The sequence below is a fragment of the Diadema setosum genome, chromosome 18 (assembly GCF_964275005.1).
Source record: "Diadema setosum chromosome 18, eeDiaSeto1, whole genome shotgun sequence".
NCBI classification, from domain to species: domain Eukaryota; kingdom Metazoa; phylum Echinodermata; class Echinoidea; order Diadematoida; family Diadematidae; genus Diadema; species Diadema setosum.
The window spans coordinates 5593627-5660280 of record NC_092702.1 but is presented as its reverse complement, the minus strand read 5'-3'; the positions used below and the strand labels follow the sequence as shown (position 1 = coordinate 5660280).

The 66654-nt window shown below is 38.1% G+C and overlaps 2 protein-coding genes across 2 annotated transcripts in view; one reads left to right on the top strand and one right to left on the bottom strand.

The window, feature by feature from the left end:
* Positions 1-5954: 5954 nt before the first annotated feature.
* On the bottom strand, positions 5955-50250 carry LOC140241948 (uncharacterized). The gene is made up of 34 exons (XM_072321694.1): positions 50161-50250; positions 49461-49547; positions 48559-48660; positions 46547-46624; positions 45631-45777; positions 44592-44675; positions 44170-44223; positions 41898-42023; positions 41246-41377; positions 35541-37205; positions 35198-35420; positions 31314-35098; positions 30346-30498; positions 29547-29687; positions 28435-28566; positions 23898-23994; positions 22901-23140; positions 21678-21975; positions 20724-20967; positions 19960-20055; positions 19163-19267; positions 18243-18314; positions 14797-14913; positions 14161-14304; positions 13282-13437; positions 12635-12757; positions 12269-12325; positions 10851-11420; positions 9822-10380; positions 9042-9226; positions 8067-8282; positions 7449-7583; positions 6646-6717; positions 5955-6092 (listed from the first exon to the last, which is right to left on the bottom strand). The coding sequence occupies exons 1-34, from the start codon at positions 50248-50250 to the stop codon at positions 5955-5957; spliced, it is 10623 nt and encodes a 3540-aa protein (XP_072177795.1).
* A 10005-nt stretch (positions 50251-60255) lies between these two features.
* The window catches only part of LOC140241652 (myoferlin-like), a 188884-nt gene continuing 182485 nt past the window's right edge, over positions 60256-66654 (top strand). Inside the window, exons 1-2 of the mRNA XM_072321395.1 lie at positions 60256-60479; positions 62822-62877. Of these exons, the coding sequence (XP_072177496.1) occupies positions 60386-60479; positions 62822-62877 (150 nt within the window). The 5' untranslated portion in view covers positions 60256-60385. The remainder of the gene's footprint in view (positions 60480-62821; positions 62878-66654) is intronic.

Sequence of the window (66654 nt, the reverse complement as noted above, 5' to 3'; positions counted from 1 at the left end):
ATAACCTTTCTGTTTTTTCTCTGTTGGTTAATAGGCACTTCACTCATTTTCAATATACTAATGCATAAGCTTGCCCAATGTAACAATTTATGGAATTTGTGTAAAAAAAAAAAAAGAAGAAGAAGAAGAAAAAAAGAATGAGCTTGCGAAGACCAGGTGACCAGAATTGTCCGTCAATTAACACTTGGGGAAGCATCAATTTCATTGTTTACAATGAATACATTAACAAACTTTGCGTGTGTATGTGTGTATGTGTGTGTGTGTGTGCGCCAAATACCAGGCTAGCTCTGAGGTGGATGTGCTGGCAAGCACCATATAAAGATTGCATGAATATTCATTTCATGACAGATGCTTATCTCATCAGATATAAAAACCACCATGCCTGTTTGTACAAATAACCTTTTCTGCTCATGCGTAAAGGGAAACTACATTGTACATACTGGTTTATTCTCTTTGTTAAAAGTGGTACCTATTTGTAAGCATGCTCATTATAACAGGGTTTCCCTGTACAGGGAAACATTATAACAAGCTACTTGTGACCAATGAAATATCCTCACTGTATGGGGGATCTTGTTATATTAGGGATAAAAATGAAAGAATACAAAGGAATGGGATTTGCACAATTAGAGTTGTACATTGTTACATCAGGTATCTCATTATATCTGACCCTGTTATGACGTTTCACTGTAGTACTTATGACTGAGAAAGTCATTTTGACACTGTGATGCATCTGATTGCTTTCTTGTTGAGGCTACATTGAAAGAATTAAAACTCAATATCAACCAAAACAGGGTATCACTCTACTGGCCATACAATGCTTTGAAATAGAGGCATTTCTACAATAACAATAAAAACCACCAGACACCTACTTTCAAAGTGGAAACTTTATACAGCATCGCTTTTTTGCACTGGGGACTCTAATTGTAGATCATTTCTTTATAATTTTGGGGACAAGAGTAAGTGTGTTAACATTGAAATATATCCAAAAATATCAGCAAGTTGTTATTTTCACACTTAACTAGTTCAGTAGAGCATGATATTTGCACACACACACACACACACAATGTCCACACTGTGAAATATTTGATTCCATGTTATACAGTGAATTCGATTGCCAAAGGTTTTGCATGTCTGTATGTTTGAATATGACATAAAATTGTGACACAAACAACCATTTGTACTCACTGTATTAACAGGACTGTGAATTTCATTCTTTTTATAACTTTTTATTTAGTCATTTCGAATAATTTCACATTCACAGAACTTTACATTGCTTATGCATCTCTGATGAAATACATATGATGTATAAAATTCCATCTTCATGTTAAACAAAAAAAAAAATCCTTCAAAATGTTAATAAATATTCATGACAATTTGCGGTTGTCAAGCATCAGAACCAGGTACTTGTTTATACCAAAATACTGTTTTGAACATTTTAGATGTAGCATGACAAGTGATATGCTGAAGCTCACGGTCCTGAAATCTGAGTGTGATATTTCCAGATCTTTATAATTTAGCAAGAATCGTGGTTTGATAGTGATCTAATCAAAACACGGTTAATACCTATAATCATGTACAATCTCTCTCTGTTATGGATTACTGACACACTAAAAAAAAAGGAAAAAAAAAACTTCAAACAGTAAACATTGTCAACTATAACCAGATAGTCACACAAAACATTGCAAACAGGTATAGATCATGGTATTCATTCTGTGCACTGTTCTACACTTCAGGCCACTAAAATCTTTAAATCTGAAATTCTGGTGGCCTGAAATAAACTGAAGCATAACAATCCATTTTAAATCTCAAGTGCCCGAAAGAACGCCTTTTTGGAAATTTGGTGGCCCGACATCAATTTTTAGTGGCCCTGGACCACCTCTACTGTTGAGCCCTTGTAAAATGCGCATATACTGTATACCTGGTAAAAATGCATGCACAGCCCTGCTTGCCAAACAATACAAATATCTTCTCTGTCCATTTCCAGAATTCTTGGCCACAAGCTTTAAAGGGATGATATAGTTTGGGTCAAGACCTAATTTTCAGGTTTCTAATATTTTATGGTGAGATATTGAGAAACCTCTTATGAAATATGAAAGAGTATGTAATTCCAAGAGGGATTCATTATCTATTTGATGAAAATTGGTTTTGAAATGGCTTAGATATCCAAAACAGAACAATCCTACTAAAAGGTGGGATCCACCTTTTAGTAGGATTGCTTTCTGTAACTGTGTTTTTGGATGTCTCAGCCATTTCAAAACTGATTTTCATCAAATCAAATTTGACTACCTCATGGATTTGTATGCTCTTTCACATTTCATAAAGCGGTTTTTAGTATCTTGCAGAAAATTAAAAGCCGAATCCTCATCTCAACTAATACTTTACCATCCCTTTAACTACTGTATAACTAGTATTCATGGCACAAAATTTTCCCAAACTGGCCATTGGCCTTTTTCACGGCATGAAATTGTTGCGAATTGCCGCTGGCATTCAATGCGTATAGTGTAGACAAGAACTTTTGATTGCATTTAAATTTCGGAAATCTTGTTTTTCTGGAAATTCACGTTTCTGGTTTTACAGTAAGCTACTGCTGCCTAGGTGTTGTATATTCTCATAGAATTAACACACGGTGCCCCTGGATTAAACATTCAGTTGGGTAATATAAGTTCATACAAGTTAATCATTGACACTCAAATAACACATAACTATATTCATCCATCAGCATATTTGTAGGGTATTCATTTTCTTTCATGTACGACATCAATCACCAGAATTGAAATGAGAAGACTTTGAGATCATCAGATACAAATTTTACCATTCATGCCAGCAAAGAGATGATTATTCAATTGAACTAAATCAATTTAAGCCTCTTGGAATGTACACACATAACTTTTTAAGTCCACTTTTGCATATCAATGCAGATTTGCGTGCATCGTCTATGCATTACGGAAGATATCTGATCTTAATTATGGCATCAACTCCAAATTCATAAGGTGAGGATGATTCTGCACCATCTATCAACATTTATACAAAAGTCTACCCTTTCGTGACAAACAAAAATCAAAATTCAAAAATTGCACCTTTTTATAAGTTTCAACTTGCACCAAGTGCGACACATTCACACTTTTGACTTCAATACTTTTTAATTAATAGAATTTGGTCAAGGTGTTTTATCACACTCTGTCATATACAGACAGACTGATATGAACATCCTTATTGAATACTTTCTCCAAAAGAGTATTGAAACACTTCTGAGAGATAACTTTGGCAACAAACAAATCACACAAGGTGATAATTTGGATAGATATGTGATTTTGCTGCAAGATTAAATTATATGTAAAATTCAAAATGCCAGTGGTAGTTACAAGTATGTGTTGGCCTTTAAATAGTGTGTTGTGGGTGGATTACTTTGTAAAATATTACAAATCCCACCAGTTTGGACATTAGGATATGACATAATCAAGTTAAACATATATATGTATAGCTACTCAAGGTGTTTTATTAATCAATTAATGTCTCCTAACACTAGATTGTGAACCATGAGCAAGAATCAGGGCGATTGAGTAAATGATACAGACAGTACACATTCGAGTAATTACATGTTTGGATGGATTAAAACTCAAGGTTACAGTCTTACACGGTACATATTATTTAGATTCACTTGAACACCATATATACATTCACACACATACAAAGTGTCAACACAAACTGTTTACATATTTTGCAATTCTATAACACAACTGCATTGTCCGTGTACAGCAATAGGAATTGTGTAATACAAGTATTTTGAAATATAAATACACATTTACATCTTTTTCATTTACTTGCACAATGATTTAGAATGTATAAATTTACTAAAAACATTTTCAATTGAGCTTATGATCTGTTTTAATAAATACAAAATACAATTTTTACTTATGTATGGTACAGCTGCACTGAATAAAAAGTAGGTTTTATGCATCAAAAAATATGCACAGACCAATAACTTTGTGTGGAGTACACTTTATACCAAAAATATACACAATACTACTGTAAAAAAAACACATTTTGATATTAGAAGACTATGGAATTTTAGGAAGTGCGTGTTGTTTTCTTCAACAAAATTGGACGGACCTCAATATCACTTCATGCAGTTGAATAGCAAATTTGGCGAACCCTGTTTTATGAAAATGGACACAAATTCATCTATTCTTTTTTTACATTACTGTTAATACTCTAGAGGCAAATGTTTACAGTACCTATTTAGGTTCTACTGTTGTATGACAGGTTTGTTGAGAAAACCACTCATGAACTTTGTTACCAGTGATTTGCGGCGCATTCAGAATATTCAGTTTAACCAAGGAGTTACCAGACACCTTGATTTCAAGGGAATCCAAACCCAAAGAGAAATGTGGATTGAGTGAAAGCAGCAACATTAGAAGAACAAATCAGTGAAAGTTTAAGGAAAATCGGACAATCGATGCAAAAGTTATGACTTTTTAAAGTTTTGGTGTTGGAACTGCTAGATGAGGAGACTACTAGAGGTTATGTTGTCATGTGCGGAGAACAATATAAAGAAAACATAAAGGGAATTCCACAAAAATTCATTTTTCATGAAACTTATCCATTCCATCGACATTCCATCAACATGTTAAGGGTAGCAATTATTCCCCCTGCTTTCTGAAAGTGATTAGTCAAGTTCTCTTTCATTATGCTAGAAAAGTGAAAGCATGTTGAATTTCCTTTAATTGTTGTCCACACAAGATGTCATAAACTCAAGTAGTCTCCTTATCCAGCGGTTCTGACCCCCAAACTTTAAAAATTTATAACTTTTGCATCAATTGTCTGATTTTCCTCAAACTTTCACTGATATGTTCTACTAATGTTGCTGCTTTCACTCAATCCACATTTCTCTTTGAGTTTTGGTTTCCTTTAACCCGTTGAGGACGAGTCCCAAGTATACTCGGGCAGGTGTCTATGGGAAATGCGTGTTGTAGCAAAATCAAACCGTCCTCAATGGGTTAACTAATCTCCCTAAAACTCTCCTTCTCCTACTCTACAATTAAGACTGGATGCAGAACTCTTGCTGAATTGAGTATGAAGCTTTTAATACTGACCTGCAGACTTCAACATGGAATCACATATAACTGTATTGGCTTGGTGTAAGGCATTTCAACCTCCACCCTAACCACACATTTCAATCATTTACATAACAGGAACTACCAAAGACATGTTCCCCTATCAATCTAAGAAACATATCGAACATACAAAACGTGTACACAGAATCCATTCTCTATGATATTCATAGGCAGGTGCCTTGTAATAGACATCAATCAATCAATCAAGTCAATCAGTACTTTCATTTCATGGACATTTGAGCAAGTATGAGATTAAAATTTTTCATCACTTCCACAGATGGATTTAAGAATAAAGCCTCGTAGATTTGATGTCTTAGCAAAGGGACATAGATTATGAGCGATGAAGAGAATATGCAATGAACTGATATTGATCACGATAACATAATCACATCATTTCTTAATATAGAGTTTGTCTTCAGCTGTACATTACCAAACCCACTCACATGAAGCAATGTGTTTCGGTCCAACAAAAAGGCTATGGTGACACGATAGAGATTAGGAGATTACATAAACTCCATTCATTGACCATTAGTTTCAATGGCATCGGTCCCAATCGGTGCACAAAACACAGTAAGGGTCAAAGGTTACCATATTTCCAGCATGAGATCTGGAGTTGTGATAAGGACATGAATGCAAGGTCATTCAACACCAGATCAGCCATGTAAGAGTTTAACTCTGCATATACCAAGTACTGAGTATCATCATAAAACTCAACACATTAGAGCAAAACAGGTCAACACATTTGTTCCAATTTGAGCAAAGACTGTGATGAGATGCAACCATGAGAAGTCCTGGCCAGATGTGTGGCATCTGTAGAATGGACAGATTTTGCCCTTTCTCTCACACCCTCGGGCCCCGATGGGACTGCCCCTCCCTCCTCCTGCCTTCTCTCTCACCCCGCCCCCGATGGTCCTTCTTCCTCTTGTTGTCACGGTGATGATCCCGGCTTCTTTTGGGAGCGGGATCTTTGGCAGCACGCTTTTCAAGAAAGATAGAACACAACATCATACATAATTATGTAGTTCTCTGTAATCCAATCGTTAATGAAAAAATGAAATAATAATCAAGTCTCTATTTCAATTCAAATTTGAGTTATGGAAGGTTTATCAAATCAAATTCAACTTTGGTACACTGTACGATTACTCAATGCCTCATGTATCATCGAGGAGCTGTGACACAAGAATATTGATAATGGTGGTTATTCATTCTAATAGAGAGAAGGTTATATCTTTAACATTAGACTCAGAGGGAGTTTAAATCAAGAAAGACTTTAGTGTAGTTTCCACTATGATTTTGTGCTATGTTGCAAGCAAAAGCTTTCACTTACATATGAGGAAAAGAAGCTTATCTCAAGGATATAACTTGTTTATACATCAGACAATCTTTTTCTCTTCACTCACTGCCATTATCACAATGTCATGCATACAATACAATGCAATATCATTACAGTTTGTTCATATAGTGTATATTACACTATATTCTAAGTTTAATATCATGAAAGTGAAAACAGTGTACACTAAATTCCACTTACCAGTTTTCTTGAGTCTGATTCTGAAATCTCCTCGATGAAATTTGAGGGTACTAGACCTTTTCTGCCTTTGATCTGGCAAGGGAATTGTGAGATGATACATTGTTATCAGTCATTCATCTGTTTGAATGTGACAGTTAAGTAAAGAAGTTACTCATGATTTTACACATATGCATTCCTTTGCAAATTTTGTGTGTAGAATATAAAGCTTTCACTGATTGTACATATTTACTTTGCCACATTATAACAGAGGGTCAGTGTGGATTTTCATGTTAACCCGATGAGGATGAGCCCCAAGTACAATCTGGCAAGGGTAATGGGAAATGCGTGTTGTTGCAAAATCAGCCCGTCCTCAACGGGTTAAAGACTAACACAGATCCTGTTGGAATCGTATGTGACATAATAAAGGTAATCCTGACAGCATCTTGCTAAAACCGACAAATTAAAATACTATCAGCTGACATCCTTCAACTGGCCACAGAAAGGGCTTCTTTATGATATTTACATAGAGATTATAATTCCTTTGTATGGATTTGAGTGCCACTTGACACGGAAAACGTCACAGCATTGTATACACTGTCCAAGGTCCCTGGCATAGAAAGGGTTGAACTACAATGTATTCTGCAAAACAGAGACAGTAGGCCCTACACAGGAGAGAAAACTACTGGACCAAACCAATACTCAGCATTCATAGGTAATTCAGTAATACACTTGATGACTCACAAACTAGCAGATAAATATTTTATCCAACCACACCACACACTTACACGTACAGCAACAAATCATGCTGTGATCCCCATACCCACCTTTCCGTGGTAGAATCCGTCCGCTCGCCGCGGTCCGTACACCGTGATCAAATCTCCTTCGGTAAAGGCCAGCTCATAGTCGGGATTGTCATTGGGTGAATGATGCTCCGGGTCATAGCTGTACACTGCCATGAACTTTATCAAAAGAGAGAGAAGAGACATATGTGGAGAAACTTAAAAACTTTAATCTGGTCAAACATTCACCACGGACCTAACCCAGGCAAAACATGCTCTTTACTTAAATAGATATGATTGTGAAATTTTGAGGGTTGTTCTTCTAGTGTGGAAATAAATCAGGCAAAAATGAATGAAAGACATTTGCCAGCCACATGTAACTGTTTGTCAAAAGAAGACCCTTGAAAAGGAGAATGAAGGAAGAGTGGGAGAAAAACAAGTTGCACTAATGAAGATGGGAAAATAGGAGACTGGGACAGTTGTATCAAGGAAGAATAGAGTGAGAATCGGGTAAAGGGTTCAGAAGTCAGTGGGAGGAGAGATTAGATAAACCAGAAAGGAGGGGGGAGAGGGGAAAGGAAAAGGTTAACAAATCATCCCCCAAAGATGATTATAATTTGACTGATGATACAAGTATCTCCAGCTGGTCTATAGAATCCCTACCAGTCTTTCCTTCTGATTGCGAGCACCAGTGGAGGAGACATCAGAGCTGGCATCAGGTGCTGACTCGCTCTTTCCTGACTCCGAGGGAGTGGAAGACGGAATGCTGGAGGTCTGGTTGAACACAAGTTCCGTCATGGATGATGTCACTCCGTTGACGGTCACCGAGCACATGCCAAACTTATGGACAGACTTTACATAGATGCCATCGACCAGGGCCTGCAAGATAGTGGAATGCATTGACTGAATGAGATGACCTTTTTGTAAAGTATAAAACATCACAGCTTGAAACTATGAGTCTTAAAGGGATGGTATAGTTTGGCTGAGATGGGGGATTCAGATTTTAACTTTTTGCGAGATGGTAGAAACTACCCTTGTGAAAGTGCATACAATTCAAAGACAAAGTTTATTTGAAAATTGGTTTTCAAATTGCTGAGATAGCAAAAAACAAAGTAAAACAACTTGGTCCTGATAAAAAGGTTAGTCACAGCAAAAGGACCTCTTAGTTTTTGGATATCTCAGACAATTCAAAACCAATTGTCATAAAAAAACAACAACTTTGAATTCCTCCTAGAATTGTATGCTCTTTCATATTTCATAAGTGGTTTTCAATTGTCTCACAAAAAGTTAAAAACCATAACTGTACCATCCCTTTAACCCTTACTGTGCTTTGTTTGCTAAGTGGCACACAATGGCTGGAATGCTTTCTTCCCTAATTGGCACAGATGTCTGGAAACTGATTGTCAAGGAATGGAGATTACCTAATCCCCCTAATCTCTATCGTGTCACCATAAATAATGGCCTTCTTGGTGACCTGCAGCACACTCTATGCCTGAGTGGGTTTGGTAACTTTACAAGTAGGTCAATTTTGGATGGATTATAGAGCACTGATATGAAAAAGCTTGGCAAGTGATTAAAAACTTTTGAAGCATCATAAAGGGATAAGAAAAACTTGCAATACTGTGTGATAGAGATTACCTTGGTCATGTGAGCACTGGACACAACCTGCTTCTGCTGGTCATTGACGTAGATCCTGTAGCCCACGACCTCTGACCCATTGCTGCGACTCAGGATGTCCATGGAGGGAGGGGTCCAGGTGAGCAGGACGCTGTGCTTGCTGACCACTCGGGCCACGGAAAGAGATCGGGGAGGGTCGGGAATCCCTGCAAAGATGCACAATTAAACACAAAGGTTATTGAGTTGGTCATTAGTACTCTTAATCTCATCCTCAATACCAATGTACATGTACCTTAATGATATAAAATTACCAAGCTAATATTTGAAAGGAATATCAGCTCATGTTACATACTAAGTCATGTCCAGTGACATTGATCGAGCACTCTGAACAATGAATGAACAACAATATGAATACAATGAGGAAATTAAATGTGCATGGATTCATATCCACACACAAAAATTATGTATACACACACAAAATAACAAATACAGTGTACATATGTCTATCTCTCCCTTTCTCTATTCATCTTTCTATATTTCTATCTATCTATCTATCTATCTATCTTATCTATCCATCTATCTATCTATCTATCAATATGTGTGTGTGTGTGTGTGTTCACCATTACGAAGAGAGATAGAAAATGAATCATAAGATAAGATTCAAATACTTCTTTCATATATTGTTTTAATACTGATATATTACAAATTGTTATGCTGACATACACAATAATAAAACAATTACCTTATACTACATATCATCGTGTTTTACAATTTCTGAAAATATGGATCCCGTACCTGTACCACCACCCATCCCATTCAATGCAGCATGTCCTGGCTGAAGCACTGCACGCCCCAGATGTCCATTCACTGCTTGGTTCCCTGCTAGATTGAGCACATTCTGATGGCTCAATGGCAGAACACCAACAGTAGAGGGAGCCACTCCTGCGGCAGACGACAGCACATTGGAAACAGTATGTTGGCCAAGATTACCAAGGGGAGCAGCTGTGGGTCCCCCAAGGGGTTGGTATCCAGCATTGTTGAGGGGTGGGTATGCTGAATGGGTGTAGCCCACCGAGTTCACGCCCATCTCAGGTGGGCGTGGCACAGGGAGACCGAGACCATTGGTATCGGTGCTCGGGTGGTGGGGAGGGGGATGTTGGAGAGTAGCCGTGGACAGTGGAGGGGGCATGGCAGGCAAGTTTGGCATCAGCAAGGAAGGCTGTGTGGGAGGGGCAGCAGGAAGAGGTACAGGTAGTGGTGCATGGGGTAATGCTGACCCATCCACATGGTCAAGACCCTCGGACTGAGGTGAAGACTGGGTGTCAAGCAGGCTGGCGAGGTCCGGAGCTACAGATTGCGACTGTGAATGACAAGAGAAACACTCATACTACTTTACACAGACACTTTGCGGCAAGTTTCCAGGTGTTTCGCTCATCAGAAAACCTGGCTTTCAATAAATATATATATCTCAAGAAACATTAGCAGCATTTATATATAAAATTCATTAAAAAAATAGGGGTACACAACTCTCCACACATCCCTGCAGCTGCAACTGGATTCACTACATTAAAGTTACACTGCACAAGGAGTAGTGGGCCAAAGGGTTATTATTATTATTTCCTCCCAATGTCAATGAGTGATTGAAATAAATTGCTCGTATCAGTTCTCAAAACTCATTTATTTCACAGTACTCCACTTTCATATCCTCAACTTAGAAAGCCTTGCAGAAGGAAATCTATTTGCATGTAATGGCGAGAGTGAGATACCAAATTGTATCCAATCATTTTCTCTTTTAATTGCTGAGAAATTCCTACTAGCATATGACATTACCTTTGCAAGTCTGGACCTCCCTTTGTGAGATGCAGTGAAACCAATGGAGACTGGTGACTGGGTTTTCCTCCCCGGGATCCCAAGACCAATACCATTAAGTGCTGAGAAGTGATCTCCATTCAACTCCTCACGCGTCTCCATGACGTCAAGGTCATCCACAGTGATGTCATCGAGGGACGATCCGATGCCGCGCCGGTGAGAGGTCTTGCGGAGCAGCTCTTCGATGGATATCTCCTCTCCCGTGGGACTGGAATCCAACAAGCGGTTGTCGCTTCCGTGCGATTCACGTTTCAAGAATTCCTTCTCATTTTCGTCCAAGAGATCAGAGAGGTCAAGAGTTTCTGCCGCATGCTTCCGTGATCTCCGGTGTCTGCTCGTCCCTGATGTCGGTTTATGGAATGTCTTCAGTGGTTCATTGTAAGCCTCTTCTGGTAAAAGGGTCGACAGCTGCCCGATTTCGTCAAGGAGATCAGCTGACCTATCTGATCGGATTCTCCCGATCTCCTGTTTTAATTTTCTGATGAGTTTATCGCGCTCCTGACACTTGTTCGTCAAGTAAGAAACCTTGGCCTTTTTATTTGCAGAAACAAAGAAGAACCAAAAAAATACACAATATGCTCAATTTTAGATTGGTATGAGCTTCACTTGCATAATTGATTCAAAGAGTAAGACCCATTTTGTCTGATTGTGAAATTACAAATTTCAACTTTCATCTTGTGAAACCATTAAAACAAGATCTTGGCAAGAGTGGGCACCTTGAAAGAATCATTGTGGTAACTTGACTGTAATGCTCTTTGTGTGTGGGATGCTACTCAGAAATTTGTGCATTAATTAATACTTCCAAGACATTTTCTTATTTATCCTGGTCAAGATATATCAACAGATAAAGTGCAGTTACACATACTGGGTACCCACAGATAAGAAAACAAAACAAAACAACTACATGCCTTCTCATGAAGTCAAGACAGACTACACACTTAATGTCCTATATTTACTAAAAGAAAATATATATGTATGATTGTGATTTACTTAAGCACTCGAAACATAGAAAATTATTCCCTCTTCAATACCAGTACTAACTTAGTATTTTTCTATGCGACAATGAGGAATTCTACACAGTAACAATATGGTCATGTGATCCTTATAAATGTCAATTCTGAGGTCTCCCATGGAAATCCATTTTAAATGATTTCCTCACGATCAAATTTGCATATAGTTTGAATATTCTTGCTCTTAGCAAAAAAAAAAAAATATATGTTAGTCTCGAATAATTTTGTCATTTCAAACAATGTACTGATCGATGCAAATAAACTTATCTGTGAATTAGATATTTTCTCTATCAATTTGGGATGGAGCATGATGACAACATATGAATTTGTCAGCACTTTTTTTTTTGTCAGTTTTCTTTTTTCACCTACCTTCAGGGGAGCCACAGCCAGCTCTGCCTCATTTCTCTCATGCTCCAGAGTCTCCACCTGTAGGAAGCAATGAGGGGCATGATTATCTGTGGTTACCAAGGGGAGAGAAAGTTTAACCCATGCACTACCAGTCCCATGTGTGTTAGATTTAATGATGTAAACGAGACAGTCTTCTTCTTCATTATATGGTACAATACGCTGCACAGAAAAGTTAGTTCACTACAGCTAGTGGCATCATTCACACATAACTACCAGTAAATGTCAGACTATAGATAATACTTATATTCACACTGTCCTATCGATATGCAACACTAAAACACATGTGCCATCTACAAAGTGAAAGGTTCTTGAATGGATCAAACCTACCTGCTCTTCCATTTTGCGGAGATCTTGCTCCAGCTCCTTAGTGTAGGCATCCTCAGTGTTGATGGTGTTAAGCCTCTCCTGTAGGCAAGCATTGTCTTCCTCTAGTCTTAACTCATTCTTGGTCTGCATGGGATGGAAGGGGTTAAGGATTATTTTGTGGAGTATCACTGAATGAGCACTATGAGTCTTTGGTCTTAAAACCACAAAGAGTGTGGGTTTATTAGTCTGATATTTGTATGTGGGATATTAATAACTTCTTCTAAAAAAGAATAGCTATCTTCCCAATCATGGAATATATCAATAAATCTAGTTAACTGGACTTAGGCCTACTTGTGTTTTGGAGTAGCGACATTTCATGTCCTCTCCGGGATGTTTCATCAGGCCGACTGATCTTTGGTGGCAACTGGCTGTTGATCCTGTCACGGGTCAACAACCAATTAAATTGCTGTCAAAGATCAGCCAGCCCGATGAAGCATCCCGGAGAGGACATGAAACGTCACTACTCCAAAATACAAGTCCAGTCGACTAGATTCACTGATATAGTTCATGATCTACTTTACCTGGATGACTGAGAACATTCACAGACATATCTTCCGAATCCCCAACCCCCTTTTCCTCCAGGATATATCAGAGAGTTTGATAAGTACCTTTTCTTGAAGCATCTTTTGAGCCTGCTGCAGCTTTCTCTCTATGGCATCCTGGCCCCGTGCGGAGAAGGAGGTCCGCCGTAGCTCTGTCTTCAGCTCCCCAACGTGCCTCTCCAATGGCTCCAGCTCGGACACTCGGCTCTGGAGTCTCTCATTCTACAAGGGGTTCGCGGAATTAAGGCAGAGATGAAACGGGGGCATTTCATGAATCATTTTGTCTGATTTTTTTTTCTGACAAACTGTTATAAGCTACTGAAATCCTTGTATCTGATTGGCTGAGAGCAAATTTGTCTGACAAATTTGTTGGACAAAATGCTTAATGAAATGCCCCCCCCCCCCCAAGATTTCCAGAAAAGTGAAAGATCTTACTCAAATGCTGCTAAGGGTCTCACAGGCCATTGTTTATCTAAATGAATGATTCTTGCATTGAGCTGTTTTTATTGCAACTGATTGACAAATTGGCCTTCACTGATGTAAATAAACACCACTTATTCAGTGTTAGAGTATATAAAATAGCTTTGATAGAAATCATGAACATACACATGTATACAATCCCACCAGGATATGCATGCTTAGAGAAGGACAATATGATTTCAAATGGGAGAGTACAGAAAAAGTGGAAATGTTCACAGTGTGGAAATTTTTGTGCATTTTGCATGCCCGGAAAGTAGCACAAAAATAAAAGCACACAAATGTTTTTGCTTGCATTATGTACTACTATGTGATGTCTTGATTCCGTGGAATTAAAAACACTTGAAATTCATCTTACTTGGCGGGGCACAAAAAATTATTCACACCAACTCATCCGATTTTACAGTATACTGCTGGTGGAGAAAAATGGGGGTGTGTAGTCTAATGTTGTCTACAAATTCTTTGTACCTCAGCCTTGAGTGAGGCTAGCTGGGTGGAGACCTCAGCAGCCTGGAGCTTGCCTTGTTCCTCCACCAACTGTCCCTCCTCCCGCAGCCTCATCCGCTGTCTCAGGGCCTCCAACTGGTCTGTTGCCAGCTGTAAGGAGCTCTCCTGTGCACCATGGGGAGATGGAAGTGGAAAAGTGGCACAGGTGACTCCCTTTAAACAAAGTCCATGGGACAAGCAGTTTTCTTTCATCATAGCATGTCAAAATATCATTATCATTCATCAATCATTTTAACAAATCTTTAAAGATATTATAAGTTTTGAATGGACTGCCCAATTTTCCTCAAATTTGGCTTACATGCTGTACTAATATTGTTTCATTCCTTCAATCCACAAATATACTTGGGTGTCATTCTCCTTTAAAATGAATTATATTTTGAACTCATGGAACAAAACAAAAATCACAAAGAAACAATTTCCCCAGGAAAGGAACAACACTCTAAAGCACTTAACCCATTGAAGACGAGTCCCAAGTATACTCTGGCACATGTCTATGGGAAATGCGTGTTGTAGCAAAATCAGTCCGTCCTCAACGGGTTAAAAGGTAGATGTTTACTTGTTGCCATGGCTATCAGCCACACTGGACCAGAATCTGACCTTTGACATTAGTTCATTCTCCTTCTTCAAGAGATCGGCCTTCAGCCTCCCTAGCTGAGCATCATGGGAATGAATCAGCTGCTCCTTCTCTCGCAGCTTCTCTTGGCTTCTCTCCAGCTGGATCGGATGAGAGGAATTAGGGGTAATTATTAATTGATTTACACCCTGCCACATTCTTGTTTGCTTATTCAGCAGTAAATCAGCAGTAAATATTAATAAATCTCAGTTTCCCAGTAGTGGGTTGATGGCACTGTTGATGGGCTGTGGCATGGTATTGTACATAATGTTACCATCTGGAAATTGTTAACCTAAAGAAGAGATTGACGTATCAAAATATAAAAATCAGTTCAGCACAGCTCACTTAATCTTCATTTCAAGCAATTATTCATCTTTCTCCCTATCGTTGCCTGTGAATGGAATAGTTTGTTGTCCATGTAAAGTGACTTCATAGTCAGGTTTTAAGATGACATGATAAACAAAAACAAAAAGGGCCAAACACATCCAACAAATATCACCTAAACAGTCAATATTTGTATCACAGAGTTGTATCTCTAGTCCTGTATGCCAGTTTCTACAAATCCCCTTTATATTTCTCTATTCATGTTTTTAATGTTGTTATTGTTGCTGTTGTTAAAACTTGCACTCTTCTGTGGAAGATAATTTCTCTCTCTACACTTCTAGCTCTCACATATTGATTGAAAACATCTGCATATTATACTACTTGAATAAACAACAGATAATTTCATCATATTCTAATGCTTGCATCTATAAATTGACGCATAATTGAGATGTAGCCTATCGGGTTATGTGAAGTCAACTTAGTAGTCCTCAAAATGTTTGTGTAACTGTGACCCTAATGACATAGGCCTTTCTCTTAGGGTAGCATGCTTGTAAAAGGTGTGGTGCTCAAAGGGTTTAACCACAAGGGCACACATATCAAACAAAAATATATCTCAATAGCATGAGTGCATGCGCCCTTAATGAGTATATTTCCACCATTGACACATCCATCGTACATAATCTCACGTATTGAATACTCACTCAGAAGCATAGATTTTCTTGTAAGAATTTATTCTTTTAATGCTGATAATGAAAATTCAACTGAGCCATGAGCTGTTTTGTACAACTCAACATTTCCAGATCATGAATGAAAAAAAGGGGGGAAGATGAAGCATGTCCTTTGATTCATTTAAGATCCCATCCGGGTTAGAAATTTACAAATCACATGTCCCACATGTGCATACTTGGGTAAGAGTCTGTAGGAACTTCATGTTGTAGCAAAATCAGCCCATCCTCAGTGGGTCATATAATTGAGAGAAAGGGTGGAAAGTTACACTTGTGTTGCTGTGCATTTTAAGATTTAAGATTTCAGTTGATATCTTGTCCAAATTTTATGGTCAAACAGATTGACCATTTCTGTGGGTGAATTGCTTTTCTAGTATTGGAATTTGTTTGGGGAAACTTGGGGTTGTTGCTGATTTGAGTTCTTTTTGAAGTGGCCACAAATTTGTCCTGATATCATCTTCTAAATTCACAGTAAATATTCTTCTATCAAGATTTATCATATTTCTGTGGGTGAGCTGGTTAAGGGGATTTTTCTCATGTGGTCAGGGATCAAAGCTGATTTGATTTTATAAGTCATTTATGCCACGAGGTGACCAGAAGACAAGCAAGAGAAATGATCTGATGAGTGCAATCACATGGTCAAACTTGGCCAGACAAAATTCCATGGGTATATGCATGAGGCCATGTACAAATTATTTCTTGTTGTTGTTGTTGTGTTTGTTTGTTTGTTTGTTTGTTTTTTTAAGAACTGCAAAAAGTCCTATACAATGCAGGTGAGGGGTATGGTCTCTTTACTTTTATGTGATGGCATGTGTGAGATGAATTTACAGTTGTACTTTGCCAAATATTATGCTGTTGGATGCATCTCTTTTAAGTTCAGTTTGCTTTGACCATGCCAGCAAAATGAGGAAGAATTCAAGGCTTGGAATACCTACATGATGCTTTGATCCAGCAAAATGCAAGATCTTTTTTTTTTTCCACCGATTGCTTGTTTTGTGATACAAGATGATATACACCACACCACATGTATATATTTCAGCATTATCATAAGTACGGTAGACACCAAATTCTTTCTAAAGCTGGATTTGATGATACATTGGAGTGCATGGGAAGTGTTCTTCAAAACAAGAAGCCTGCCTCAAAAAAGGAGTGGGTTGGTGGGGCATCATATCTTTCAAACATTAGTAGCATTAATTTCACACTACTACAATTTCCAGGTAGTTATTGGTCTCTATATTAGGAACTAAATTAGGGTAACAAAATCATTCAACAATATGGAAACAACTCTCCCATGAAAAAGGCATTAATGACAATAACAATGATAATAATAATACAACTTGATTTACACTGGGTAGCCTCTTCAGTGTTAACAATGTTCTTCCAGTGGGCCATGTTATTATCATCATCAGTGGCAGATCCAGAGGGGGCGCAACGGGTGCGCAACGGGTGCGCGCCCCCTCTTTATTTTTTATTGAAATAAAAGAAAAAAATGGGGGGCTTGCACCCCTCCCCCTTTAATTTTGTAAAGGTGCCTCCCCTTTACAGAATTCCTAGATCCGACCCTGATCATTACCACCAATATACCACAGTCAGGTATAACCCATTTTTACAGGATGGGATAAGAGAGACAGTATGCATAAAAACATCTTGTCCAAGGACATGGGTACATGATTCACACCTAGGTCCATCAATTTACAGTCCAGGCCTCCTCCACTATACCAAAGTGCAACCACAACATGAACAGCATAGGTGCAAGTGACATGCTAGATCTTGAGCTTTAATTACGACAAGACCAAAGTAGGCTATTTGAAGTTGCTATTTGAAATATGGCGGCTAAACACTTCATACTGGAATATGGCCACATAAAACTGGACATCTCTAGACAAAGAGCATGTTTTCCAGTGATGCAATTACGATCACTGACAGGTTAGAATTCTCTCAAATTGATTGATTATTGAGAGAAAGAATCATTTTCAAGCACAGTTAGCTTGGTCATCATGTCCTGTAAATTACATTGTTAGTCATCAAATGTTCATAATTAATCATATATTGTAAATCACCACAACCTTGTCAAAAGGGGGAAAGCTTTGTTAAGGAAGGGGGTGGGGAGGGGGTAGAATGAGTTTTGGTGGATGGGGGGGGGGGGAGAGAGGGGTGAAACACCACTGGTACTGAAGCAGAAGATTGGGATGAGATGTAATGGAAAGTGGCTGAAATGGGTGGGGTGGAGTGTTTAATGTCACAGCTGCAGAAGACCAAAGAGGGATGGGGCGGGTGATAGGGGTCTGAGGTGAGGCGGGGGTGAGACAAGATTTAAGGCGGACACAGCAAAACCATGCCACAAGGTGCACCATCTCCATTTTTCCTTCCACACACATTACCTGGTCCTTCAGTCGCCACTTGATCATTTCTTCTGAACTACTAGTCTTGTCTGCGTGAGACAAAGCTTCCAACTTGGAGTAAGGAGATAGGAAAGGAGCATAAACTAGCCGGTAATTTCAGTTTATTTCTTGAAGTAATCCCAGCTCTTAAAGCACACTAGTCTATGCCATGAAATAAGTATCTCAAACTACGTTCCACCACAGAAAAAAAAAAAGTTTGCCATCATTATATTAAAGCAAAGTTGCACATGGTAATTGTGATGGCAACATAAAAATAAGCAAGGATTCAGTGTGTACATATCACTGAAAAAAAATTTCTCCACATACACTTACAACCAGGTGGTTCATATTCACAGATCTCATATTGTAGTGGCACTTGCTTTGTTTTTTCTATTAAACAGAAAAGATGTTATTCAAACTCATGAAATTCTTCCGTCGAGATATTTTCATTGCAAAGAAAAGATGTTGTTTTAGTTAGAATAACAACTACTCGTACAGCAAGAAGCATTGTTCCACTTGGAGTGGGTAGATTGTCGGCTTGTTTTCTTCTTTTGTTTTGTTTTGTTTGTTGTTTTTTGCTTTTTTTCAACTGCAAGCTTTTGGTTTTTCTTTGATGTCACCTCTCACATTAGGCTTTGTTCTTCTGCTTACAAAAAAGTTAATTCGCAGTGTTGAATGTAATTATGTATAAAAATTGATTTGATAAATATTTATTGTAAGAAACTCTTTACAGGTATAATTAATTCTAATCAGAATCTTAGCACGAGTACAGAGCAGATGGATATTTGCAAAGTCAGAAATTAGTTTGAATTCCACCAAAACAAGCATTTACACCAAAGTATAAAAGCTGAACTAGGCAAGCCCGAATCAGCTGTAATCTGAGTACATTGATGTGGTTCTCCTACAGACCCTGGACCCACCTGTGACTTGAGACGGACCAGCTCCATCTCTTTCTCCTTCATCTCCGTCTTCAGTCTCGTCACCTGTCTCTCCTTCTCCTCGAGTTCGAGGTCACGGCTCTGGAGCTGGGCAGTGAAAGTAACATCACACCAGTTTTAATTCTGCTATTCGATGGCCTTGTGCAGAGTATTATGTACATATGTCTCCCAAGTTCCCATGGAACTTGCAATTAGAAGATTTCCAATATGCTTAGCAGTGGTCTTAGCAATGGTATTTTCTCCTTGAGGCAAGGGAATATTTATGATATGTTTCATGACAGTTTTTACACTGTAACAGCAGAATTAGGAGGGAAGAGACTTTTTTTCAGGCTGTGTTTTCTGCAGCATCTGAAAATATGGTTATCACAAGGTCCATGCATGTTTTGGTCTTGTATTTTCTCCTCAAGTTAAAGCAATGCTTATGATATGTTTTATGAAATATTTCATCTTAAGGATTTACAATGTAACTGTGAAAGGTAGAATCATGAAGAAGGAAGGGACTTTTTCAGGCTGCAGGCCGTATGCGTTCTGCGACATCAGAAAATATGGCCATCACAAGGACCATGCATTTTTAATATCTCTCATAGCTGGGGTATATTCATGATATGTTGACTGCCAACGCAACCACGTTGTCTCCTAGAAATATGACTCCCTGAGCATTTGATATATGACGCATTTGATTCCCACCAGCAATGGCTTCAAGTCAATGAAACATATATTTGCATATGGTGCTTTCATTATAGGAAATACTAGTAGATATATTGACTGCGTTGTCTTACTTTGTGCTGTAGTTCCCTAGCATCACTGGCTCCTTGGAGCTGACGTTTCATTTGGTCTCGCTCAACCCTCAGCTGCCGTAGCTCTTCTTCTTGATGCTGTGTTCAAACATTCAGACAAACTGATTACGACACAAAGCCACCCTGTTTTACAAACTAGGAGACAAGAATTAATGCTTTGTTGACTGTGAAAATAGGTCTTCCTCCTTCTTTCCTGATTTAAGAGGGGGCATTTCAACTGTTCTTTTATTTTCCAACTAAATGAACGCAAAGTTTTAAGAGTAGACATGGGAAAAGTTATAAATTATGTTTATAACATCATGCATGCATCCAAAGACATTACTCACATAAGGCTGTAATTGTAGCAAACATACCTGAAATTATTATTTGAATGTCTCATTCCTTAAGCCATGTGTATTAAGATAAATAAACCATTTGTAGATCACCTGAAAATATTGTTTGTATTACAATATAATACAATACAATACAATACAATACAATACAATACAATACAGGATAGATCTGTGAGCATATGATAGCTACACACAGTAATCAAAGTGGCTGCCCTGCACAAGTATTTATAATGAGATTAAGATACATTTTCTTTTATGTAAATGTAATAGAATATATGTTTAAAGAATGACATTTTTTCATATGTATCAATCATGAAGCTAAAGAGGATCAGATTTGAAATGTTCATGATGAATTCAGATCCACAGATACTCAAAACAAATCTGGACCTTCTATTATTATATTCTTAAACTCACATTGGTTGTCTTGGTCAGTTCTAGCACCTTGGTCTTCAAGCGGCCGAGTTCGCCGTGCTCTTTCTCCTTCTCCCCATTCTGCCAGTCAAGCATCTTCTTCAGCCAGAGAGGGGTGCCAGGTTTGGGGGGCACGGGGGGCCCGCGGGAACCAGGGATGGTGGGCAGGCGGAGCTCCGCAGGGCCCATGTGGGTGTCCTGGGAGTGGGAGGCTGTCAGTTCCGGCTCGGTGGAGGAAGTGGGGGCACTGAGGACAAGAATGAAAGAGGAAGATATACCAACAGAATCTATTATTTAAACTCACTCAGAACTATCTCATTTTGATACCATAGTCATCTTATGCAGTACTGTTGCTTGTGGTAATAAAAAGAATTAATCTGTAGGAAGGTAATTAATGAAGGAGGGTTGTGAACTCCTTCTTCACAGATATGGAAGTAGCCTTTGCTTACTGAAGACTTAAATTCACTGCGATCACTCACACTGGAGTAACTACTATCCCACATCAAACTTGACACCGTTCATGTAATTCTCGTACAGATTTTACCTATACAGGCCATGCCCATTTGCCACAGTCCTCAAGACCAGCATTTTCCTTTTTTTAGATATTGAAATTTTGTTACAGCCAAACAAATTAAGTATATAAAGATATATAGATAATAATTTTGGGACCTCGATAACAAAATTTTGTTACAACTGTGTTCATTATTTGTTAAGGAGATGAAAACACATTGTGAATACTGATATTGACAAAGGTGGTATACAAAGTCATATGCCTTCCTTGAAATATACCTCAGATGTCTTGATACTGAAATATGAATTGTACACTCTGTTTCATCATTGACTATTCACATCTAACATCAATGACATCATCATCATCATCATCACCATCATTTACTTGTACACCATGATAGTAATCATCACCATCATCACTATCATCACCAAGGTTTGCAGACGTACCTTAACTGAGGATGTTGGACAAAAGACTGTAGGTATGGCTCTCCAGACAGAGGACCTTCAAACCCATCTTCTTCGTCCATCTCGTTGCCGTGGGCAACAGGCGGTGGTAGGGATGGGAGAGGGGGTGCTGGGGCCAGGTCAGAGATGTCGGATGAGGTGGAGGTGGTGCGTCGTCGACCAGTCTTCTGCTGCTGGCCTGGGGGTGCTGATTCGGGGAGAGGTGGGGGCTCAGAGGACAGGGAAAAGTCCAGGTCATCACTCATGGAGGATCCAACTTGTAATCTGTCAATCTCATCCACTGAAAGTAAAATACAGTTGACATTAAAAATCTGAAAACAAAAAAAAAGAACTCACATGCTTTTTCCTTCATGATAATTTTACATTTTCTTCTTTAGTTTATTTTGCTTTCTGTCATTTAGTAAAAGAAAATATATGTGACATTAACTCTTCAGATTTTAACTCAATAGATATAATTCATGACATTTGATTTAACACTTTTAGCAACACTCATTCATCTCTTACAAGAAATGCTCTGAATGTGTGATGAAATTTGCTTTATACCAGAAAGAATGATATAAGTCAAAGAAAATCAGTGATAATGATTTACATTAAACTATACATACGTGCATTGAGAAAACTATCAGTGCATTCAAGTAAAGAACAAACACTCATAAACACATACTATACAAGCATAAAAGCTCAGATGTCATAATACATATATTTGTAGAATAAAATTAATGGAGAAGTAAGCATTCAGTGGTAGCTGATGACAGACTGTGGTATTGACTCTAATTACAAATCAATAAGAGTGTGTGTAAATATAAGATAAGCTCATATAAAGGCTAAACCTTTTTATCTCACAACTGATTGATAACTTCAAGTAATGAACAAATCACAGGGCATATATTTGATATGTAAAAATGGAAAAAAAAAAAACACTACAAAGATCATAAGATGTCCATCTGCTATTTCTTCAATCTTGCTTTCAATCATTATCTTGTGAAAAGACTGTTAGTTGCAACATAAGACAGCATTTTATTAATCATTATTTTTCAACAATGTAATACCAAATTATGCAAAACATTTGCATCAAAAATTCGCCATATCTATTTCTTAAAACTGTAGTGTACCCAGCACATTTCTATATAAATAAAGAACCCCCTCCCCCTCCCCCAAAAATAAACAAACAATCAAACAAACAAACATTTTGTGACAAATCTTACCAGCTAGTTGAAGACCACCAAGGTCAAACTTGTCATCCAGGGCAGGTCTGGTTGCCATGGTTTCCACATCCTCCTCTTCTTCTATCGCCTCCTCGCTGATGAACCGCCCAGATGATGGTAGGTCTGCTTGGAGCAACCCCTCCGGTGTCTGGATGATAGGGGCGTGGCTCAAGGATGAGGTATAAGATGCCGGGGCTGTGACTGAGCTGAGGAAATCTTCCAGTGTTACTTCTTCACCTCCTATCAGAGACATTTTTATTGGTATAATTGCAACATTGGGTTATCACAACAATCAAACTCAAAGGCCTGCAAATCAGTCACAGAATCATTTGAAGAGTAAACAAAAATAACAACAAAACAAAACAAACTTCAATGGAGTTGTTGACATCAGTGTGTTATGGGTTTACTTTTCCCTTCTACAAGCATGGAGTAAAAGTTAATTATTGTTCTTATGCATGACTTTATTCACGAAATGGAATGCTTTTGATCAAGTCATTCACCCCTAATGACTGGTATTAGAGCATGCATTCTTATATCTTTATTTTGTCTACTATTCTCTTGTGATATTATAAATGTAGACCAAAAAAATGGATATGATTGTGGTTTCTAACATTTAGATGCCTCATGTGACAATTGTGGATCATACTACAAATTTATAGATTCTGTTAGATGACTTGATCACATAATGTATGTACAATATATATCATTTCATAAAATCTGTCTACCTCTTCGCATCTTAAAGGCATTTGATATCATTTGCATGACTGGATTTGTAATCACAATTTGTAAGACTTTCATTGTTTACTTTTCCCTTCTTGCCATTACTTTGTTTAAAAGACGATTGTTGAAATAGTAGATGGTACAACATAATTACTATGAATTGCACTTATATAGCATTTCTTCTTTTTTTTTTTCATAATGCACAGACCTGATGAAAAGCATCCTAACAGCCTGCAGGTATATATTCCATCCTAAACAAACAAAACAATAAACTCACCTGCCATTACTTTAGTTTGTAGAGCACCCCTCCCTAGCATCCTAAGAGGCGAAGTTTGTATGGACTTTGAGTCGCATGGTTTTGCAGCTGAAACATTCTGCAGATCGTAAGAAGAAAATGTAACATTCAATGAAATGTACAGGTATATCTATGACATTTAAATGGCATGAACCAAAACTGACACCTACTACATGTAAATATGCACATAAAATGGGGTAAAATAGTCTTTAGATATCTGTAAAAGGCATATGATTGTTCGTGGTCAGCATACCTTGTCAATACTGGTACACCAATATATCAAAATACATGGTTGCTGGCAATATTACATGATTATTTTCCTATTGCTTCCAACAAAGGGTCAAAAATATTTGAACATTTAACTGTGACATAGACCTCACTGGCCAAGATACTAGTAAGATGGATTAGCTTTTCTGGAGAAGACCATCTATAAGCATTGTAAACCACCACAAAGTTTTATTATTCCAAGTGCACTGTAATATTCCCCTTCCTGACTCAATCAAAATACAAGCAAGCTGATCGTTTCCAAATGGCACTTACAATGGAAAATAAAAATTCCGTCAGGCAAAAAAAAAAAGCATTGTTTTACAGATGATGAGTTCGAAAAAGAGGTAACACACTCCTTGGAACAGATACAGATACTGGTAGCTATAGAAACACTTCTGAAATTACAAATACCTTATAATGGAGAATCACAAGATACATTCTGAGACATATCAATGGATGCAGTAAGGGCATGCATGTGGACACTGCAGAATCACAGCTCTTTGAGCTGCATAAACAATACATAGCGATAGTCATGGCAAGATTTTCCACATAATATGGAACCTCCATTACGGGTAGATGCCAGCTGTTACACACTAGTATACAATAGCGAAGACTTCATCCCCCCCCCCCCCCCCCGAAAAAAGAGGCAATTACTGGATGGTATAATGTGTACAGTATTACATCACATTCTCCTGTATGTCACTTCACTGACACAAACCTATGTCACACACACTTATATTTTACTAATTCACATCTTAGTATTTCTGTACCTGCATATCTAGTATCTTCAAGTAATCAGACCAGATATCTCTCTTTTGTATCGTATATATTCTCAAGAACATAATATCATGATTGATTACACGCTAGATGATACAATAAGCAATTCCATATAATTTCCCTAGAGAGCTCACAACTCACAAAAGCTAGGCCAAAATGGAAATAATACGAATAATTACACACATGGGTCCCCTGCAAATTATATACGTACATGAATTAGCCATTCAGACTTGACAACGTATCAATACACAGGTTGCTATTGTAGGTCGTAGGGCATTCATCATTCCTGTATAGTCACCTCACAAGCATTCCTATCCAGCCAATATAGAAGCATTTCTCACTCGATGTATAAATTACTGAATGCACCATATTCTGCACATACATGATTTCTATGGCTCCACTCTAGCAACAGCTGTGAACTGGACGGTCCTCATCAGCACATCAATAAATCTTGATTCTCGTCATGGGTAAATGGCATTGTGTCTTACAACTCCACAGCGAGAGCTACTAAATGCATCCCCATCGACATTACACGAGAGTAGTGTTAAAATGAAAATCCTTGCAAATGCTGCTGTATGCACAATTCCCTCGTCCTTATGTTGACATAGAAAACAGGGCAGCTAGCTACCAGGCGAGCACCACGCAGATATGTGGTCTCACAGAAGCCATATAATTGTATGAAATGCGCTCCAAGATCCTCGAAAGGAGAGGCTGGTGAGTCATTACAATATAGATCTATACAAACACTACGTGGTCGGCACAGATCAGGCCTTGTGAGTCAATTGATTTGCTACAATTGTATATGCACATATTGCACTGCTATAGATACACACATATTGATTTGTCTCCACTTCATTGCCATGGCAATGAGAATATAATCCAGTATTGCCTATATAGATGACATGCAATGCCTATCAAATCCTAAAACATAAAAAAAAAGACTGGATGTTTCAATCTATTTTCAATCCCAGTCATCGTGCAAAACAAAGATGACAATTTTTATCGCTTAAATACCAATAAAAATGCATCTAAGAAGTTGTAAAGTCCATTTTATTCTTCATCTTTTTTTTGGTAAAGGAACACAGTTTGACTATTTAAAGCATGATGTACAAATAATGTAAGAATTGCTTGCATATAAAAAGATGATTTTCTATACTTCTTACAATTACAAATTAACCTTTATTGTTACTGTCTTATCTACATTGATAAAATCTATTTTAATAAAAACAAGTATTGATATGAACAACAAAGGGTGATATAAAACATCATCCAGTAATCACTGGATGATATTCAGTCACAGTACTCCTAATGTAATACAACTGGTACAGCTAATTCAAAACCAAATACCATACATATATTGTCAATCTGCCATTGGTCACTTGCAAAATATGGTATTGATGCAACAAATTAAACATAAATCTGAATGATTAAACATTTGTACATCTAGATATGTTGCAATAATCATAATGAATTGTAAACTCTGGAGTAAGGAAATCAGAGAAAATGAGAGTACTGTTCAAACATCATTATGACACAAAAGTGTTTTCAACACAACTCTGCAAATCTACTGGTATTAATTCCAGTTTCAAGCATTGTACCTTGAAGTTTTGATCTTGACTTCTGTCCAAAATATTTTGCTCCTATGCTGACTGAATACTCTCATCATTACCAAAACATGGAAATGTGCATAATAATATATAATAGGCATAAACAAACAAGAAGGCAATAATACAGAAGAAGTATGCAGAGTAAGCATAAAACATTTATATTCACTTTAGTAGTCACATATTCATTTTGATATTTGCCATAGCAGTGACAATGAATACACAGAATAACAGAGACAGGTTAATTTGTATGTATGCAATAAATGATAAAAGAATGTCAACATTTACAGATAAACCTGAGCCAAGAGAATATAAAATCAATAAGTCATGACTTTTGTTTCACTGGATTAAATAAATATGTGTATACGCCTCATTACCAAGTTTCATTCTGAAATGGAAAATGCTGCAATAGATGTGTTTCCTATAAATGCTGCCAGAGTATTCCTATGTTTATGGTCAGAGGAGTGCACATGTGATAGATTGAAGTAAATGAAAAGTAATTATATTATATTGGATGGCTATGAATGGGATACCAGGGAATATTGGCCCTAACGAGTGCAATATTCCCTGGTATTCCATGAATCAAGGCCATCCAATATAATTATTATCATCTATACAATCAAGTAGAGCAAGCATAAACTGCACAAAATTACCCGGCTTCTACTCGTCTAAGAAGTTGACTCGGCAGTCACATCCCAGCGCTGAAAAGGGGAAGCCCCTAAAACTGCGTACATGAAACAAACAACTAGCAAGATGCTTGCGCGCTTGTGAATTGTAACAAAAACGACGCGCACTAGGAGTAAGCGTTTGCGAATTCAGCAAGCGCTTGCGCAATAGACGAGACAGAATTGAATATGGTATGATCTTGAACGGCAAGTAACAACGGTAGCCTATGGGGAATTAATACGTTGGCCTATGCGTTTCGTTCAATATGCTCTGATATTGAACGGTAAAAATTGAGCGGACTACAATACACGTTTTTAATGCGCCGCTAAAACGTCCTATATAAATGATAATTTGAAGGACGCAATGTAGAGAAATGACATGCAGACAAATGGAAGGCATGTGGTGAAATATTGGAAGACAGTGACGCTATGCTGCACAGCTTCTGCATGTATGAAGATAGTGGAAGGAGAGTTTGCTCCTTCATTCTCATGCATACAATATACAAATGATGCACAGGTCTGAGTGCGTCAGTTGGAATTGTGTGCATAAGGTAACTATGGAATGTTTTAGGCTAAATTCCATAGTTACTGCATGCACACTATATTTCGTCTGACGCACAAAAAGACAAGTGCGTCATCTGTGTTACAGAATGGGTAATTTTCTTGCCAAAAAACCCATTTTTCTATCGTGTTACCTGATGACAAATTCATTGGATGCATTTCCTTTTGGCTTGCCATAGACGAGAGCCCGAAAACCATGCATCAGTTTTTACTGGACGCATAGTTATTCTTAAGAACCATGCATCCAGTAAAAACTGATGCATGATTGTCTCGTACAATTAAGACAAAATACTGAAAAAGTAGAAATCATTAAAAAACAAACTTTTTTGTATTAAAGTTGCTGTTCTATACATTATGCTATTAATAGGGTGCAAATTTGATCATAACTTCTCTTTTTTTCTCCCCATCCAGTCTTAAAATCATCTTTCCTAAAACATGATTATCATATACATACATTTAACATTTCATGATAGACAAAGTGAATCTATCATTAAGCAAAATGTCCTTGCAAGTTTATGTAACCGCACCATCATACATCACATTCACACAAATATTCATACAGGCCGACATACAAACAAAACAAACAAACCTCTAGCATGTTCAGTGAGCGAGGGGAATATGAGAATGATCAATGTTCAGTCCTACCTGAAAGCCAGTACCAGCTTTGCTCTGTCCACCTGTCTGAAATGGATGGACCTGTTGGTCCCTGAGAGTCTGTTTAAGCCTCACATTCTCTCTCACAGACTGGTTGTATAATTCTTGAACCTCGCGTAATTCCTGTCCAATCATCGACGAGCATAGCAGTGACATCATGAGAGCAGGATGGATAGGACACAAAGGACACACCCACCATGAGAATCATAGTTATGATTATGATTATAATGCCATGATGAGAAACACACATTATGATGCAGTGAACAGATAGCTTTTCTGGATAGCATTGCAGGAGATGAGGTGTATATAGAATGGAACCAGAAAGAAACAATGACTAGATGAGCAGAAAAGAGAACTTCCATGCATCTTCATGGTCATGGTTAAATATGAGGTTGTCCTTTTCCTTTCCAATTTGGAAGGAACCTTTATGGCTTATGAAATAGGCTGCGAAAATAATATTTCTGCTGGAATACAATTCTGGATTTTACAAATTTTCAAGCACATTTTTAGCTTCAATTTCACATTCAGTTGATAGAAATGTGTTGATAATCAATTGAGGTAGTAATAGAATGATCATAGTGAATGAATAGCACACTGATTTCAAAAAGTTCACTTGTAAGATAAACATGTATCTTGCCATAGAATTATTCAAATGCCCTAGAACTTACTTTTTCATCAGACTCATTAAATCAATCCATGAACTTGATATGATTTTCAAGAATGTTTTCAATGCAGATTTGAGGCCAGATTTTAAGCACTGCACGTGTTGAGAAATATCAAATACAGTGCTGGACCAACTGATGTGATAAATGCTCCGAGGCTGTTCTCAGACTAGTATGAAAATACGGATAATGATTTGACATAATAGTGGCTGAAGCTACACATCACTCCAATGCATAGGAGCTGCAACAGCTGGAAGATGCTTTTGATATATGCATGATATGTGCGACACATTTGAAGAGGGTGATTGCTATGTGTGCAAGAGACATTTATATGTTTCCATTCATGAGCACCATCTACTGTTAAGAGTGCAAGCAAAGGTTGTTGGATTGTTTTGTGTGTATGTCTTTCTCAAACAAAAAGTACCACCCATAGTGTCTCACCTTGTTCTTCTGGTCAAGCCTCATCCACACCTCCCCTGCAGCCCCACTCTCTCTGCCTCCTCCTGGAGTATCGCCATAGGTCAGTGCAGCCAGAGTGGCCTGAGCCTTAAGCTCCTGGTACTCAGCGATGGTCAGGCTTACCTGGACATACGGTGGAAATGAGACATCTTAGTCACCTGATTTTCTGCCTTCTTAATAATTGATCATAAGCAAAAGACAGGATTTTTGCTCCAACAGGACAAGGGTTAACATGGCACAATCACTCCCACATCCACTTGTCTGTTGATATGTCATAAATGAATAAGTAATTGTTTTATACAATTCAAAAATCCATTTCCATTCATAAAAATATCTTACGTGCTACATATTTGAATAAAGATAATAACTTTGTTCCAAACTAAATGGATCTGTTACAATAAGTATGAATATTGAATGAAGGTGTGTATATCATATCATACATGCAATATCAAATTGCTTCATTTCTTTTATTCAAAATTTTAATATCCTGTCAAAACCTTTTGTTACCATATAAGTGATGATATATTCCTGCCTGCTATCATATATATATACATATATGAATATATATGAATATATGACGGATAATAATGTTACCAATCAAAAGTTTGAAGCACACGTAATATTCAAAACATTCTCATTTGATTACAAAGCAGTCGTTCAAATTACATTGTACATTCATTGTAAAATAATGGTCTCAACTACTTAGAAGCACACAAGTTAATATCAAGACCTAATGTTTGAAAAAAAAACAACAACATATAAAGTCAACGGCAATTCTTACCATCCCATGGCTTTTCAGGTCACCCTGTAGCTGCTGCAGTCGCTCCTCCAGTTTGACCTTTGACCTCTCCAGGTCCTCAGCATTCCTAATGGCTGCCTGTAGGTCTGCTTGAGTGGAATCTAAGTCCAGCTGAAGCTGATTCACTCGAGATGCCTGGGGGAAAAAAAAGAGAAATATTTCAAATATCAGTATTTCATGATGCTCCAACCTCTCCACACATTCTTTTTCAAGTCAGGATTAAGGTACTGTGCTATAACTTTCAAGACTTCTTTTTGTACAAAATGACAATGAGAATATGACAACTCAATTAAATTGAATAAAACATCCTTTAATCATAGAGAGAAATGAAACTTTGTTTTGTGCAACTGTGAATGTATCAAGCATCTCTTTTTTAAAGAGAAAATATGAAATGGACATATACAGGACTGCAAACATTCCTACAGGATGTAAACCCACTGGAGCAGCAACAATGACGGGATATCTGATTAAGCTGAAATTAGGGTGCTTCATTAACACATTCTGTCCACGATTAAAGCGAACTCTCAAAGCAGTAGCATTATCCTTTCTAAAGTTATTAGAGTTTAAAGTGAAGAGTGTGTATAGGGTTTTTAACCCGTTGAGGACGAGTCCCGAGTATACTCGGGCAGGTGTCTATGGGAAATGCGTGTTGTAGCAAAATCAAACCGTCCGAAACGGGTTAAGAAATGAAAAGGGGACTTTATAAGACACACCTAATCCCACTATTCTACAAAAAAAGTGTTTGAGAAAAACTTTTAAAAACACAATTTCCTGTTTGTTTTAGGATTCCAAACTTTAGGAAAATGTAGAAGAAGACTTGCTCTTTCAGAAAATATGAAGAACTTAAGATTGGATGGGTTGACCCATTCCACCTATTTTCAGTTTTCACACAAAATCAATGTGTGTGACTTTTTTTTGGTATCCCAGATATCTGAAATTACTATACATACCTTTTCTTTCATGATGGACACCTCTCCCTCTAACTCCTTGACCTGCTCTTGGAGCTTTAGTTCCCTCTTCTCGGCATTTTTCATCTGCAACCTAAAATTGCTCTCTCCTATCTCCATCTCAGACATTCGGTTCTGAGTCACCTGCTCTCGACTCTTCAGGGAATCCAGCTTCTCCGTCAGCATCTCGTTCTCATGCTTGAGCTGGCCGTTGTCCAAGTTGGTGAGCTTCAGCTCCTCTTCAGCCCTCCTGCTCTGCCTCTTAGCCTCAGCAACAGCTTCCTCCATCTTCTGCACCTCTTGCCTCCACTCCTCGTCTGCCTTCTGCAAGAAGCTGACCTTGTCTTTCAGGGCAGCCTCAGCGTCACCCGCTCTCTTCAGCTTCTCCTTGAGAGCCGCCTCCGAGACCAGCATGTCCTTGAACTTCCCTTCCAGAATCTTGTTGGAGGCCATCGCACCGTCCTGTCCCATCTCGCTCTCCTGCAGTCTCGACGTCAGCATTTCTATGCTCTCCTCCAGGGTCTTTGTGGTTCTGCTCATCTGTTCATTGCTTTCTGCCAAATCTCGTCCAGCCTGCTCTTTCTCTCTCAACTCCTGAGACAGCTCCTGCTGCGACCTCTCAAGCTCTTCGACGAGGGCGTTGAGAACATTTACATCTTCCTCCAGCTTGTCTTTTCCTTCTTTTAGCTCATTGACTTCATTTGCAAGAAGCTTCATCTCAGTCAACTGTTCCTGATTCTTTGCAAGTGCAGAAGACAGCTGTGCTTGCACATCCTCAAGTTCTGCACTATCTTTCCTGTCACTGGGTTCCTGTTTCTTTGATCTCGTCTTCACAAGTTCGTCCTTCAAGCGCTCAATTTCTTGGTTTTGCTCCTCGCTAATTTCGGTGGCTGTCTCTTCACTTTCCTTTGTCTCTCTTAACTCTTCCCTAAGTTCTTCCTGTACCCGTTCTAGATCAGCAATCTTTTTCTTCAAAGAGTGCACGTCCCCCTCACTGTCGCTGGCTTGCTTGGAAGACTCTGCCTCAGGTCTTTCATACTCACTGGAATCTTTTTCTTCCAGGAATTCCTGAAGTTGGTCCTCCAGAGACTGCAATTGAGTCACTTTCTCTGTCAAAGTTTCAATTTCTTTAGCTTTGTCTTTACTCTCTCGTTGAGCATTGTCAACTGCTCTCTGCATTGTAGAATGTTGCTCTTCAAGAGACTGACGTAGATCTGCATTTTGCTTCTCCAGCTCATCCACTTTTATCATCAAGTCTGCAATCTTCTCCTGACTTTGGGTCAGAGCATCAGCTGCTACTGAATGATGGGATTTTGAGCTTGCGTCGTCTTTGGCTGAATCTTTCCTTTTACCCTCTTGGAAATTCTTCCTGTAAGTCCCCAATTCACCAACTTTTTCCTCATCTGGGACATCTTCTATCCCTTGGTAGTCAGCATCATCATCCTCTTCATCTAAACAGTCAAATATGCTGTCATCCTCTTCGACTTTGCTTGGGTCCAAGTCACTGAGTCGCCTTTTCAGTCTAGCCTCCTCTGATTTGGCCACTTGCAGCTTTTGTCGCAGGTCACTGTTGGAGCTTTGCAGTTCGTCAATTTCCTGGGTGAGTCCTGACTCCCTCTTCATCATGATGCTGTCTGCTTGAGCAAGTGTCTCATTAAATGCAAGCTGGCGCTGCTCAAGCTCAGAGATCTTTTCCTGCAATTTCTCCTCGTTGTCCAGGAGATGCTGGATCCTAAGCTGGAGGGCTTCTATTGTTGGTGTGGTTTCAGCCCGTTCAATATCATCATCACTTTCTTCTTCATCATCACCAAACCTGCTCTTGCCGAATCCATCACTTTTCTCTTTCTCTCCAGCAGTAGCATACTGTGGCGGAGCCATCATGTATGTACCACCCACTTCCTTGGCGACAATTTGCTCTTCTATTTGAGCTTGCTCTCCAGCTGTCCCAATACGTCTCAGCATGTCTTCTTCTGTTTTCTCAAGATCCCTAACTCTAGAGCGAAGCTCGTTGCAAGTATCATCAAGGGATGCCAAGTTCTTCTTTGTTTCATCGAGTTCCATTGTAAGTTTTTCTATAGTATTTGCATTTTCACTGAGCATCTTGCTCTTCAATACACAATCATCCTCAGTTCTTTTATTCATTGCCTGCATCTCTTGTAGAGCTTCTTCTTTCTCATCGAGTGTCTTCTTCATTTCAAGGAGTTCCATCTTCTTTTCCTCCATGATTCCTTCATGTTCTGCCAAGAGCTTTGCTTTGCATGCAAATTCATCCTGAAGTGATTCCACTTGGAAGCTTAACTCTGCAATAGACTGTTCGCCTCCAACTTTCTGCTCCTCCAGGAATTCTATCTCCTTCTCCATGGCCTTCATTTGTTCCTTGAAAGTGGATTGCTCCTCCTCGGCCTGTCGCAGTAAGTCCATTATGCGAAGGTTCTCCTGTTCCAAGTCAGATAGACTTTCTGGTGTGAAGAGGGGATCAGTGTTTCCAGCTCTTGCCTCTGATTCAGCACACTTTGTAAGAAGTTCCTCATTCACAAGTTCATATTCTTCCAGCTTCTTCTGAAGTTCATTATTTTTAGCATCAACAACAGAAATTTGCATGTTTGCTTCTTCAAGCTTGGTCTTGACCACATTAAGCTCTTTCAACTTCTCTTGCAAGTCACTGTTACTCTGTTCAAGAGACTTTAGCTTTGTTTCCAAGTCTACCTTTATTTCTTGGGCTGATTTGAGCTCTGCTTTGTGCTGTTGAAGTTTCTCTTGTAGTGCACCAAGCTCCATATCCTTACCCTCCTCATTCTTGGGATCTTCCCTGGCAGCCAACTCTTCCAACTTCAAAGTTAACTCATCCTTTTCAATATCGAGGAGAGCAACTTGCTCTTGTAATTCTTGTATGGCCTGGTTGGCATTATCTAGTTCTTGGACGTACTTGGTGATTACCTTATCCTTATCTGCTTTTGTTGATTCGAGTAGTTCAGAGAGTTCAGCCTCTGATTGCTGGAGAAACTCTGCCTTTTCCATGAGCTCCTGTTCTGACTTTTCAAGCTGAGTGATCCTATCACGTAGTGTGCTTGTTTCCTCCTCCTCATTGATAGTAGCTGTCTTTGTAGTATTCTGAGGCAGGTCATCACTCAGGACAAAGTCCTCATCATCTTCCCCATAGTCGTCATCAGAGTAGTTATCTACATGAGATGCACCAGTCCTGCCAGTGTCCAGGGCCCCAAGGCCTTCATCCAGGAGAGAAGGTAGGCTATGCTGAGTGTTCCCCATATCATCCCCTGCCAGCTTGCTCACGACTTGCAGTTCCTCCAACTCTGTCTCTACCTCCTGCAGTTTTTCTTTCAGCCTTTGATTGAGACTTTCTAGGCTGTCTGCCCTTTCTTTCTGCATTTCTGCTTCACTCAGCAAAAGACCCCTGCCCTCTTCCAAATCTGCTACCTTTTCCATCAGTTTCTGCTCAGTTGACCTCAGCTCATCAAATTTCTCTTCATAGCTGAGCTCTGTCTCTCGCATTTCTGTCACTGTATCCTCTAATCTTGCTGAGAGCTGTTTGTTAGAAGACTCTGTCTCCTGCAATTTACGTGTTAACGTTTTCTCTATCATCTCCAACTCTACTATTCTGCTCCTGAGCATGTCCTCATTATCAATGACACTGTCTTTGAGAAGGTCCTCAATTCCTGCCATTTTTTCTTCTAGCTGGGCCTTCTCAGACTCCAGCAACTGAACTTGATTTCTGAGATCCATCACAAGTGTAACATTGTCTCCTAATTGCTGCTTCAACTTTTCAACATCTTCCACACCATTGGTTGTTGTACTTGAAGGAGTGGTCTTTGTTTCTAGTGCAACAGATGCTATGATCTCATCTTCACCAGCACCAGCTAAGCCATGACCAGAGCTCTGAGAATGCAGATGAAGTTCTTTATTTTCTAATTCTTCTTTCAAATTTTTGTTTTCCTGAATAATCTGTTCTTTTTCATTGTGTTCTGTTTCATACTTTTCTGTCATAACAACAAGTTGTCCTTGAAGTTTTGCCAATTCGGCAATCTTGGCAGAAATTTGTTTTTCCAATGAGCTCTGCATTTCTGTCAAACTATCCTGAGCTGTTTTTAACTGCTCCCGGGTATTTGCAACTTTCTCTTCCATCTCCTGTTTATATACTTCTGTCTCTGTGAGAGAAAACTGCAGATGTTCAATCTCATCATTTCTATCTTTCAACTTGGAACTCCATGAAACTTCTTGCTGTTCCATCTGTGCTTGCAATTTGATTGTTTCTTCTTCCAAAAGCTTCAACTTCTTTTTGTATGCATCCACCTCCTCCGTCCATTTGTTGTCATTTTCATCTTGCACCAACTGTACCTGTGCTTTCAGTTGCACTATTTCAGTGTGCTTCCTAGCTAGGTGAGTTTGAGTCTCTTCAAGGCCTACTTCAAGCTCCTTCACTTTGCTCTTCAGCTGATCCTCAGACTGTCTGCTCTCCTTTTCCTGAACAACTTTGTTTTCCAGCATGGCAACAGTTTCCTCTAATGAGGTGATGGTTTCATCATTTTGCAACAACTTCTGTTTTGCACCTTCAAGATCCTGTTGCAGGCTCTCATTTACACTACGAAAGTCTTTCAGCTGAGAACTTTCCTCTCTCAATACTTTGATTCTAGCATCCTTCTCTGCTATCTCCATCTCGTATTTTTCTAAGATTTGAACATTCAGTTGCTCCAGCTCTTTGACCTTTTGCTCTGCTGCATCACACTTTGAGGCCAAAGCGGTGCTATCAATATCTTCCTGATCAATTCTGCTCAGTTGTTGTCTACACAATTGCAGCTCCAAGTTGACTTCATCATTTTTCTCTGTGAGCTGATTAAGTTGCTCTTTCAGACTTTGTTCAGATGTTTGGAGGTCTTTGACCACCCTCTTTAATGTGTCTTCCTTCATTTGGTACTCAGACAGACTGTCTTGTAGACTGTTGTCTACCTCCACTTCCCGCATCTTCTCAAACTCAGACATCTGATCCTTGATAACTTGTTTCATGATGCGGGATGTTGCTTTCATGTCCTCAATCTCCTCATCTTTTCGCCGACATTGCTCTTTCAGCTCCTCATTTTGAGATATCAGCTCAGATATGTCTGTCTGCGTATCGTCATCAATATCATCATCGTCATCAGGAAATACATCAGAATCAACACTGATCACTTTCTTCTCTGTGGACACAATCGGGGGAGGCTTGCTACTAGGAATCTGTGGAGCCTCATCATCATCATCATCATCATCATCATCATCATCGCTTGGTTTCTCATCCGAGTTCTCATCACTACTCGCGTCACCATACATGTTCCCTTTAACTTTGGATTCCTCCCTCTTATCAAAACTCTCTCTTCTTTCCCCATGTTCTTTGTTTTGCTCATCATGTAAACTTGCGCTTTGTGTGGCTGGGATATCACTAATTGGCTCCATTGGTGGAGCCAAGTCCTCAAGCACTCCTGGAACTATCCCAACCTTCAAGTCATTAAACATCTCTGCTGACAGTTTCCTCTTCGAAGCAGATGCAGCAGGCATATCACCATCCTCCTCATCATCTGGGAGTGGAAGACTAAAGGAGGATCCAGTATCATCATCTGATAACACATCTGATTCCTCATCTCCTTCTCCTGCCTCTGGTTTCCGCGGCAACATCTCCACGGCATCCCCCGAGGCGGTGGATCTGTCAGTTCCCTTCTCCACAGCCTGAAAGAGTTCCTCCACAATGGAATGTTCGCCATCTTGATCGGACTGATCCTGCAGGAAGTTGAGCTGCGTATCTGTGGAACTCTTGGCCCCTTCTATCTCTTCCCACAACTGCGACTCCACCTGGAGTTCGGAGCTGGTTCTGTCTGTTTCAGTCTCCATGAAGCTGGAGTGATGTCCATCCTGGAATTTAAACCAAAAAAAATGTTTACTCCAAAATTTATACATTCTCTTCAAGATGTCACTAGTGAACCAGCCAGCTCTTTTGTCTGTAAACTGTGTGTTGAGTTCAATGCCCTGTAGGTTTTCAACTAAGAAGTCAACATAATTATTTTCAGTACCAATGTGCATGTGCAGTATTCCACTGCCTCTCTGTGTGTAATGAAATAATGCCCAACACAAGCCTGACTCAAATTGTTTGAGGTCCAATGGTAGACATTCCAAGCTGTTCCAATATTCAGTACAAAACACTGAAAGAAAAGACCAACACAATTTGCAAGGCAAATTGTGAAATTTTGCAAGACTCCCATGACTGAAAACAAAAAGAATTACAGACTCATACATTGTAATGTTCCATCTGGTGAAAATGCATCAAACAAAGCAATTATGAATACTACTCCATGAAAACAGACTGTTGCGCTAGAAATGTAACATAGGCTTTACAAGAAAATCGATTAAGGGTATATAATTACACAAGTTATTAGCTGTGATTATGCGATGTGTCAGCATTCAGTGACATGAATGGTGATGGCTGCAACAAACAAAAACACACATACACATACAAAGAGCAAAAGCCCTTTAATAATCATATCAATGGTTATAACAAAGCCAGAGATATTAAAGTTAAGACCAGAAACAGGCATGATATCAATAAGATGGAACATTATGTTCTGCAGTGGCCTTCCATGAATATATCAACTTCTTTTTAATAATAAACTGCATTTCTCTGACAGACATTCAAAATAAAGTACCTTCAAAAATCATTGTAACCAGTGAATTATTTTCACTCTGTCATAGACAAAAATTAAATAGAATTGTATTATTCTGCAAATGAGCTTAAGGCACAATCTCATATACCAGGTATTTCACCTGTTACCCAAATACCCATTCACATAGAAAACACACATTCACAAACATGATATTCTAGTTAATGGCAACTCGATCTGCATCACAGTTGTAGCAGCTAAATCCATGCCAATCTATTAGCAATAGTGGATGCAATATACACTTTGAAGATGGACTGATCTTCCTATACAGCATAACACACATGTCCCATTCACCCCAGCCCAAAAATACACAGGACTAGTCTTCAACAGGTTAATTGACCTCTATATATATATATGGTTAGTGCTAATGTGTCCACAAGAAATCTTTAAAAACTGGTAATTAATCTAATTAATGTGAACTGAAATGTTATGTTGCAATATATCACAAGAGTATTTCATTTGCCAAAATTATCTTACTTCCATATATAACAAGACAAAAATATGAGGGGTGATGTCCATTTGCACATTGCACACATGTCTAGCACATGTTAACATTAAAACTTTTAATTCAGTTTTAACACAAATATTTGGTATGATAGGTTTCCTTTAAATTGCAAGTTTGTGTAATTTAGGCCTAGGGCACAGATGAACTTGCAACTATCACAATATAAGAAGAGATTTTTAAACAGATAGCATTGGTTAATTGCCATGTACATTCCATCCAAACATCTCACATATCAGAATCATTTGCCCTGTCCTTTCAACAAAGAAATTTAGCACTCATCACATATTATGTTATGCATTTCTATCACATTACTATCTCTCACAGTAGACATCACACTAATTCTTCTGACACCCCATCCTATCCTATCTTTCATGAGGGGAAAAACCTAGCTACTAAGCTGCTAATTGTGTTAACATTTACGTAACCTATACAACTCCAGGAAATATGGAGGCCTAAACACTAGTTTCAGTATATACACTGGACTACAAAATACACTTTAATTCCCTGATGGACATACATGTGTAAGTCTCTCTTACCCTATTTCAGAAGAGTGTAGGAATTCCAGTACATCATCATGAGCGATGAACGACAGAAAAATATCCCACGCAAGTATACAAACAAGAAGCCATCTGCATATATCTGGGTTCTACCAGCAGCAGAGCATTCAAACTTGCTTCTAACGTACACACAGACACAGACACACATCGCTTGCACCCACGAGAAGCCTTGTATACTCAAGTCTTTAGTCATAGAGGTGGGAGCACTCAAGCGTGGTGAAACCTAAACCTGTTGAGAGTCAGTCAATAATACCCCCATTTGTGGGAGCTGGAATTCAAAGGGGGTGGGGGGGGGGGGGGCAGCTCTTTCTCTCTCAAAGGACTAGTCACTGCCAGGAAGCCCATTCAATTTCTCACTGCATTCTTCAAGCCTGAAGACATCTTTTGTTCTACCAACAGGTTTGAATCCATCTTCTTTGAAAGGACTGTTTTCATCAATAATTATTCTAGACATGAGTTCGGGGAAAGAGGCTATTTCCCCAATAAACTTGAAAGATATTGTGAGCAGGGTAAATATTTACATTATTTGACAAAACTAAGCCATTACCACATAGATACATAATTAGCATAAGCGTCTACATGTAAACGGTCTATCGTCTTTCAGATTTTCATATTAACTGTGATGGAGTATGTGAGAAGATTTTAGGAAGATGACAGCCTCTTTGAAGAATACTGAAGTCATATGGTGCATGTATAAAGCTTCATCTGAAGAAGTGTAGGAATTTTCTTCACAATACATGTTTCAAACCAGCCCCTACTCTTCTAGATGTATATATTAACAAACAATGCTTTATAGCTACAGTAACATATCAAATGCATACACACATTCTTTGAAATATTCTACCCATCTTCAAATCTGCTTCCATGAGACAAAGACAACATACAGTATTTGTGTAAAATAATAATCTCAGAAAAAGATTCAGCTCATAGAATTCAATTTATAAAAATATATCATTACATTAATGGAAGTATTGCAAAACACGCTGCATTAATGAACTGACAATCTTTACCTCATTCACTGATTTCATAAATTTGCATGATGCCAGCAGTGTCATTGTAAGCACACATATTTATCATAGGACCTAAGTTTTGTCTTCTCACCATTATCTTGATAATCCAGGTTATCAAATCAGTTGGTGATTTCAAATGATTTGTGTTGGTGTAGCAAAGATGTGGGAAGACAGGGGAATTCACTTTATACAAAATCGATATGATGAAACCAGCTGCAAGAGGACTATCAGACAGACCTTCCACTTCTACTCTCATTGCTAGCTGCCTACAATCTGTACATATCAGCATCTGACATCGTAAATCGTCTCCTCTATAAGAGCAGGAAATATCATGACAAACACCATATCCATGATTATCATAATCATCATTTTGACCACAATGAGCATCATCACTATCACAACCAACTTCACCACTGTTCTCATTTTTGTCCTCCTCATCACCACCACCATCAACATCATCATCACCAGGAAGTGACCACTATTATAGGCCTACAGTAATTATCCTCGTTTTTCATCATCATCATCACCATCATCATCGCCATCAATGCCATTATTATTATTGAAACATAAGCAAGATCTCTATCAAACATGTCATTATTGTCATCATTGTCACTGTCATTACCACCACCACCACCACCACCATCATCATCATCGTCTTCACTGCACTTGTCATTAAAGGGTGTGTACAGTTCTGGTCGGGGTGAGGATTTAGCTTTTAACATTTTGCGAGATATTCAGAAACCACTCCATGAGATGTCAAAGAGCATGCAATTCTAAGGGGTATCAAAAGTTTATTTCATGAAAATCCGTTGTGAAATGGCTGAGATATCCAAAATCAAGGTGAAACAAAGAGATCCTAATAAAAGGCGTGGCCTGTCACCTTTTATTATATCACTTTTTTGGATATCTAAGCCATTTGAAAACCAATTTTCATTAATAAACGCTGAATCCTTTTTAAAATTTCATAGGAGGTTTCTCATTATCTCACTTAGCAATGTTCAAAACATGAATCCCCACCTCAACCAGTACTGTACAGTCCCTTTAACATCTGGTACATTGCCACTATCAAACATGTTTTAATTAGTGCACTATAACAGTTGGAAGAAACATTGAAGTTTGAAAGAAATATTAAGGAAACATTTGGTGGAAACCATAGCAACTTTACCCGTCTGAGACTACCGGTGCTTTGCTCCTCAATAACTCCACTGTGATCCTCATCGGTGCTGTAATGCTTGCCACGCCCATTTTCATTCTGTGGACTTGGTTTCTGTTGCACCTTCTCTAGCTCAAAGAGTTTCTATACATCAGGAAAGAGTATGAAACATATGACACATGCAGTGTACTTGATCATCTGAAGATTCATTTTTGTATGTGTGTGAGCTAAAAGGACCGATTTGGCATCATGAATTAAAAACATTCAGACATTCCTTTTATCAGTTTCTTTGTTTCTATGTTATTGCAAACAGCAAAATCAAAATTGAAGTGTTTTAGTTCATGAGCAATTCTATACATACTCACATGCAAAGCAAAAGATGAAGACATCTTTATAAATCATGCTCTAATAAAATGTCAACCATGATAACTCATACATGTATACAAATATTAAAATATTCTGTTTCACTTGGCTCTCAAGACAACATCAAAGTTTGACCAAATCACCTATGCCTCAACTAACAGTCATCATCATTAAGTGTTCTATATAACACATGTTCATACTATTTTATACTTTCTGTGACAGTAATGTGCACAAATTTCACACACATACCTATGGAAAGGAAATTAATGTGTCGCGGATAGAACTAAATGAAAAAACGTACTGCAGTGAGTGCTTGTTTCTCTTCCTTCTGAACCAGGAGTTGCTTCTCCAGAAGCTGGGCCTCATCTTCCATTGAAAGTAGCTGCTGTTTTAGGGCTTCCTTTGATCCTTTGAGCTTACTTATAGCCTGCAGACAGATGAAAAAACAACAAACAAACCAGATTTCAAATATAGAAGAATGCAATTGCAGCATGCAGAAGGTACACAAATAAAGAAAAAGAAGAAAGATTATAGCTGTCTTGTTATCCCTTTGAAGTGTTCCTTTTCTTCTTGACTGGTTGTACATTGAAGTTGGGTGGGTCCAAAAATAATTGCCTAAGAGTATGAGGAATTTGAGGAATTACCTGGCTAAGTTTCATCTCGAATGTAAGATATGCATGGTGACCCACGATTTGCACTTTTGCATGAAGAGTATAAAACGAAGTTATGACCATCAAAGGTGTTGGACCTCATTTGCAAATAATTGTAGAGGTACAGATCAAATTTGGGTTTGGTCATTTCCCGTATATATAACTAATGTTCACCTTCTTTATGACCTGCACATTACTGTCAGGTGTATTGTTGAACACATGCTAAAGACAATTAATGACAGATTCTTTTTAGAGCAATGTATTGTAAGCTGACATTCTCCCTCTGACAGAGAAAGAGCCAAAAAAACAAAAACAAATAAATGTTGCATGGAATTGCTATGTCACCAACAGTGATCTGACACCATTTTACCCTTTGCAGATGAAAACTGTAGTACCGGTACCTCAAAAGCAGCAGACCCAATACTTGCTTAAGAGGGCGCTATAACCTCTGTGAATGGATTTCATGACAGTGTGGCTCAAACACTAAGCCTGTTAAAGCTATTTCTACTGGTCGAATGCATTGAATTGTCACCTACCGCTTCTGCTGACTGTAACACATGTGAGATTGAAGTCAACAATTGGCTCTGTTCATCAGTAAATGGGGAATTCTGAAAAATGAACAAAGAATTAAAAGAAATTGATATATTGATATATTTCTTGTACCATTCTCTTTTAGAAGAAATAAACCAATATCTAACTACATGTATCTACCTATATCTCTATCATCATTGCACTGCAAATTGTTCTTGTTAAGATACATCATTAACAGCAACAGCAATCATCAATACCAAAGACTAAAGACAAAATAAATAAAATCTTAATCAAATCTGGTTTTGTTTTTCAGACACCCTAGCACCATCGTCCCTACCCCCCCCCCCCCCCAAGAAACAAAGAATCGATCAAACAATCAAGTAAACAAACAGAAAACACCTTTGCATATGCTGGATAAAAGTGATACATGTATAGACAACAAAACAAACAAAGCATAAAGTGTTCTTTCATAATTTTGTCAATTATGGGCAGGAAAAATCCTGAGTCACGATATCATATAAATGGTAAAGGCCATCTCAACTGGCAATGCTACTTCTTGATTTAAAATTGACATTTCATAATAAAGCTCACCTAGCTTCAAATCAATCTCGGCTCCTGAAAGCAAAATTACTGTCTTATCTCCTCCCTCAAAGACATGATTAAAACAACAATTGTGACCCTGCATCACAAAACAAACAGAAAGTCGCCAGACATGAAATTTTAGTTAAGAGCATATTCTGAAAGAGCAGACTTTAAGCTTTAAAATGATATATAACTCAAATCAAATGAACTCTCCTAACATATCTATATGCTGGAAAGAAAGCACACACTCAGGAAAAGTGTGAACTGAGAAAAGAGGCTCTGAAGTGCAGTGTCTATTCAAGCGCTTAATCATCTTGTGCAATGAATGGGACAAAAAACAGGATGTTAACTATCGGAGTAACAACAATGAAGGGATCATCAGATTAAACTGAAATTAAGCATGCCTTATGAACACATTCTGTCCATAATTAATGCCAACTTTCAGAGCAGTAGCATCATCCTTTCAAAAGTTATTAGAGTTGAAAGTGAAGAGTGTGTAAAAGTTTTTTACAAAATGAAAAGGGGACTCTAAAGACACACCTAATCACACTATTTTACCAAAGAATGTTCGAGACAAACTGCTAAAAAACACACTTTCCTGCCCGTTTTATGGTCCCAAATTTTAGCATAGTGTAGAAGAAGACTTTTCTTTCAGAAAATATGAAAAAGTCAAGATCAGCTACGTTGACCCACTTCACCTATTTTCAGTCCTCAAACAAAATCAGTGTGTGCGACTTTTTGTTCGTTTGTGATGCACGGTCACAATTATTCTGATTTCAGTCATGCAAAGCTTTTTTTTAATACTCATACCTCACTCTCAGTCAGTTGGTCCAAAAGCTGCTTCACCTCTGGGATATTTCTGACCTGTGATACACACAAAAAAAGAAAGAAAGAAAGAAAGATAAATATCGCCTAGTTACACAGCTGTGTCAAAGATTTACCTATTCAGAATAATTCAATCTTTACAAAACTGCCATACTCTTTACAAATGTGTGAATGGTATTTCTGGCAAGAATAAGATCATTGCAATGGCATGCCTTTTCGGCATAAAAGAGTATTATTTCATCACATCCACTGAACTTCTTTGCATGCTGAATAATGGAAACCAAAATGCATTTGAAAGCATGAATATTCATCAGACACCAGCAGTATGCATCTCAGACTATACTACATGGTCAGGTTGAATATTATTGGCTACAGAAAGAGAAGAATGAGCGAGAGGTATGACTTACACCAAGTTGCTCCTTGGGAACACTGAGTTGAAGGGTCGGACTACCCTCAATCCTGGCGGTAGATTGGATCTGTGAGCTGTTTGGCTAAATCAATATCATTCATCAAATGAAACAATTTTAATAAAACTGTCATACATTCATGATTCAGTTTAACTTGCATCTCCTGCTCTTGTCTCTTGATTTCAACAACAAATCTAAATTATCATAAAAGGTTTTAGAGACCATCATAACAGAGTATTTATCTGATCAATGCCATCATCTGGGGATAAAATGCTAATTTTACATAGTCAATTTGCAACAATGGAAAACAATCTTGTCTCTTGATTTCAACGACAAATAGCATTACAATGAAAGATTTCAGAGACCACCATTACAAAGTATAACTTAAAGTGAATTGATGGCATTGCATTGGAAGAAATGGCTTATTTTACAACATCAATTTTAGCAGAAAGGAAAATAATCTTGTCTCTCAGTATCAACATCAAAACTATAAGATGATACGATATTACAGAAAACACCCCCAAAGGTCAATGGAGAAAAACAGCAAAAAAAAAAAAAAGACCATGAATAGTAGTTATCCTTTTTTTTCACACAAAATTTCCATTTTCCAACACCATTAAAATAGATTGCAGTGCTGCCCTCTACACACACACACACACACACACACACACACACACACAAAGGAAACAACTGTAGAACCTTTTGAGGTAAGAACACAAAAACCATATAGAAAAACGAGTCCATTGACCCGCTGAAGACTAGTTCCAAGTATACTCTCACAGTTGCCTATGGGAAATGTGTGTTATGTAGCACAATCACTTCATCCTCGACGGATTAATCAACTGCATAGCAAGAGTAATTCCCCAACCATGAAAAGAATGTCATAAATCTATTTTAGAGATATTCTATTTCACACAAAACATTAACATCCACAAAATCATAAAATGGTAAGGTTCACTGAAATCGAATAAATCATATTAATGAGGAGAAAGTGTCCACCTTCACAGCACTCTGACTGGCAGCAAAAGAGTGAACCTACCTGCAAAGACTGACCACCTTCTTTCTCCTGAATCTCTTTCAAGGTCTCTTCAAGCTCGAGGACCCGGAACTCCAAGAGCTCGTTCTGATCTTGTGCCCCATCCAGTTCACTCTTTAGCTCCCGCTTGGACTCTTCCACTTCCATCACCTGAGGGCAGCATTCAGATTATGATTTTATTTTTCCACTGTAAATTGATTTAGTACGATTCAGTATTTCATTACTGAGTTCATGATAGTGTTATCAGTTCAAGTCTTTTTTTGTCCATCTCTAACATAATCAATAACACATATTTATAATGAAAATGGAAATAAAAGGAAAGAGACATCAACATAAGTAATCAAAAAGCAGGGTACATCACACTTTTGATGAGAGTTAAAGACATGAAACATTTGAGTCAGAAATATTTTGGGGCTGCATAATGATCATCATATTTTTCAATCTCAAAATTTTCTACATTTCACACCTGAAAAATCTCACTCCCTCTCACATTTGACTCGGCCTATTTTCCCCTTTTGAAATTATCAGAAAGAATAAATATAATCACCTTTCATCTCACAATGACAACGAGGATTACTTTACCTGCAAGTTTGCATCGTGAATGTATACAATGACATATCATTTGGTTGTAAATTTTGATGACTACTCAGTATACACATATCGCATTTCATGGAGCAGATATGTGTTAAATTTCATACTCGGAAGTCCCGACATGAATGGAAAATTTGCCAGGGTCTTGCACGCTATATACCATCACCTGCTGTCTCAAATTTCATAAATATCATGGCTATTATCCCTTTCTGTGCCATGAACTTTGGACAGAATGTAAAATGCTACGGTGTTTGTTTATTTGCTTGTTTGTTTTTGTGCCAATCAGTACTCAAAGCACGCTATTAACGATTGAAAGATTTGAACTCACCCTCTTTTTCAAGGCAGACATTTGGTCTTCATAAAACTCTCGCTCTGCCTGCCATTCAGAACCAACCACCGGAAGAGACTGAAAACAAAAGTACAAACAAACAAACACAACATTAGCACTGGTATTAGGGTTTAGCAAATTCACTTCTGCTATTTGTATCCATGGAACATCATATAATCGGCTGCAAAACCTGTTATTGGTGAATAGTGATGTTCAATTTTTTATAAAGATTAAGCAAAATCTGTTTCACTACGGAAGCAACATACAATCAGCTGCAAACCACACTGTTTGTAGATAGTGAAACTTAATTTGGTATCAAGATTTAGCAATATCAGTGTACTAGAGATATGAGATGCAATGCCCAGTCAACTAGAAAATAAGATACTTGTAAATGATGATACTCAGATAATAAAAGTGCATTATCCTATTTCTGGATGAAGTAAAACTTGCCTCAGCAAAAGCAAGCAAGGACACAAACAAACCATCCAACAGTTTTGAAGAAAAAAAAAATGAGTATAGCACTGTAATATTGGGAAGGGTATGTCATGATATCATGCACAGACCTTTCTAGAAAACAAAGACAAAAAAATATCATGATAAAGATGAAGATGGAATACAATCCATGATGACATTGAGGTGATGAAGATGATGGTGGTGATAAATATGATATTGGGATGATGATGATGATGATGATGATTATGATGATGATAATGATGTTGAGATGATAATGACGATGGTAATGATGAATGACGATGATCATGATGACAATAATGATACAAATTATCATGATGATGATGATTAGAAAGAAAATGATTAGAATTATTATGATGATGATGATGGTGCTTCTTAATACTGGTGAAGAGGGCAATGATACCAACTATAAAGAAATCAAAGATACCTCACACACTATTTAAAGATTGAGATATAAGATTGCAAATCAATTTACCACATCTTTATCAATTTCTTCAAGGGACGCCCATGACACATCAAGAGAAGTTGGTGTAATGGACCGCTCTGTGCTGATATTAGGGTCACCATCATTTATACTTCTGTGGGAGGCATGAGATGATCTCCCATTACTTTGTCGTGGGATGGGTGATGACACTCTTGCAATCTGCAAATGAAACATGTTCATCCTGCTGTTTAACCTCTTGCTCTGAAAAACAACTACTTCCCACTGATTTCATATATGTTGTAACTCCAATAACCATAATAAATGCCTTAAGTATCAATCTGTTCTTGTTTCATATCATTGAGTATGCCCAGGGCAGAGTACTTTTTTTATAGCTTTGATGAGCATGCAGGCTGGGAAGGAACTGGGGTAAAGAAGCTTTTGTGTGCCCCTAAAGCTTTGTTCTAATTTCTTGTGTGTGTTTGTGTGTGTGCGTGTGTGTTTATGAATGATTTCATTTTAGATTTGTATAATGTATTTTTTTATGTATATGCTGTTGTAAGTAGGTATGAGTTATATGATAGATATATTCAAGGGATATATGTTTGGCATATGTCAATATTTTCTTGTGAAGAATTATCAGTGGGACTGATTCATAATCGAGATATTTATGTTAAAGAGAGATTTTTGCAATATTAATTGAAAAATGGATTTGTTTGTGTTTTTAATTGTATTTGTAATGTATTTGTTCATGTTACACCCAGAATGGGTTGATTCACGAATGATTTGAATGAAATCAATGAATATCAAGGGGAAAAAAGTGTGTGTGTGTGTCTGTGTGTGTAATAGTGAGTATGTGTGTGTGTGCATATCTTATTTGAACTGTTCTGGGCATGATAAAATGTAAATTGTTGCCTGGTTCTTGTTTCATGTATTTCTTTTTTCAAACAAGATTCTAGTTTCTGTGATTAATAGCTGGGCACAGTGGCTTTAGGCCAGTAAGAAACAAACAAAATAAAACAAGAAACATTCATTTGAGCACAAACAAAATTAAGCATTGAGCGCTATTATATATTAAATATTTTGTACAAGGCAGTACTTTGCTATGAAAGTTGCATACCTTGTTGTTGGACCCCGAGAGTTGAGAAGTTGGGGATGATAGTTGTGGTGGACTGGCCCTACTCAGAGTCAGCCTAGGAATTCTGGGTGACACACTCCTTTTCTGTGAGACAAATTACCCAAAAATGTCAAGGTGTTCGCAATGCAGATTACAATTTAATTCTGTTTTACCTAAGGCCTTAAAACATGACAATTTCACTGGTATGTTTTCTCTTGGTTAATCAGTAATTCAAGAAGCAATCAAATTTCATTTCAACCTCTACAAATTATGTGGCATTAAAGTTGATGGTAGATTCCGCTTAAGCCATTAACACAGTCTCATTTATTATCAATAGTTTCCCATCCAAACCTCATTTCAACATGACTTGATAGACCAAAGTGCCTCTTTTGATTTTAATTGTAGCTGTTATGTTGTTGAACTGCCCCACAATACAACTATTTGTATCAAACAAGTGCACAGGATGCTGATAAGAAAAATATGAATACACTTAGGGTTCTACCTGGTATAATTATATCTATGTTTATAGTAAGCTGGCATATTTCACTTCAAGTGTTACATGTTTATATAACAGAAAATGTTTAAATATATATATATATACCATGTCAGTAATCTGGGCCCCATTTCATAAAATATGTTAGAATGACAAGTCCTGTTGGCAAGGCAACTTCTCATGGCAACAGCCAATCAGGTAGCTGGATTCTTGTTCTAATCATATCACAATTGCTATTCCAGCAAGAGTTGTTATCTTATCAACTTTTTTTTAAATGAGATACAGCCGCGTCTATTGCATTTAAGACCATTGAGGACGGGCTCATGAAGCTCCTTGATTTTGCTATCCACACATTTCCCATAGTCACCTGCCTGAGCATACTTGGGACTAGTCTTCAGCGGGTTAAGCTTACCTTCGGAGTGCCAGTCTGTGAGTGACTGTGTGGACTTGTTCGAACAGGAATCTTACTTGGAGGGGACGACTTGCTCTTGGTCCATTTCTATAGTTTTTCAGAGGAGGCAGAAATAAATAGACATTGTCACATAATTCTATTCACCAGCATTTATTTATTCATACTATTCATTTATTAGTCTTGTTATCAGCTGCCTTCCAAAGACCTGCTCTGAGCCATCAAACAAAGGATTGCTGTTGATGATGAAAATAACATAGAGTTACTAATGATGAAAGATATATCAATGTAGATTTTGATGAGGATGAAATGATGAAAGATGTTGATGTTCACTGTAAGAGCAGATTGCATGTGCATGTTTGTGTGTATGAATCTGTGAACAAGTGTACATGTGTGTGCATTTATGTGTGTTTAAGCGAGTTTAGGTACAAGTATAATTTATGCATGTCTCGGTAAATGTGTTGAAGGTTACAACTGGTGGTCCAAGAGATCTGAGCTATGCATAATGTACACAAAATAACTCTGGAGCACCCATTCATATGACCAGCAAAATAGGTTTATGTTGCAAAAACAAATAGGCCCTATATACGGCCATAATTAACAATATTTTACAGAGCATTATTTTTTTTTTTCAAGAAAGATGAAAGCTCCTGGATACTGTGAGTGTTTACAAAAGAGTAAACTGAAAATTTCTGTGACTTGCCTCCTGTGTGCTATTATCTGCTGATGAGACTCCGGCACTGCCATCTTCTTTACTCCGTGATGTGCCCTGGGCCTCTTTTGCCTCCTCCATCTTGACTGGGTTTATGTCCTAGAGGCCACACATGCCTTCTGTGACCGCATCTTCAGTCCACATAATGTCTCATGTGTTTCTGTGGTCAGGGTTACACAAAAGATTACTGACAGTATAATATACACAAACACACAAACACAGACACATCTCTTATAATCTCTCTCTCTCTTTGTATATATAATATATAATATGTATTTATACAGTATATATATATATATATATGAAGAGTTTGTTTGCAAAAACCGATAAGTCCATATTTGCCAAATGGAGATATTTGCGATTAAAGGTGAAGAAAAATAAAGAGAATAATAAGAAAATTTTTGCTTCTTTTGACCATAACTTCAAAAATATACCTTTATATGTAGTGACCAATATATCATTTAAAAGGTATTATTTTGTACTTTATGACAGAGATCGTACTTCAAAATCTTCAAAAATGGACTTATTGGTTTTTGCAAACAAACCCTTCATATATATATATATATATATATATATATATATAGTATATATATTCAAAGAGTTTAGATGCAAAAAATGGATATCAATTTTTTATCAATCTGAGACAAAAGACAAAAAAAAAAATCTGAAGAAAATTATTCAAATATATGTAATAACTTTAAGAGCATCTTCAAGATATTTCTTGTGATGTAACAAGTGTGGTACATCATATATATTTTATTTTTTTCTCCATTTGATGATAACCTTACTTTCAAAAAATAGAAAATGGTATGTACCACTTTTTGCATTCAAACACTTCATATACATACTTGTATCTACATACAGACATCTATACAGTCAAACCATAGAGACAAGCTTGATGATGTAAATTCATATTTTGTACTAGCTTTTCCTTCACTGGTGAATCAAGAGCTGTAACAGCAGGGTAACACTCTATAAAGAAATTGAACCAAACGGCAATTTGTTCCAATGTTATGTCTGTTGCAAGGACAATTCATCATGTAGTGTTTGCCATATCACACTCTGTTTCACACACTGGAGACACTGGTAACAACATTCATCACAAACACTTAACAGTGAAGTTTAAAGGGACTGTACAGTACTGGTTGAGGTAGGGATTCATGTTTTGAACATTCCTAAGTGAGATAATGAAAAGCCTCTTATGAAATATGAAAGCGCATGTAATTTTGAGAAGGATTCAACGTTTATTTGATGAAGATTGGTTTTCAAATGGCTGAGATATCCAAAAAAGTGCTAATAATAAAAGGCGACATGCCCCAACTTTATTAGTATCTCTTTGTTTCACCTTGTTTTTGGATATCTCAGCCATTTCAAAACCGATTTTCATCGAATAAACTTTTGATACCCATTAGAACCGCATGCTCTTTGACATCTCATAGAGTGGTTTCTGAATATCTCACAAAACGTTAAAAGCTAAATCTTCACCTCGACCAGAACTGTACACACCCTTTAAAATATTGATTCAGATATGTTTGTATATGGGGAGATAAGGCAGTATATTTATCATGTTTATGGACCTCTCAAAAGCATTTGATAACCTTGATCATAAAACATTCACACATGGACTTCGAATTTATGGCATTAGAGGTATTGCATGCACTGTTCTGGTCCAGTACGTACCATGCGCTGATGTCCTCAGAAAACAATACAACAAGAACAGTTGGATCATTCTTGATCTGACCCTCATTATTATCCTTTTGTGCATTGATGACATAATTTTTTTCATCTCCCATATCTGGTAACATCATTTTTTATATATTCATCATTCCCTTAACTACGATCTATAAACTGGAACACTGGCTCCTCAGATCAGTTAATGCTCTCTAAATACAGTTAACTATTATAAACTCCGATTTCTTTGGCTGGTTGTGTTGTATTTTCTATTATTAAGGAAACTTAATTATTGAATATTTCACAGAATTTAGTAGCTGCTCTCAACTTAGTATCAGTCTTCAACAACAGAAGAAACAAAACTTCAATTTCAGCGGATCCAAAAGACCCTGCCAATTGTAGGATTTCTTCCTGGATGAAACTGAAGTGGTATGGAAAAGTGGTATGGTGTATTTTGTTTCCTAGCAACAATCAATTCATAATACACATTTCTGTCAATATAGATCTATAATAACACGAGAATAATGCACCCGACCCGTTAGCATCACTGTCTCGTTCTAATATTAACACAATGTTCATGAATGCACTAGACTACCGCAACAATTACCGGTACGTGCACAAATCCAGAGTATTCCTTCACCACACTCACTAAAAAAGGAATGCAGTCGCGGTGTTCTTTATATGCGTCGCATCTCACGGCACAATCCATTTTTTAATGAATTCCGATTTACGCTAGACAGTAGATGTTCTCAGCAGTGGTTGCTTGCTTGCGGTAATCTGTACATTGTTTTTATATAGTGAAGTCATGCTCAAGGTACATACCTATACCTGTAACCCTGGTCGCGGGGGAGACTGCTGATGATGCGGCGGCTCCTCGGTGATTGTACGGTATTTATCCCTCGGCCAACAGGCATCCAGAAGAAATGGTCTACGGCCACGATGCCAGGCGACGTCTGCAAGTAAAATAGACAGCTTCTACACTACAGGAGTGGAGTTTGTATGAGCCTGAATGTCAACAGACATCACATAAGGGGCGAACGGTCGGTGTGATTGATTTTACAGCACTTATCGCCCGAGGAGAGTTGTGCTCCACGAGGTCAAAGTTTTTATTTGTTCAACGAATCACAAATGGGTGACTTGGTTGTATTAACTTGTAAACTATCCTCTGCTATCACTCGTTCCGCCTCGGTAACTTTAAAAATCAATTTAGCGTGCATCTTTCAATAATACAATACAAACTTTCAATATGAAATTCGTGGGTGCGCTCTGTCAATAACACTGACGCTCTTACAGCTTCACCTAAAACTCGTTCATCCACGCAAGCCCACCGAATTGTGAAATATGATAACCAAAGCATAACCCGACATTTAGGAATATCGAAGTGATCGAGGTCAGCAATGTCAAATTGTTGCCATAGCAATGCGCGGTCACAGAATCAAGAGCACAATTCGTCGCCTGGCGTCACGGGTGGTAACGAGGGTTTTTATGTCTGTTTTATTGTTTTGTTTTGTTTTGTTTTTTTGTTTTTTTTTAAAAAGGTTCTGTCTTGTAATCATGGCCTTGTAATGAACTTCTCCAATTTTGGAATGTTCAACTGTTGCATAGCACAATTTACAATTTCATAAGAGTCTGTGTCCTCTAATCTAAAAAAATAAACTGGCTTCTCTTTCTTGATCGTCATCATCTCCTCCTCCTCCTCCCCCTCTTTTTTCTCCTCCTCCTCCTCCTCCTCCTCCTCCTCCTCCTCCTCCTTCTTCTCCTCCCCCTCCTGTTGCTCCTCCTCCTCCTCCTCCTCCTCCTCCTCCTCCTCATCATCATCATCATCATCATCATCATCCTCATCCTTATATTCATATTCATTTTCTTCTTCATGTCATTCTTCATCATCATGATCAACTTCATCTATCAAATATACTACAACCACTTCCTTTGTCGCCCAGTTAAAAAAAAAAAAATGGTCAGATATAAGGCGTGCTTTTTATACATAATATGAGCGAGCCGCACAGAAGTGTCTTTAATATACCTGCTGACAATGCTCATCTCATCCTCCATTCATAACGTCAATCATAGATAATTTGCTGTGAAGTTGATTGTATGTATACAGAGTCGCAAATAACTTCTTCCTATTACTTTGTTAAAATGCGTAATTATCCGGACTGCTGTAAGTAAAATCGCCAGTCCTTACATTGTATTTCGCTATTGACTGTACATCCTTTTTTTTTCTTTTTTTTTTTTTTGCATTTGACACACTGTTTGCAATTCACCAATGATTTGTTATAAAGGAGAAAAGAGAAAGCAAATGGTAGAATATCTACCTTTTTGAAAGGATTTGCAATCAAACATCGCTGCAAATATTATGCGAAATTATGTAAATAAAGCATTTATAGCCTTCTAAAAAGTCATAATATCATCTAATTCATCTTCATCATATTTCTTCTTTTATATATGTCTCCGAAATAGGGGGGAAATAATCTTCCTATTATTTATCAGTGTATGCCGGGGGTGAAAATATGCACTCAGTCGTCACACAGAGTCATTTAACTATTTTGAAAAATCATTCCAGATAAAATCACGCGATCAATACAAATACCTCAAAATCAGCTGGAAAAGGTAATGTTTATGTATCACATCCAGAGAGTGCAAATACGTGGTTTTCCATTCGATTCAATCAATTCTGTATACAGATGAAATTACATAAAGCGTTGATGGTATTGATTCAATCAAACTTAACTGTTAAGGCTTACTATTGTCCATGGAGAAAAAAACCAATAACAACAATTGGGGAAGAGCTTAATTGTAATGAGATTTTTCGTTTCACACCGTATATGATTCATATTATCGTGTCAAATACAGAAACGAAACTGTAGAGTCTCAATATATCACATTATGTTTGATTGATGAAAAGATAACATATTATAAGAGCATTATGCCACTCTTCACAGTATGGGTGTGGTATTCAATAGATATGAGAACACGAATACACCATTTCTTAATTAGCTCATGTGCACATTTTAGAAAATAAATTTTGGGTCCCCCTCCCCCCCCCCCCCCCCCCCAACTTGGTTATACACTTCACTCTTTTCAAGCTGAAATTATGCAGAAGGTTACCCGAAGTAACCTTATGGACAAGCGCGCCGGAACACTTCTGGTTTTGGGGGGGCAAAATGTCAACGGGGGCACATTTTATGTGCGATGTGAGATCCTCGGCGCGGGAGCGGAGCGAGCGAGCGGGGGGGGGGGGGGGAGAGGGGGTGTGGAAAGGGGGATCCCCCCCCCCCCACCTGTAGGGAGCTTTTGTAAAACAGGGTACAAAAGTCGCGTTTATAGACCATTTAAAAGCAAATTTCTAAGGAATTAAACATAGTGAAAAATAATCAGTGCGAAGGACTATGATTATTACATACGGGAGTACTTAATAATGTGATGGTGTGAGATCCTCGGCGAGGGAGCGAAGCGACCGAGCAGGGGGAGGGTGTGGGAGGGGGGATACCCCCTCCCACGGTAGGGACTTTTTGTGAAAACAGAGTATAAAAGTCGCGTTTATAGAACATTTAAAAGCAAATTTCTAGGGAATTAACACATTGAAAAAAAATCAGTTGGAAGGACTATGATCTTAACATACGGGGGTATATTATGTGATGGTGTGAGATCCTCGTCGAGGGAGTGAAGCGACCGAGCGGGGGAGGGTGTGGGAGGAGGATACCCCCTCCCACGGTAGGGACTTTTTGTAAAAACAGAGTATAAAAGTCGCTTTTATAGAGCATTTTAAATTAAATTTCTGAGGAATTAAACATAGTAAAAGAAATCACTGCGAAGGACTATGATAATAACTTATGAAAACTTTTCATTTTACTATAAGTACGGGCAGAACGAGCGAGCCACTTTCACTTTGCAATTTATCTGAAAAGCTTAAACGTGATCGCATCGCTCGAACAATGAAAAATATTCTTATAATGCTAGAAAACAAAGAAGAAAACGAAAAATGTAAGGTTTACTAAAGGTATGTTTCAGCGGGCACACTCGAGGACACGAGGCTACCATCTATACACTAAATTTACTCATAAGTTCCTATTAGTGTATAGATACAATACTGTATGTTGTTAGTGTATCGCCCCGTTAGGGGCGAAAATTTTTGCATTTTCAGTTATGAAATTACTACATTTAGACAAGAAATATGCCTTTACTGTTCATTTTGATCTTTAAATCAGTGATTAATTATTTGTTACAGGGGGCACTTTGGGGGGGGGGGGGGGGCAAAAACTCGTTTTGCCCCCCCAACATTTTGTTTGGGGGGGCAAGTGCCACCCCTGCCCCCCCCCCCCCGCTTCCGGCGCCCTTGCTTATGGAATTCATGTTCAAAATAATAAAGAACGAATTTGCATAAATCAGATGACCATTCCATATGCATTGTATGAAGTAACAAAACTATACTTTTATACTATTATTATTGCCAAATTCTATAGACGTTAAGGAACATTTTGTTGCTGTCAGGTACTGTGCTGGCAAGCACTATTATGATACATGAATAATCATTACATCACAGATGTTTATCTCAGTGAATTTAAACCAATATGCCTGTTATGGTAAATTACTTTTTCTGCTCATGCGCAAATTCGTACCACGAAATGGCTTCTCCAAATGGGTTGTATGGCGAATGCATAAGACTTAAAACAAAATACATTTTCCAACGTTTATATCTAATGGGTTTATCATGAAGCTATATCACTGATGTTTGTACATGTTTGTACAAGTTTTAATGGTTGACCCGTGAAGCGAAGCTTGAAGGCATGAAAATCGGGAGAAATCCACATGAATTAATTAAAACTAAATAATATGTTGTGCGGGTCAGGCAGGTGCTGCTGCAGGTGATAGCGATGCTTTAGTGGATGCTCAATGATACGTTTTGTGTTTGGTGTACACGTAGAAAGTTAACACAAAAAGCGACAGGCGGAAGGCTGCTTGGGCGTGTCACTGGACGAGATGTCGTTGCGACTGCAGCGATTCGTGCTACTCGAGATTCCTAAAAATGGCTTGCACTCTCACCGAGACTCCAAGGCGACTTCAGAGACGTCTCCCAGTAAGATGATAACGTCTTCCGCGACTTCTCCGGTAGGTCGCAAATGGGTCTCCGCAAAGTCGAGGAGACGTCTCGGAGACCTCGCGAATAAAATTAGTTAATCTCCGCGACTTGAAGGAGACGTTGCGGAGATGTCTCCGCGACCACCTTGAGACCAGAATGAATCTCCGAAAAAAAAAAATAATTCTCTGTCTGTCTGTTTCTCTCTCTCCCTCTCTCTCTCTCTCTCTGCCTATGTTTTTATCTGCCCCTCTATCTATCTCTATCTTTATCTATCTATCTATCTATCAATGTTATCTATTACAATTTCGGAGGGGAACTGAACCCTTATTTCGCAGATTCGTTATTCCAAAACATTTCAAAATGAAATAGAGTTCTTAAATCCGAATTGACGATAGATTCAGAGTACATGGATAGATAGATAGATAGATACATACATACATACATACATACATACATACATACATACATACATACATAATCAGTACATAGACACCACGTGACGCAGGACATACATTGCTCCTGCGACAGATCCGGTCTTATTTTTCTCTGAGGACTTGTATAAGGGTTAGGGTTAGGGTGGTGATAGGGTTTTAGGTCTATAGTTTTATACAATGTGAGGACTAGGATGAAGGTTAGGATTATGTTTGTGGGTAGAATTTATGTTTGGCTGAGTGTGTAAGATGTTCCATGGGAGCAATATTTGTCGCAGGAGCAAATGTCATTGAACTGAACCATCTCCACACAAAAATTGATGTGTACATTAACAATAGACGAAAATGCATGATGAAATATCACTGACGGAGTCATTGCGTGAGTGATGGTATTAAATGTTTTAGTGCATTCTCGAGATCTTATATTGGAAATAATTGATTATAGCATTATATCTCCGTGTATGCATAAGACAAAATACTTTCAGCCAATCTCAATTACCGGCTTCGCAAGAGTTTAAAAATGTTGTATGGAGTAAGTGATGATCAAAGTATCTTGGTTTTTTTTTTTGTCATTGTTTATCAGCACGATCTTAAAACAGGATAAATAATTTGGGTAATTTGTTTTAACAAATCAAATTACCTTTGTGTTGTAACGGAGTATATCGATCTTTTTTGATAACACGTTCCTGATAACAATTATGATTACATACAAACACACGTCCGGCCACCCGAAACAAAACACAAAATTAGATTTCAATAAACATGAACTTCCAAGAAAGGAAGTGAGCAAATTATTAAATGTTTTGTCGTGCATTTTTGTCACGTGAAGAAATACGGGACTTCTTGGTTTTTTCTTTTTTGTTTTGTTTTGGCTTTGTTTTTCCCTTTTCAGTAATGACGGTTTATCATTTGCAAATTTTGTGATTTTATGTGATTGTGAAATAATAACACAGATGATTAAAAAAGCCACCGCTGACGGGAAAAGATTAAAACTACAAATATAGACTTATACACTGCGTAAACCACAGGCACAGGGTCTCTGTACTTTGTTATCTATAGGGATTTAATGCTACTAATATCATGAATGGCGAATTGATAATGATGATGATGATAATGATACAATGATAGTATAATCATACTACTGAATATGATAATCATAATCATGTATCAAGTTTCTTTGAGAACATAACACAATTTAGTCTTTGCGATGAGCATATTGAACGTAACACATAAAACATAATCGTAGAATGTGTACAGTAAGTAAATAATGACATACGAAAGTGACTGAGCACGCCAAATAATTTAAAAACGAAGGGGCATTCATTAATTTTGTTCAAAGCAAGTTTTATCATTAAAATCTCGTACCCCTTTGACACTGTTTGACTGGTTCGGAGTATAGAACTCCACATATCTGTGGGCCTATTTTTTTCTTCTTTTATTTATTCATTTATTTATCATTATAATTTTAAAAGAAATTTGTTTAACATTTTGCACCACTATCAACGTATTTACACTATCTGTTTCATAAATTTCGGAAAGGTCATAACTCTCCATCATCTTGACACAAAAGAGGCGTTCGATCTCTCCGATGTTCAACCATCCATGGAAGAGGGCGCGCTATATAGGTGGTGTAAAATCTCTCTGAGGATAGTAAGTACAATGTAGAATAGTATTTCCGACGTCCGTATCAACCAGAGTTCAGTGGTATTGAATACATCAAAAGCAAGTCTGTCCCTGTGAAACTCTACTTCACGAAGCATTCAAGTCGATATTAAAAGTTTAGATTTAATTCAAATCATATTCACTTTTTATCTGATATATTTAGAATCCACTTCAAATAGTTTTAAAAATTTACAGAAAATGTCTTCGTCCCATTTCGTAGATACCTGCATGAAAAGTTTCTGAAATTTTCATATTTATTTGGAAGTAAGAATATCCTTGAATCCACACACATTGATACCATGTCCATCTTAAAAATCTAAGATCGACTTCACTTCCTTGTGAAACACATATTGTCGTTTACACCACTGACCTGTCGTTGTAATTCGTGCAGTCTACTATGGAAGGCCTATGGTTATAAACGAAAATGAAATGAAGAAGAAATATTAATGTGTGGAGAAAGAGGAGGACGAGGATGAGAAGAGAGGAGAAGTAATAGGAGAATGGAAAGAAGGAGGAAAATGTAGAAAGGAGAGGGAAAAGAAGAAAGAAATTTAGACGGAGAGAAGTAGGAGGGAAAGTTGTTGTTTATAAAAAGAAAAATTATTTGCCCCAGACAATACTAATATCCGAACATTATCATAACCAGCTCAAACTTTATCATTATTATAGGGAAAGAGAAGAAGAGAGAGAAAAAAAAGCGGAATTCAGGAATTTCAGAGAAGAACAATAAAGGGGTGATGATGATGATGATGATGATGATAATGACAAGAATAATCGGGATGAGGATTAGGGTGAAAGGCGAGGAAAATGAAGAGGAAAACAAGGAAGAGGAGAAGAACTGTGAAAAAAACAAACCTAAAATCCCTTTCTTAAATAATTTTGCAGCAAAACAAAGTTGTCACATGTGACGTTCATTCTATATGGATGACTGAGATAAAAGACTACGAGTACTTTTGCGCGCGGATTACACCGCCCACACATCGACCCAACCTTCTCTTCCTCCTTCATTCATTCACAGCACAGACGATGCACACCCCCTACTGACGGAACTCAACGCACTGATGGGCTAGCTGGGCGTGTTCTGGAACCGAAGACCCATGAGTTCGGTACTCTTTTTGCATGCCGCATATAAAAGAGCACACACAGTGAAGGGAGCGGCCCGCCTCTCTCGAGGACCAACACACCACATGCACAGCCTTTCACACGGCCCTGTGCTCCTGTAGCTCACGGTATAGTGCACTATCCGGAAGACGGTAGATCGAGGGGGAGCAATTATCTCAGCCCGTCTTTGGGGAGGGTCTAACCGGAATTGTCAAAGAAAGGAGAAGGTTTATCACCCACATCACCTCTTGAAGGTGTTAGATCAGCGACCATGTCGTTGGTCATCATTGTCGAGAGCGCCAAAGGGCTGCCGAACGTCGAACGATTCGGCAAAATCGACCCTTTCGTCGAGCTGAAGTTTGCAGGTAAGGCATGACAGACAGGCGGAACATAGAGAGAGGGACCTGGAGAACGAACGGAATTCAGTCGTAAATAACGACTTAAGTCTTTACACAGGCCTAAGAAAATAGACAGTACAACAATACATATCATTTTGTACACTTTATAGCAATTACATGGATACTTATTCGATATTAACAACTAGAGTTGTCAGGTGTAATCATGTTTAGGAAGTTTTTGTAACAGGAAAGACGACGAATCTACATTTGTACTGTAGCCAGCAGGAGTCTGCTAGATAGAGTGGATGCTATTCAGTATTCAGTCAGAGCTGTTCCTCTACGTACTGTACATTAATATGTCACACGGGTTGCTATGCTGAATGCATCAGTGTAGGCTATTGAACAAGACTGTATAGGCCTACTCCAGTATTACCTGAATTACAGTAGGATAAACGTAGAGTTTGTATGGTGTATTTTATTGATGTATAACCATTGCCTATTGGCATTGGCAGTAAATTATAGCGTTGAACTGATACATGTACGTGATATTGTAATTAGGTTTGTGTCTAGTACACATTTTGTAGATTTACATTTTACTGTACCGTAGTATTGCAGTAAAATACTATTCAAAAGGTGGCTTATTCCAGCAATTCAAGTCAAGATTTGAATGAAATGCTCTCTCAAAGTTTTGCAAAGTTCTTGATACAAGTGCTCATATTAAAATGCATGAACACAAATATTTCTCTTGGTATGAGTGTACAAAGGATACGACTGAAAAAAAGAAAAGAAATAGATTTTAACTTTTTTGAGAACTTCTACACAGAGCAATGACTAATCATGTGTAGCTGTAAAGATGAGGGATAAACAAGCTGTAGTACAAAATACCATAAAAAAAAATAGAAAATTAGTGACTGTCCATGCACGATCCGTATGTGCTCGTTTTAGATGATACATATTTGGTAAGCACTATTTGGGCACCCGTCCCGCTTCATCATGAATATTCATCATCTACATGTATCCGTAATACGGTGGAAATACATGATTTTTACATTTCCCGGCAGCGTTTTTACATTTCCCGGCAAAACTGAACATTTTTCCATCTCCCGGCGAGACGTGTTAACATTCCCCGTTGATGCAATTTTCGAGATTTTGATATTTACCGGCAAAATGTTTTTACATTCTATGGCACGTATCCAGCGTCTGCCATTTACTAGTACAGTATCTTACTGCCTGATGAATATTCATGATGAAGCGGGACGGGTGCCCAAATAGCGCTTACCTACATATTTATTGAAAAGAGTTCCTGTTGTACCCCCATGCCCCTAACCATCAATATCAGTACCCAGGTAGCCCATGAAATATAGATATTTGCAGTTGTTGTAAATTGCAGCAATTGTTAGTTTGATAGCAGCTGAGAAACTGGCATCTAATTGGTTGTTCTCTGCCGCTGTTGTTGTATCTGTGACTATGACCCCGTTTACAGTGCGGGGCCGGGCTTGGCCGCGGCTTGGCTGTGGCCGAGCCTCGCAATTTTGTCCGTTTACACTGCTGGGCTCGGCCGCGCTTTTAATTCAAACCTTTCAATATTTTGTCGTAGTGGCGCTCTGCTTGTAAACAAACGCAATTTGGTATAGTCTGGTTTTCAAACCCTTTGCCAACTGGATTCCGTGGCGACGAAGTCGCCGTTCGGGCAAAGGCCTTTGCCGAAGGAAAAATCTTTTGCAGGACAAAACCACCTTAAACTATACTAGCTTTCGACGTTGAGGGGGTTAATATCCTGAAAAACGAAATAGTATGGGCAGAGGGTCTGGGTCTGGAATTTGTCTTGAAAGCAGAGTTGTTTATTTTTTTTTATTTTTTATTTATTTTTTGTGTGTTAATGTGTGTGTGTGTTTTTTAATCATTTAACCCGTGTAGGACAGGCTGATTTTGCTATATTACTCGCATTTCCCGTAGACACCTGCCTGAGTATACTTGGGAATAGTCCTCAAAGGGTTAATTTGAGGTGGGTGTAAAAGTCGCTAGGGCCAGACTTCCCTATGTCCCCCCCCCCCAACTAATCTACCCATCCCTTGCCAAATGTGTGGGCATGCATGCATCATCCATGCGTAAGCTAGAGTAGTGTAGATTAGCATGGCAAAATTAGTTGGGGGAGACATAAGGAAGTCTTACCATCTCTTGTAACCTGAGATGATCAGCTGGTGTTTATACATTATTATTGATCACATGAAACCAGTGGGAAGACACAGCTCAAAGTATAATGTTGTAAGGATTAGCAAACTCATGACTGCTTTAGAAGAACGTGAATGCTGTTTGTTCAAAAATTTGTTGTAAGTTATTGTCATATTTTTCTTTCATCTTCTGTGCAGGTACAAAAAAGAAGACAAAGGTCATTGATGACACCACCGACCCATCATGGAATGAGGTAAATATTAAAAGGGATGATGATTTAGCTGTTGATTTTTTGATATGGAGCACAATACTAGAAATGTGTGCTAGAGATGAATATGGAAATGACATGATCTTGTGCAAATCTTGTTTGAACCTTTAAAAAGAAATGGGATGTAGGCACAGTTGCTGTACCTGTTTATACAGGTATTAGTGTATAAACCATAATACCTGAACAGTCTAATAATTGGAAAAGGAAAAAAAATGAAGCGCGGCATGTATACACGCTATCTGAATGCTACAATGGCAAAAAAAAAAAAATAATAAAAATAAAAAAAATAATAGTAATAATAATGCCCGGGCATAACATTTCAATATTATGCTCCCAGGTAATTCCATAATGAAACAGATTTAAAGAAATTTGAAAAAATAATGCCAGTCATTTGTGAAATTGACAAAACTTTTAAAAGAATGTGATTGGTGGACCAAATGAAATATTTGCAGAAAAACTAAATTGTGACTTGTGTTTTTAGTTTCATATATAGAGTCCTCATAGAACAGATTAAATCGAGCTGCAGAAAATGTTCTCATAAATTGTTGTGGAATTTTGACCTATTCATTGTTGGACATTTAAATTTTGATCACAATAAAACAAATTGCCACAGGATCTGTTACAAACTCGTGGTTAGTATCAACATTGAAGAGGGCAGTCATGCACAGCTATCAAATAAATAATGGATAGCGACCCACACAACAGCATATTTTCCCTTAGCACTGTATGGAAGCTTGTACGTGGCCTCGTGTCTGTGGGAGGTTTATTGTTATTATGGTAACAATATGAGAGTGGCATATTATTATTTAGTCTATGGTGGACTGAGCTGTGTGAAATAGCTATTGATGCATGGCATAGGATGATGGAATCCAGCCTGTTGCCATGTACACCCACAGGATGCGAGCTGATACAGATCATCCTAGGTGATTTCATTACCTCTACTGGCAACCATCCGATAGATAACTGACTGGCTCTGTGGCTATTTTTATGGTTGTGCAATGAAAAAAAAAAAGAGAAAAAAAGGTACTGCTGCGTCAAACAGTTAGAGAGAATATCATAAATTACATGTCGGCTTGTGGTAGGATGAGGAAATATTTAATGGAAATTCACCAAGAGAAGCAGCAGTTGCTATGGTGATGGAGGTTTTGAGGGTTGTAATAATATAGCGAAGGAGATCAGATATCGAAACTTGCAATCACCATGACAACAGGTTGGGTACAGAGTGAACTTGACTGTAAACATTATAATACACAATGTGGAGTTCAATATATACAGAACACTGAGGAAATGGTTTAATTTTACTGGTGTTTCAGTGCCAGTATACTAGTAGTTGAAACATAATTCAGTCAACTTGTATAAAACATGTTGTATCGAATAAAAAAACCCAACATTTTTATAGGAATGAGGAAGAGGAAAAAGCTGTATCCTTCAGATTTTGCTGTAAATTTCTTTCTCTTTTGAACGTACTGGCAGGAAGTTATGGTTGAGCAGAATTCAAGGTTGTCAGTTATGATGAACATGATGTCAACTTGACTAAACATTGACAATGATTTTAATAGTGTGGACAAAAAAAAAAATAAGATAAAAAGCTACAGCACCAAAATTGTTCAAACCCACACCAACTATACCTTCTCATGCTGTATCCATGTATGCTTTGTTTATTATTTTTGAAGAAGAAGAAGGATTATAGGGTGGAGTACACTATTCAGCAGTGAAACCTTTTCACAATAGGCCATCAAAACTCTCAGGACGGTGTGTTAACATCACAAAGGTTCAAAAGAAACCAGATGTGTAATCCACTATTAAAAGTGCAGTGGTACTTGCATCTAGCTCTACGCCTTGGCTGTCAGATGAACTGAAACTATACCCTGTTAAGCAAGCAGCATGGATAGATGTCCCCCCCCCCCCCGTTTTTTACTGTGTCTATTGAAGAAAATAATCATCAAGAAACCAGTGGACTTGTGTGACTGAGGAAAAAATGCCTTAGAACTCCTGTGGAATGCTGAGGTTCAAAGGTCATACATTAATGGAAATTGACTTTGCTCAGTGGGCAGCTCCTTTATCAATGGCTTGTATGTACATTGTAAGTAGAGGCTTTAAAAAAGAGCAGCCTCTGGAATGTGGAAGTGGGTGGCTTTAGAAGTGGTTTGCTTTGTATATTGTTAGTCTTTAAACGTGAAAAATGTAATTTTTTATTAATGTTTCTTTTGACTTTCAGTAGACCTTGTGTTCAAAATTGCCAATACCTCTTTAAACAAATTAAACTGAGTGAAGTATGTACAGAACTAGGCAAGTTTTAGCTGATTAAAGCAAGAAAAAGATGTGGTTTAGAATGAATAGAATTCAGATTCTAAGAGCTGATGCAAGTTTATTTCTTAGTCTGTATCCATGTTTAGATTATTAGACATCAAAATTTGTTATAAGGTATATACCGCAATGTAAAATTATGTAAATGGAAGGAAATTTATTTTCCTTTGATACCAGTTTAGTTTTAAAGGTTTAATACTTTAATATGGACTTTTCCTATAGGCCTACATATATGCAAGTGATAAGGTTTACTGGGGGGTGTTTCATCAACGTTTGTCGGCGCTGACAACTTGAATCACCATAGTAACAGTCAGTGACCAGAGCATCTCAGCCAATCAAAACCAAGGATTTTGCTGAAATTGGTCAGCGCCGACAGTTGTCGGCGCTGACAAGCGTTGATGAAACACCCCCCTGATGGACCTTTTCATACAAATATCCATGTCTGTAAATGCCAATGCCACATAGTGGCTACTCTAGGAGATAGCTCATACATTACCATCGAAGGATTTCTGACTAGAAAGGGGAAGTTCTCATATCAATTTCAAGTGCATTTGATTTCTACGTCAGGCAGAAAAACTCCTCTGAAACTAATTCAACATTCAAAAGCTGAAGACTGCCATCCACAATTGTGTAATGATGTGCATGCATTAGATGTACATGGATCTCAGTACATTTTGTGAGGAACAAAATGGTGATGTCAAGCAAACAATAGTAGGATGACGATTCTACAGAAGTAAAGCTACCACGTGCGCTGAAGTGGAAGAAAACTGAGACAGCACTTTTGTACCACAAATGCTAAGTGAATTGAAGTGTAATTTGGGGAAGTCAGCACAAAATTGCTGGTATATGTGCATAAATATATTGAAGTTTGATGGAAATTTTGTGTATTTATTAGAGCACAAAACACACTAATTGGTAATGTACATATGTACATCGTGGTTTATTTCTAGTGAGATTTAACGCCTGTATCCGGATTAGATATTGCAGGGTAATATGAGAGAAAATTGTAATAGGAAGGTCATGAAATTGGAATGTCATGGTGTGCATTTAAGGCAAATTTATACGCAAGAGTTGATGTGATCATATGATAAGCTGCAATTGGCAAGGATCACACATCACCAGACAGCCACAATTTAAATCACAATGATTTTTTTGTCCCCGCCGAACGAGTTCGAGCAGGGGACTATGAAACGGGCTCCGTACGTGTGTGTGTCCGTGTGTCCGTCCGTCCGTCCGTCCGTCCGTGTGTCCGTCCGTCCGTCCGTCCGTCCGTGTGTCCGTGTGTGCGTCCGTGTGTGATCAAAATCTTCAATTTGCTACTTCTCTGTCATTTATGAGCCAATTTTGATTCTGTTTGCTTTATATGATAGCACTACATGGGAGCTTTGAAACTTCTACACAGAATTTCAGTCGTGACCTTTGACCTTGACCTTTGACCTATATTGTACATTTTGC

Excerpts from the sequence above, each read along its gene's own strand:
- LOC140241948 (XM_072321694.1), bottom strand. The coding sequence starts at position 50,250 with ATGGAGGAGGCAAAAGAGGCCCAGGGCACATCACGGAGTAAAGAAGAT. Across the intron at positions 42,024-44,169 it reads ACCAACTGACTGAGAGTGAG|GCTATAAGTAAGCTCAAAGG; the intron begins GTATGAGTATTA and ends ATCTGTCTGCAG. Across the intron at positions 13,438-14,160 it reads TAGCCTCACTCAAGGCTGAG|AATGAGAGACTCCAGAGCCG; the intron begins GTACAAAGAATT and ends AACCCCTTGTAG.